The sequence below is a fragment of the Ambystoma mexicanum genome (assembly GCF_040938575.1).
Source record: "Ambystoma mexicanum isolate Mex_15411 chromosome 12 unlocalized genomic scaffold, UKY_AmexF1_1 Mex_chr12_unloc.1, whole genome shotgun sequence".
In the NCBI taxonomy this organism is placed as follows: Eukaryota; Metazoa; Chordata; class Amphibia; order Caudata; family Ambystomatidae; genus Ambystoma; species Ambystoma mexicanum.
The window spans coordinates 6,538,632-6,610,720 of NW_027182322.1; the positions used below are offsets into that span (position 1 = coordinate 6,538,632).

The 72,089-nt window shown below is 46.1% G+C and overlaps 12 non-coding genes across 12 annotated transcripts; all 12 read left to right on the forward strand.

The window, feature by feature from the left end:
- Nucleotides 1-2,327: 2,327 nt before the first annotated feature.
- TRNAH-GUG (transfer RNA histidin (anticodon GUG)) lies at nt 2,328-2,399 on the forward strand. The gene has a single exon. It is a non-coding gene; the product is annotated as a tRNA-His (tRNA).
- A 2,398-nt stretch (nt 2,400-4,797) lies between these two features.
- TRNAH-GUG (transfer RNA histidin (anticodon GUG)) lies at nt 4,798-4,869 on the forward strand. Its single transcript has one exon. It is a non-coding gene; the product is annotated as a tRNA-His (tRNA).
- A 9,737-nt stretch (nt 4,870-14,606) lies between these two features.
- Nucleotides 14,607-14,678, forward strand: TRNAH-GUG (transfer RNA histidin (anticodon GUG)). The gene has a single exon. It is a non-coding gene; the product is annotated as a tRNA-His (tRNA).
- Nucleotides 14,679-16,719: 2,041 nt separating this feature from the next.
- Nucleotides 16,720-16,791, forward strand: TRNAH-GUG (transfer RNA histidin (anticodon GUG)). The gene has a single exon. It is a non-coding gene; the product is annotated as a tRNA-His (tRNA).
- A 2,398-nt stretch (nt 16,792-19,189) lies between these two features.
- TRNAH-GUG (transfer RNA histidin (anticodon GUG)) lies at nt 19,190-19,261 on the forward strand. The gene has a single exon. It is a non-coding gene; the product is annotated as a tRNA-His (tRNA).
- Nucleotides 19,262-36,391: 17,130 nt separating this feature from the next.
- Nucleotides 36,392-36,463, forward strand: TRNAH-GUG (transfer RNA histidin (anticodon GUG)). Its single transcript has one exon. It is a non-coding gene; the product is annotated as a tRNA-His (tRNA).
- Nucleotides 36,464-38,504: 2,041 nt separating this feature from the next.
- Nucleotides 38,505-38,576, forward strand: TRNAH-GUG (transfer RNA histidin (anticodon GUG)). The gene has a single exon. It is a non-coding gene; the product is annotated as a tRNA-His (tRNA).
- A 4,511-nt stretch (nt 38,577-43,087) lies between these two features.
- On the forward strand, nt 43,088-43,159 carry TRNAH-GUG (transfer RNA histidin (anticodon GUG)). The gene has a single exon. It is a non-coding gene; the product is annotated as a tRNA-His (tRNA).
- A 2,398-nt stretch (nt 43,160-45,557) lies between these two features.
- TRNAH-GUG (transfer RNA histidin (anticodon GUG)) lies at nt 45,558-45,629 on the forward strand. Its single transcript has one exon. It is a non-coding gene; the product is annotated as a tRNA-His (tRNA).
- Nucleotides 45,630-47,670: 2,041 nt separating this feature from the next.
- On the forward strand, nt 47,671-47,742 carry TRNAH-GUG (transfer RNA histidin (anticodon GUG)). The gene has a single exon. It is a non-coding gene; the product is annotated as a tRNA-His (tRNA).
- A 17,130-nt stretch (nt 47,743-64,872) lies between these two features.
- Nucleotides 64,873-64,944, forward strand: TRNAH-GUG (transfer RNA histidin (anticodon GUG)). Its single transcript has one exon. It is a non-coding gene; the product is annotated as a tRNA-His (tRNA).
- A 2,041-nt stretch (nt 64,945-66,985) lies between these two features.
- Nucleotides 66,986-67,057, forward strand: TRNAH-GUG (transfer RNA histidin (anticodon GUG)). The gene has a single exon. It is a non-coding gene; the product is annotated as a tRNA-His (tRNA).
- The last annotated feature ends 5,032 nt before the right edge of the window (nt 67,058-72,089 follow it).

The following is a 72,089-nucleotide window of genomic DNA, read 5'->3' on the forward strand; positions in this document are numbered from 1 at the left end:
TGGAGGACTGAAACAATTCGATATGTCCTGTTACTGTTATGAACCTTTTGTTTCTTTAATGCTCTTTGCACACTTTTTCATCGGGTGACTGTAATGTATTTCAACCAAATCTAATTAAGAGCGCATTATGTGGTGACATTTGCAGTACATGAAACATTATAACACTGCCATTTACGTCAATAACCACTAGCTTGATTAAGACATATGTATTGCAGCGACAGTATTTCCCAGTTACAAATGGGAATAAAAACAACATCTGCGAGGGATTGAACCAACGACATTTAACTGATGTTGCCAATGGAGCGCGTTACAGAGAGCGCAAGGTCCCGCCTTTACAGTCACACGCTGATGATAATACAGATGTTTAAATAAACAGGCATATCTGTGGACTTGTGGTCTTTCTACATTGGGACTCATAGTCTAGTCCTAGGCTATTGTAGGCACTGGCGTATCTTTTAGTGGAATGAGAGGCATTCTGTAGTCGGGTGAAAGGACCTTTCAAGTCAATCTGATCTGTATTGTCCTGTGAAAAAAAGCGTTCTTAGACACAGTGAGGAGTTTTTGGGGATAATGGGAAAATCATTTCCAACTAAATGACAGGAATTTCTTAGTCCAATCATGAGGTGTGCTAGGCTTTTTTATACTGTGGCGGAAAGAGAGAGAGTATAACAGTCATTATAAATAAAGGGCCAAGGAAGTGACAGTTTATGGAAGGAACAATTTGCACATAGTTTTAGAATGTGGTCAGGAGGAGGACAATGTGCTTACACATATGAAACATTAGAAGGTAGACATTATGGAAGCACATATATTTCTTTATTTTTATTGTATTTGGGGAGAGGGGGTTAATATAGCACGTCCAATGTGGAAAAGTGCTTTCCATAGCACCTTGCAGGTGGGCGACATCTAGAGCTGTGCAGTAGCCACCCATGCCCCAGACGTCAAAGAGAACAAGAAGTTACACATGTTGGAAGTGAGGGTGAGACATTGAGGAGATATGATCCCCGTATGAAGCCGAGAGAAGGAGGAGGCGTGAACGTGCATCCATGTATGCAGGCGAGAAGGGAAGGAGCATTGGTCATGCATCCCTGCATGAGGGTGAGACAGGAAGGAGATATGATCCCCGTATGAAGCCGAGAGAAGGAGGAGGCGTGAACGTGCATCCATGTATGCGGGCGAGACAGGAAGGAGCATTGGTCATGCATCCCTGCATGAGGGTGAGACAGGGAGGAGATATGATCCCCGTATGAAGCCGAGAGAAGGAGGAGGCGTGAACGTGCATCCATGTATGCAGGCGAGAAGGGAAGGAGCATTGGTCATGCATCCCTGCATGAGGGTGAGACAGGGAGGAGATATGATCCCCGTATGAAGTCGAGAGAAGGAGGAGGCGTGAACGTGCATCCATGTATGCAGGCGAGAAGGGAAGGAGCATTGGTCATGCATCCCTGCATGAGGGTGAGACAGGGAGGAGATATGATCCCCGTATGAAGCCGAGAGAAGGAGGAGGCGTGAACGTGTATCCATGTATGCGGGCGAGACGGGAAGGAGCATTGGTCATGCATCCCTTCCTGAGGGTGAGACAGTGAGGAGATAAAATCCCAGTATGAAGCCGAGAGAACGAGGAGACATGAACGTGCATCCATGTATGCGGGCGAGAAGGGAAGGAGCATTGGTCATGCATCCCTGCATGAGGGTGAGACAGGGAGGAGATAAAATCCCTGTATGAAGCCAAGAGAACGAGGTGGCATGAACATGCATCCTCGTATGCAGGTGTGACATGGAGTCATCATGAAGATGCATCCCTTTATAAGGACATAACATGGAGGACGCATGAACATGAATGCCTGAATTTTATGGTGGTGGCCTTCGGGTGATTTGGCACGTGCAATTGGTGAAGAGCACTTCTCCTGCGCAAAAAAATAAATGTACTATTAGCACCCCGGAGGGAGCCTCTGCACTTCTTATAGGGAGAAAACTCTGCAATGGAAGGGGACAGGGTCAATAACAGCTGTAAACTCTCACAAGACCATCACTGCTCTCACACTTTCCTGCTCTCAGGCTGGCGGGCCATTATCGGCCCTGGCTGCCGCACCATTGCCAGGTTTGTGTAACTATATTATTTCTAATTGGCTCCACTTTTATGACTTTCATTTGGATTCTGACTTGATTATTGAGATCTTAAATAAGTGACTGGGGATCAGGTGTCCACTTATTCTCATGGATAACATCACAACCAACCTTTAATTCAAACATGAGTCATGACATCACAGATGGAGTACAGCTTATGATAGAGGTGGAACGTCACATCGTTGCAGCCCAAGTAGCTCGCCGTGATCGTATAGTGGTTAGTACTCTGCGTTGTGGCCGCAGCAACCTCGGTTCGAATCCGAGTCACGGCATTGCGGTGAGGCAATGTCACGGCAGTTGGGCAGATATTTTAGAATTTCCATTAATACATTGGCAATCTCTGTGGAGGACTGAAACAATTCGATATGTCCTGTTACTGTTATGAACCTTTTGTTTCTTTAATGCTCTTTGCACACTTTTTCATCGGGTGACTGTAATGTATTTCAACCAAATCTAATTAAGAGCGCATTATGTGGTGACATTTGCAGTACATGAAACATTATAACACTGCCATTTACGTCAATAACCACTAGCTTGATTAAGACATATGTATTGCAGCGACAGTATTTCCCAGTTACAAATGGGAATAAAAACAACATCTGCGAGGGATTGAACCAACGACATTTAACTGATGTTGCCAATGGAGCGCGTTACAGAGAGCGCAAGGTCCCGCCTTTACAGTCACACGCTGATGATAATACAGATGTTTAAATAAACAGGCATATCTGTGGACTTGTGGTCTTTCTACATTGGGACTCATAGTCTAGTCCTAGGCTATTGTAGGCACTGGCGTATCTTTTAGTGGAATGAGAGGCATTCTGTAGTCGCGTGAAAGGACCTTTCAAGTCAATCTGATCTGTATTGTCCTGTGAAAAAAAGCGTTCTTAGACACAGTGAGGAGTTTTTGGGGATAATGGGAAAATCATTTCCAACTAAATGACAGGAATTTCTTAGTCCAATCATGAGGTGTGCTAGGCTTTTTTATACTGTGGCGGAAAGAGAGAGAGTATAACAGTCATTATAAATAAAGGGCCAAGGAAGTGACAGTTTATGGAAGGAACAATTTGCACATAGTTTTAGAATGTGGTCAGGAGGAGGACAATGTGCTTACACATATGAAACATTAGAAGGTAGACATTATGGAAGCACATATATTTCTTTATTTTTATTGTATTTGGGGAGAGGGGGTTAATATAGCACGTCCAATGTGGAAAAGTGCTTTCCATAGCACCTTGCAGGTGGGCGACATCTAGAGCTGTGCAGTAGCCACCCATGCCCCAGACGTCAAAGAGAACAAGAAGTTACACATGTTGGAAGTGAGGGTGAGACATTGAGGAGATATGATCCCCGTATGAAGCCGAGAGAAGGAGGAGGCGTGAACGTGCATCCATGTATGCAGGCGAGAAGGGAAGGAGCATTGGTCATGCATCCCTGCATGAGGGTGAGACAGGGAGGAGATATGATCCCCGTATGAAGCCGAGAGAAGGAGGAGGCGTGAACGTGCATCCATGTATGCGGGCGAGACAGGAAGGAGCATTGGTCATGCATCCCTGCATGAGGGTGAGACAGGGAGGAGATATGATCCCCGTATGAAGCCGAGAGAAGGAGGAGGCGTGAACGTGCATCCATGTATGCAGGCGAGAAGGGAAGGAGCATTGGTCATGCATCCCTGCATGAGGGTGAGACAGGGAGGAGATATGATCCCCGTATGAAGTCGAGAGAAGGAGGAGGCGTGAACGTGCATCCATGTATGCAGGCGAGAAGGGAAGGAGCATTGGTCATGCATCCCTGCATGAGGGTGAGACAGGGAGGAGATATGATCCCCGTATGAAGCCGAGAGAAGGAGGAGGCGTGAACGTGTATCCATGTATGCGGGCGAGACGGGAAGGAGCATTGGTCATGCATCCCTTCCTGAGGGTGAGACAGGGAGGAGATAAAATCCCAGTATGAAGCCGAGAGAACGAGGAGACATGAACGTGCATCCATGTATGCGGGCGAGAAGGGAAGGAGCATTGGTCATGCATCCCTGCATGAGGGTGAGACAGGGAGGAGATAAAATCCCTGTATGAAGCCAAGAGAACGAGGTGGCATGAACATGCATCCTTGTATGCAGGTGTGACATGGAGTCATCATGAAGATGCATCCCTTTATAAGGACATAACATGGAGGACGCATGAACATGAATGCCTGAATTTTATGGTGGTGGCCTTCGGGTGATTTGGCACGTGCAATTGGTGAAGAGCACTTCTCCTGCGCAAAAAAATAAATGTACTATTAGCACCCCGGAGGGAGCCTCTGCACTTCTTATAGGGAGAAAACTCTGCAATGGAAGGGGACAGGGTCAATAACAGCTGTAAACTCTCACAAGACCATCACTGCTCTCACACTTTCCTGCTCTCAGGCTGGCGGGCCATTATCGGCCCTGGCTGCCGCACCATTGCCAGGTTTGTGTAACTATATTATTTCTAATTGGCTCCACTTTGATGACTTTCATTTGGATTCTGACTTGATTATTGAGATCTTAAATAAGTGACTGGGGATCAGGTGTCCACTTATTCTCATGGATAACATCACAACCAACCTTTAATTCAAACATGAGTCATGACATCACAGATGGAGTACAGCTTATGATAGAGGTGGAACGTCACATCGTAGCAGCCCAAGTAGCTCGCCGTGATCGTATAGTGGTTAGTACTCTGCGTTGTGGCCGCAGCAACCTCGGTTCGAATCCGAGTCACGGCATTGCGGTGAGGCAATGTCACGGCAGTTGGGCAGATATTTTAGAATTTCCATTAATACATTGGCAATCTCTGTGGAGGACTGAAACAATTCGATATGTCCTGTTACTGTTATGAACCTTTTGTTTCTTTAATGCTCTCTGCACACTTTTTCATCGGGTGACTGTAATGTATTTCAACCAAATCTAATTAAGAGCGCATTATCTGGTGACATTTGCAGTACATGAAACATTATAACACTGCCATTTACGTCAATAACCACTAGCTTGATTAAGACATATGTATTGCAGCGACAGTATTTCCCAGTTACAAATGGGAATAAAAACAACTTCCGCGAGGGATTGAACCAACGACATTTAACTGATGTTGCCAATGGAGCGCTTTACAGAGAGCGCGAGGTCCCGCCTTTACAGTCACACGCTGATGATAATACAGATGTTTAAATAAACAGGCATATCTGTGGACTTGTGGTCTTTCTACATTGGGACTCATAGTCTAGTCCTAGGCTAATGTAGGCACTGGCGTATCTTTTAGTGGAATGAGAGGCATTCTGTAGTCGCGTGAAAGGACCTTTCAAGTCAATCTGATCTGTATTGTCCTGTGAAAAAAAGCGTTCTTAGACACAGTGAGGAGTTTTTGGGGATAATGGGAAAATCATTTCCAACTAAATGACAGGAATTTCTTAGTCCAATCATGAGGTGTGCTAGGCTTTTTTATACTGTGGCGGAAAGAGAGAGAGTATAACAGTCATTATAAATAAAGGGCCAAGGAAGTGACAGTTTATGGAAGGAACAATTTGCACATAGTTTTAGAATGTGGTCAGGTGGAGGACAATGTGCTTACACATATGAAACATTAAAAGGTAGACATTATGGAAGCACATATATTTCTTTATTTTTATTGTATTTGGGGAGAGGGGGTTAATATAGCACGTCCAATGTGGAAAAGTGCTTTCCATAGCACCTTGCAGGTGGGCGACATCTAGAGCTGTGCAGTAGCCACCCATGCCCCAGACGTCAAAGAGAACAAGAAGTTACACATGTTGGAAGTGAGGGTGAGACATTGAGGAGATATGATCCCCGTATGAAGCCGAGAGAAGGAGGAGGCGTGAACGTGCATCCATGTATGCAGGCGAGAAGGGAAGGAGCATTGGTCATGCATCCCTGCATGAGGGTGAGACAGGGAGGAGATATGATCCCCGTATGAAGCCGAGAGAAGGAGGAGGCGTGAACGTGCATCCATGTATGCGGGCGAGACAGGAAGGAGCGTTGGTCATGCATCCCTGCATGAGGGTGAGACAGGGAGGAGATATGATCCCCGTATGAAGCCGAGAGAAGGAGGAGGCGTGAACGTGCATCCATGTATGCAGGCGAGAAGGGAAGGAGCGTTGGTCATGCATCCCTGCATGAGGGTGAGACAGGGAGGAGATATGATCCCCGTATGAAGCCGAGAGAAGGAGGAGGCGTGAACGTGCATCCATGTATGCGGGCGAGACAGGAAGAGCATTGGTCATGCATCCCTGCATGAGGGTGAGACAGGGAGGAGATATGATCCCCGTATGAAGCCGAGAGAAGGAGGAGGCGTGAACGTGCATCCATGTATGCGGGCGAGACGGGAAGGAGCATTGGTCATGCATCCCTTCCTGAGGGTGAGACAGGGAGGAGATAAAATCCCAGTATGAAGCCGAGAGAACGAGGAGACATGAACGTGCATCCATGTATGCGGGCGAGAAGGGAAGGAGCATTGGTCATGCATCCCTGCATGAGGGTGAGACAGGGAGGAGATAAAATCCCTGTATGAAGACAAGAGAACGAGGTGGCATGAACATGCATCCTTGTATGCAGGTGTGACATGGAGTCATCATGAAGATGCATCCCTTTATAAGGACATAACATGGAGGACGCATGAACATGAATGCCTGAATTTTATGGTGGTGGCCTTCGGGTGATTTGGCACGTGCAATTGGTGAAGAGCACTTCTCCTGCGCAAAAAAATAAATGTACTATTAGCACCCCGGAGGGAGCCTCTGCACTTCTTATAGGGAGAAAACTCTGCAATGGAAGGGGACAGGGTCAATAACAGCTGTAAACTCTCACAAGACCATCACTGCTCTCACACTTTCCTGCTCTCAGGCTGGCGGGCCATTATCGGCCCTGGCTGCCGCACCATTGCCAGGTTTGTGTAACTATATTATTTCTAATTGGCTCCACTTTGATGACTTTCATTTGGATTCTGACTTGATTATTGAGATCTTAAATAAGTGACTGGGGATCAGGTGTCCACTTATTCTCATGGATAACATCACAACCAACCTTTAATTCAAACATGAGTCATGACATCACAGATGGAGTACAGCTTATGATAGAGGTGGAACGTCACATCGTAGCAGCCCAAGTAGCTCGCCGTGATCATATAGTGGTTAGTACTCGGTTCGAATCCGAGTCACGGCATTGCGGTGAGGCAATGTCACGGCAGTTGGGCAGATATTTTAGAATTTCCATTAATACATTGGCAATCTCTGTGGAGGACTGAAACAATTCGATATGTCCTGTTACTGTTATGAACCTTTTGTTTCTTTAATGCTCTTTGCACACTTTTTCATCGGGTGACTGTAATGTATTTCAACCAAATCTAATTAAGAGCGCATTATCTGGTGACATTTGCAGTACATGAAACATTATAACACTGCCATTTACGTCAATAACCACTAGCTTGATTAAGACATATGTATTGCAGCGACAGTATTTCCCAGTTACAAATGGGAATAAAAACAACATCCGCGAGGGATTGAACCAACGACATTTAACTGATGTTGCCAATGGAGCGCTTTACAGAGAGCGCGAGGTCCCGCCTTTACAGTCACACGCTGATGATAATACAGATGTTTAAATAAACAGGCATATCTGTGGACTTGTGGTCTTTCTACATTGGGACTCATAGTCTAGTCCTAGGCTATTGTAGGCACTGGCGTATCTTTTAGTGGAATGAGAGGCATTCTGTAGTTGCGTGAAAGGACCTTTCAAGTCAATCTGATCTGTATTGTCCTGTGAAAAAAAGCGTTCTTAGACACAGTGAGGAGTTTTTGGGGATAATGGGAAAATCATTTCCAACTAAATGACAGGAATTTCTTAGTCCAATCATGAGGTGTGCTAGGCTTTTTTATACTGTGGCGGAAAGAGAGAGAGTATAACAGTCATAATAAATAAAGGGCCAAGGAAGTGACAGTTTATGGAAGGAACAATTTGCACATAGTTTTAGAATGTGGTCAGGAGGAGGACAATGTGCTTACACATATGAAACATTAGAAGGTAGACATTATGGAAGCACATATATTTCTTTATTTTTATTGTATTTGGGGAGAGGGGGTTAATATAGCACGTCCAATGTGGAAAAGTGCTTTCCATAGCGCCTTGCAGGTGGGCGACATCTAGAGCTGTGCAGTAGCCACCCATGCCCCAGACGTCAAAGAGAACAAGAAGTTACACATGTTGGAAGTGAGGGTGAGACATTGAGGAGATATGATCCCCGTATGAAGCCGAGAGAAGGAGGAGGCGTGAACGTGCATCCATGTATGCCGGCGAGAAGGGAAGGAGCGTTGGTCATGCATCCCTGCATGAGGGTGAGACAGGGAGGAGATATGATCCCCGTATGAAGCCGAGAGAAGGAGGAGGCGTGAACGGGCATCCATGTATGCGGGCGAGACAGGAAGGAGCGTTGGTCATGCATCCCTGCATGAGGGTGAGACAGGGAGGAGATATGATCCCCGTATGAAGCCGAGAGAAGGAGGAGGCGTGAACGTGCATCCATGTATGCAGGCGAGAAGGGAAGGAGCATTGGTCATGCATCCCTGCATGAGGGTGAGACAGGGAGGAGATATGATCCCCGTATGAAGCCGAGAGAAGGAGGAGGCGTGAACGTGCATCCATGTATGCGGGCGAGACAGGAAGGAGCATTGGTCATGCATCCCTGCATGAGGGTGAGACAGGGAGTAGATATGATCCCCGTATGAAGCCGAGAGAAGGAGGAGGCGTCAACGTGCATCCATGTATGCGGGCGAGACGGGAAGGAGCATTGGTCATGCATCCCTTGCTGAGGGTGAGACAGGGAGGAGATAAAATCCCCGTATGAAGCCGAGAGAACGAGGAGACATGAACGTGCATCCATGTATGCGGGCGAGAAGGGAAGGAGCATTGGTCATGCATCCCTGCATGAGGGTGAGACAGGGAGGAGATAAAATCCCTGTATGAAGCCAAGAGAACGAGGTGGCATGAACATGCATCCTTGTATGCAGGTGTGACATGGAGTCATCATGAACATGCATCCCTTTATAAGGACATAACATGGAGGACGCATGAACATGAATGCCTGAATTTTATGGTGGTGGCCTTCGGGTGATTTGGCACGTGCAATTGGTGAAGAGCACTTCTCCTGCGCAAAAAAATAAATGTACTATTAGCACCCCGGAGGGAGCCTCTGCACTTCTTATAGGGAGAAAACTCTGCAATGGAAGGGGACAGGGTCAATAACAGCTGTAAACTCTCACAAGACCATCACTGCTCTCACACTTTCCTGCTCTCAGGCTGGCGGGCCATTATCGGCCCTGGCTGCCGCACCATTGCCAGGTTTGTGTAACTATATTATTTCTAATTGGCTCCACTTTGATGACTTTCATTTGGATTCTGACTTGATTATTGAGATCTTAAATAAGTGACTGGGGATCAGGTGTCCACTTATTCTCATGGATAACATCACAACCAACCTTTAATTCAAACATGAGTCATGACATCACAGATGGAGTACAGCTTATGATAGAGGTGGAACGTCACATTGTAGCAGCCCAAGTAGCTCGCTGTGATCGTATACTCTGCGTTGTGGCCGCAGCAACCTCGGTTCGAATCCGAGTCAGGGCATTGCGGATATTTTAGAATTTCCATTAATACATTGGCAATCTCTGTGGAGGACTGAAACAATTCGATATGTCCTGTTACTGTTATGAACCTTTTGTTTCTTTAATGCTCTTTGCACACTTTTTCATCGTGTGACTGTAATGTATTTCAACCAAATCTAATTAAGAGCGCATTATGGGGTGACATTTGCAATACATGAAACATTATAACACTGCCATTTACGTCAATAACCACTAGCTTGATTAAGACATATGTATTGCAGCGACAGTATTTCCCAGTTACAAATGGGAATAAAAACAACATCCGCGAGGGATTGAACCAACGACATTTAACTGATGTTGCCAATGGAGCGCGTTACAGAGAGCGCGAGGTCCCGCCTTTACAGTCACACGCTGATGATAATACAGATGTTTAAATAAACAGGCATATCTGTGGACTTGTGGTCTTTCTACATTGGGACTCATAGTCTAGTCCTAGGCTATTGTAGGCACTGGCGTATCTTTTAGTGGAATGAGAGGCATTCTGTAGTCGCGTGAAAGGACCTTTCAAGTCAATCTGATCTGTATTGTCCTGTGAAAAAAAGCGTTCTTAGACACAGTGAGGAGTTTTTGGGGATAATGGGAAAATCATTTCCAACTAAATGACAGGAATTTCTTAGTCCAATCATGAGGTGTGCTAGGCTTTTTTATACTGTGGCGGAAAGAGAGAGAGTATAACAGTCATTATAAATAAAGGGCCAAGGAAGTGACAGTTTATGGAAGGAACAATTTGCACATAGTTTTAGAATGTGGTCAGGAGGAGGACAATGTGCTTACACATATGAAACATTAGAAGGTAGATATTATGGAAGCACATATATTTCTTTATTTTTATTGTATTTGGGGAGAGGGGGTTAATATAGCACGTCCAATGTGGAAAAGTGCTTTCCATAGCACCTTGCAGGTGGGCGACATCTAGAGCTGTGCAGTAGCCACCCATGCCCCAGACGTCAAAGAGAACAAGAAGTTACACATGTTGGAAGTGAGGGTGAGACATTGAGGAGATATGATCCCCGTATGAAGCCGAGAGAAGGAGGAGGCGTGAACCTGCATCCATGTATGCAGGCGAGAAGGGAAGGAGCATTGGTCATGCATCCCTGCATGAGGGTGAGACAGGGAGGAGATATGATCCCCGTATGAAGCCGAGAGAAGGAGGAGGCGTGAACGTGCATCCATGTATGCAGGCGAGACAGGAAGGAGCATTGGTCATGCATCCCTGCATGAGGGTGAGACAGGGAGGAGATATGATCCCCGTATGAAGCCGAGAGAAGGAGGAGGCGTGAACGTGCATCCATGTATGCAGGCGAGAAGGGAAGGAGCATTGGTCATGCATCCCTGCATGAGGGTGAGACAGGGAGGAGATATGATCCCCGTATGAAGCCGAGAGAAGGAGGAGGCGTGAACATGCATCCATGTATGCGGGCGAGACAGGAAGGAGCATTGGTCATGCATCCCTGCATGAGGGTGAGACAGGGAGGAGATATGATCCCCGTATGAAGCCAAGAGAAGGAGGAGGCGTGAACATGCATCCATGTATGCGGGCGAGACGGGAAGGAGCATTGGTCATGCATCCCTTCCTGAGGGTGAGACAGGGAGGAGATAAAATCCCAGTATGAAGCCGAGAGAACGAGGAGACATGAACGTGCATCCATGTATGCGGGCGAGAAGGGAAGGAGCATTGGTCATGCATCCCTGCATGAGGGTGAGACAGGGAGGAGATAAAATCCCTGTATGAAGCCAAGAGAACGAGGTGGCATGAACATGCATCCTTGTATGCAGGTGTGACATGGAGTCATCATGAACATGCATCCCTTTATAAGGACATAACATGGAGGACGCATGAACATGAATGCCTGAATTTTATGGTGGTGGCCTTCGGGTGATTTGGCACGTGCAATTGGTGAAGAGCACTTCTCCTGCGCAAAAAAATAAATGTACTATTAGCACCCCGGAGGGAGCCTCTGCACTTCTTATAGGGAGAAAACTCTGCAATGGAAGGGGACAGGGTCAATAACAGCTGTAAACTCTCACAAGACCATCACTGCTCTCACACTTTCCTGCTCTCAGGCTGGCGGGCCATTATCGGCCCTGGCTGCCGCACCATTGCCAGGTTTGTGTAACTATATTATTTCTAATTGGCTCCACTTTGATGACTTTCATTTGGATTCTGACTTGATTATTGAGATCTTAAATACGTGACTGGGGATCAGGTGTCCACTTATTCTCATGGATAACATCACAACCAACCTTTAATTCAAACATGAGTCATGACATCACAGATGGAGTACAGCTTATGATAGAGGTGGAACGACACATCGTAGCAGCCCAAGTAGCTCGCTGTGATCGTATACTCTGCGTTGTGGCCGCAGCAACCTCGGTTCGAATCCGAGTCACGGCATTGCGGTGAGGCAATGTCACGGCAGTTGGGCAGATATTTTAGAATTTCCATTAATACATTGGCAATCTCTGTGGAGGACTGAAACAATTCGATATGTCCTGTTACTGTTATGAACCTTTTGTTTCTTTAATGCTCTTTGCACACTTTTTCATCGGGTGACTGTAATGTATTTCAACCAAATCTAATTAAGAGCGCATTATGTGGTGACATTTGCAGTACATGAAACATTATAACACTGCCATTTACGTCAATAACCACTAGCTTGATTAAGACATATGTATTGCAGCGACAGTATTTCCCAGTTACAAATGGGAATAAAAACAACATCCGCGAGAGATTGAACCAACGACATTTAACTGATGTTGCCAATGGAGCGCGTTACAGAGAGCGCGAGGTCCCGCCTTTACAGTCACACGCTGATGATAATACAGATGTTTAAATAAACAGGCATATCTGTGGACTTGTGGTCTTTCTACATTGGGACTCATAGTCTAGTCCTAGGCTAATGTAGGCACTGGCGTATCTTTTAGTGGAATGAGAGGCATTCTGTAGTCGCGTGAAAGGACCTTTCAAGTCAATCTGATCTGTATTGTCCTGTGAAAAAAAGCGTTCTTAGACACAGTGAGGAGTTTTTGGGGATAATGGGAAAATCATTTCCAACTAAATGACAGGAATTTCTTAGTCCAATCATGAGGTGTGCTAGGCTTTTTTATACTGTGGCGGAAAGAGAGAGAGTATAACAGTCATTATAAATAAAGGGCCAAGGAAGTGACAGTTTATGGAAGGAACAATTTGCACATAGTTTTAGAATGTGGTCAGGAGGAGGACAATGTGCTTACACATATGAAACATTAGAAGGTAGACATTATGGAAGCACATATATTTCTTTATTTTTATTGTATTTGGGGAGAGGGGGTTAATATAGCACGTCCAATGTGGAAAAGTGCTTTCCATAGCACCTTGCAGGTGGGCGACATCTAGAGCTGTGCAGTAGCTACCCATGCCCCAGACGTCAAAGAGAACAAGAAGTTACACATGTTGGAAGTGAGGGTGAGACATTGAGGAGATATGATCCCCGTATGAAGCCGAGAGAAGGAGGAGGCGTGAACGTGCATCCATGTATGCAGGCGAGAAGGGAAGGAGCATTGTTCATGCATCCCTGCATGAGGGTGAGACAGGGAGGAGATATGATCCCCGTATGAAGCCGAGAGAAGGAGGAGGCGTGAACGTGCATCCATGTATGCGGGCGAGACAGGAAGGAGCGTTGGTCATGAATCCCTGCATGAGGGTGAGACAGGGAGGAGATATGATCCCCGTATGAAGGCGAGAGAAGGAGGAGGCGTGAACGTGCATCCATGTATGCAGGCGAGAAGGGAAGGAGCATTGGTCATGCATCTCTGCATGAGGGTGAGACAGGGAGGAGATATGATCCCCGTATGAAGCCGAGAGAAGGAGGAGGCGTGAACGTGCATCCATGTATGCGGGCGAGACAGGAAGGAGCATTGGTCATGCATCCCTGCATGAGGGTGAGACAGGGAGGAGATATGATCCCCGTATGAAGCCGAGAGAAGGAGGAGGCGTGAACGTGCATCCATGTATGCGGGCGAGACGGGAAGGAGCATTGGTTATGCATCCCTTCCTGAGGGTGAGACAGGGAGGAGATAAAATCCCAGTATGAAGCCAAGAGAACGAGGAGACATGAACGTGCATCCATGTATGCGGGCGAGAAGGGAAGGAGCATTGGTCATGCATCCCTGCATGAGGGTGAGACAGGGAGGAGATAAAATCCCTGTATGAAGCCAAGAGAACGAGGTGGCATGAACATGCATCCTTGTATGCAGGTGTGACATGGAGTCATCATGAACATGCATCCCTTTATAAGGACATAACATGGAGGACGCATGAACATGAATGCCTGAATTTTATGGTGGTGGCCTTCGGGTGATTTGGCACGTGCAATTGGTGAAGAGCACTTCTCCTGCGCAAAAAAATAAATGTACTATTAGCACCCCGGAGGGAGCCTCTGCACTTCTTATAGGGAGAAAACTCTGCAATGGAAGGGGACAGGGTCAATAACAGCTGTAAACTCTCACAAGACCATCACTGCTCTCACACTTTCCTGCTCTCAGGCTGGCGGGCCATTATCGGCCCTGGCTGCCGCACCATTGCCAGGTTTGTGTAACTATATTATTTCTAATTGGCTCCACTTTGATGACTTTCATTTGGATTCTGACTTGATTATTGAGATCTTAAATAAGTGACTGGGGATCAGGTGTCCACTTATTCTCATGGATAACATCACAACCAACCTTTAATTCAAACATGAGTCATGACATCACAGATGGAGTACAGCTTATGATAGAGGTGGAACGTCACATCGTAGCAGCCCAAGTAACTCGCCGTGATCGTATAGTGGTTAGTACTCTGCGTTGTGGCCGCAGCAACCTCGGTTCGAATCCGAGTCACGGCATTGCGGTGAGGCAATGTCACGGCAGTTGGGCAGATATTTTAGAATTTCCATTAATACATTGGCAATCTCTGTGGAGGACTGAAACAATTCGATATGTCCTGTTACTGTTATGAACCTTTTGTTTCTTTAATGCTCTTTGCACACTTTTTCATCGGGTGACTGTAATGTATTTCAACCAAATCTAATTAAGAGCGTATTATCTGGTGACATTTGCAGTACATGAAACATTATAACACTGCCATTTACGTCAATAACCACTAGCTTGATTAAGACATATGTATTGCAGCGACAGTATTTCCCAGTTACAAATGGGAATAAAAACAACATCCGCGAGGGATTGAACCAACGACATTTAACTGATGTTGCCAATGGAGCGCTTTACAGAGAGCGCGAGGTCCCGCCTTTACAGTCACACGCTGATGATAATACAGATGTTTAAATAAACAGGCATATCTGTGGACTTGTGGTCTTTCTACATTGGGACTCATAGTCTAGTCCTAGGCTAATGTAGGCACTGGCGTATCTTTTAGTGGAATGAGAGGCATTCTGTAGTCGCGTGAAAGGACCTTTCAAGTCAATCTGATCTGTATTGTCCTGTGAAAAAAAGCGTTCTTAGACACAGTGAGGAGTTTTTGGGGATAATGGGAAAATCATTTCCAACTAAATGACAGGAATTTCTTAGTCCAATCATGAGGTGTGCTAGGCTTTTTTATACTGTGGCGGAAAGAGAGAGAGTATAACAGTCATTATAAATAAAGGGCCAAGGAAGTGACAGTTTATGGAAGGAACAATTTGCACATAGTTTTAGAATGTGGTCAGGAGGAGGACAATGTGCTTACACATATGAAACATTAGAAGGTAGACATTATGGAAGCACATATATTTCTTTATTTTTATTGTATTTGGGGAGAGGGGGTTAATATAGCACGTCCAATGTGGAAAAGTGCTTTCCATTGCACCTTGCAGGTGGGCGACATCTAGAGCTGTGCAGTAGCCACCCATGCCCCAGACGTCAAAGAGAACAAGAAGTTACACATGTTGGAAGTGAGGGTGAGACATTGAGGAGATATGATCCCCGTATGAAGCCGAGAGAAGGAGGAGGCGTGAACGTGCATCCATGTATGCAGGCGAGAAGGGAAGGAGCATTGGTCATGCATCCCTGCATGAGGGTGAGACAGGGAGGAGATATGATCCCCGTATGAAGCCGAGAGAAGGAGGAGGCGTGAACGTGCATCCATGTATGCGGGCGAGACAGGAAGGAGTGTTGGTCATGCATCCCTTCCTGAGGGTGAGACAGGGAGGAGATAAAATCCCAGTATGAAGCCGAGAGAACGAGGAGACATGAACGTGCATCCATGTATGCGGGCGAGAAGGGAAGGAGCATTGGTCATGCATCCCTGCATGAGGGTGAGACAGGGAGGAGATAAAATCCCTGTATGAAGCCAAGAGAACGAGGTGGCATGAACATGCATCCTTGTATGCAGGTGTGACATGGAGTCATCATGAACATGCATCCCTTTATAAGGACATAACATGGAGGACGCATGAACATTAATGCCTGAATTTTATGGTGGTGGCCTTCGGGTGATTTGGCACGTGCAATTGGTGAAGAGCACTTCTCCTGCGCAAAAAAATAAATGTACTATTAGCACCCCGGAGGGAGCCTCTGCACTTCTTATAGGGAGAAAACTCTGCAATGGAAGGGGACAGGGTCAATAACAGCTGTAAACTCTCACAAGACCATCACTGCTCTCACACTTTCCTGCTCTCAGGCTGGCGGGCCATTATCGGCCCTGGCTGCCGCACCATTGCCAGGTTTGTGTAACTATATTATTTCTAATTGGCTCCACTTTGATGACTTTCATTTGGATTCTGACTTGATTATTGAGATCTTAAATAAGTGACTGGGGATCAGGTGTCCACTTATTCTCATGGATAACATCACAACCAACCTTTAATTCAAACATGAGTCATGACATCACAGATGGAGTACAGCTTATGATAGAGGTGGAACGTCACATCGTAGCAGCCCAAGTAACTCGCCGTGATCGTATAGTGGTTAGTACTCTGCGTTGTGGCCGCAGCAACCTCGGTTCGAATCCGAGTCACGGCCTTGCGGTGAGGCAATGTCACGGCAGTTGGGCAGATATTTTAGAATTTCCATTAATACATTGGCAATCTCTGTGGAGGACTGAAACAATTCGATATGTCCTGTTACTGTTATGAACCTTTTGTTTCTTTAATGCTCTTTGCACACTTTTTCATCGGGTGACTGTAATGTATTTCAACCAAATCTAATTAAGAGCGTATTATCTGGTGACATTTGCAGTACATGAAACATTATAACACTGCCATTTACGTCAATAACCACTAGCTTGATTAAGACATATGTATTGCAGCGACAGTATTTCCCAGTTACAAATGGGAATAAAAACAACATCCGCGAGGGATTGAACCAACGACATTTAACTGATGTTGCCAATGGAGCGCTTTACAGAGAGCGCGAGGTCCCGCCTTTACAGTCACACGCTGATGATAATACAGATGTTTAAATAAACAGGCATATCTGTGGACTTGTGGTCTTTCTACATTGGGACTCATAGTCTAGTCCTAGGCTAATGTAGGCACTGGCGTATCTTTTAGTGGAATGAGAGGCATTCTGTAGTCGCGTGAAAGGACCTTTCAAGTCAATCTGATCTGTATTGTCCTGTGAAAAAAAGCGTTCTTAGACACAGTGAGGAGTTTTTGGGGATAATGGGAAAATCATTTCCAACTAAATGACAGGAATTTCTTAGTCCAATCATGAGGTGTGCTAGGCTTTTTTATACTGTGGCGGAAAGAGAGAGAGTATAACAGTCATTATAAATAAAGGGCCAAGGAAGTGACAGTTTATGGAAGGAACAATTTGCACATAGTTTTAGAATGTGGTCAGGAGGAGGACAATGTGCTTACACATATGAAACATTAGAAGGTAGACATTATGGAAGCACATATATTTCTTTATTTTTATTGTATTTGGGGAGAGGGGGTTAATATAGCACGTCCAATGTGGAAAAGTGCTTTCCATAGCACCTTGCAGGTGGGCGACATCTAGAGCTGTGCAGTAGCCACCCATGCCCCAGACGTCAAAGAGAACAAGAAGTTACACATGTTGGAAGTGAGGGTGAGACATTGAGGAGATATGATCCCCGTATGAAGCCGAGAGAAGGAGGAGGCGTGAACGTGCATCCATGTATGCAGGCGAGAAGGGAAGGAGCATTGGTCATGCATCCCTGCATGAGGGTGAGACAGGGAGGAGATATGATCCCCGTATGAAGCCGAGAGAAGGAGGAGGCGTGAACGTGCATCCATGTATGCGGGCGAGACAGGAAGGAGCGTTGGTCATGCATCCCTGCATGAGGGTGAGACAGGGAGGAGATATGATCCCCGTATGAAGCCGAGAGAAGGAGGAGGCGTGAACGTGCATCCATGTATGCAGGCGAGAAGGGAAGGAGCATTGGTCATGCATCCCTGCATGAGGGTGAGACAGGGAGGAGATATGATCCCCGTATGAAGCCGAGAGAAGGAGGAGGCGTGAACGTGCATCCATGTATGCGGGCGAGACAGGAAGGAGCATTGGTCATGCATCCCTGCATGAGGGTGAGACAGGGAGGAGATATGATCCCCGTATGAAGCCAAGAGAAGGAGGAGGCGTGAACGTGCATCCATGTATGCGGGCGAGACGGGAAGGAGCATTGGTCATGCATCCCTTCCTGAGGGTGAGACAGGGAGGAGATAAAATCCCAGTATGAAGCCGAGAGAACGAGGAGACATGAACGTGCATCCATGTATGCGGGCGAGAAGGGAAGGAGCATTGGTCATGCATCCCTGCATGAGGGTGAGACAGGGAGGAGATAAAATCCCTGTATGAAGCCAAGAGAACGAGGTGGCATGAACATGCATCCTTGTATGCAGGTGTGGCATGGAGTCATCATGAACATGCATCCCTTTATAAGGACATAACATGGAGGACGCATGAACATGAATGCCTGAATTTTATGGTGGTGGCCTTCGGGTGATTTGGCACGTGCAATTGGTGAAGAGCACTTCTCCTGCGCAAAAAAATAAATGTACTATTAGCACCCTGGAGGGAGCCTCTGCACTTCTTATAGGGAGAAAACTCTGCAATGGAAGGGGACAGGGTCAATAACAGCTGTAAACTCTCACAAGACCATCACTGCTCTCACACTTTCCTGCTCTCAGGCTGGCGGGCCATTATCGGCCCTGGCTGCCGCACCATTGCCAGGTTTGTGTAACTATATTATTTCTAATTGGCTCCACTTTGATGACTTTCATTTGGATTCTGACTTGATTATTGAGATCTTAAATAAGTGACTGGGGATCAGGTGTCCACTTATTCTCATGGATAACATCACAACCAACCTTTAATTCAAACATGAGTCATGACATCACAGATGGAGTACAGCTTATGATAGAGGTGGAACGTCACATCGTAGCAGCCCAAGTAACTCGCCGTGATCGTATAGTGGTTAGTACTCTGCGTTGTGGCCGCAGCAACCTCGGTTCGAATCCGAGTCACGGCCTTGCGGTGAGGCAATGTCACGGCAGTTGGGCAGATATTTTAGAATTTCCATTAATACATTGGCAATCTCTGTGGAGGACTGAAACAATTCGATATGTCCTGTTACTGTTATGAACCTTTTGTTTCTTTAATGCTCTTTGCACACTTTTTCATCGGGTGACTGTAATGTATTTCAACCAAATCTAATTAAGAGCGTATTATCTGGTGACATTTGCAGTACATGAAACATTATAACACTGCCATTTACGTCAATAACCACTAGCTTGATTAAGACATATGTATTGCAGCGACAGTATTTCCCAGTTACAAATGGGAATAAAAACAACATCCGCGAGGGATTGAACCAACGACATTTAACTGATGTTGCCAATGGAGCGCTTTACAGAGAGCGCGAGGTCCCGCCTTTACAGTCACACGCTGATGATAATACAGATGTTTAAATAAACAGGCATATCTGTGGACTTGTGGTCTTTCTACATTGGGACTCATAGTCTAGTCCTAGGCTAATGTAGGCACTGGCGTATCTTTTAGTGGAATGAGAGGCATTCTGTAGTCGCGTGAAAGGACCTTTCAAGTCAATCTGATCTGTATTGTCCTGTGAAAAAAAGCGTTCTTAGACACAGTGAGGAGTTTTTGGGGATAATGGGAAAATCATTTCCAACTAAATGACAGGAATTTCTTAGTCCAATCATGAGGTGTGCTAGGCTTTTTTATACTTTGGCGGAAAGAGAGAGAGTATAACAGTCATTATAAATAAAGGGCCAAGGAAGTGACAGTTTATGGAAGGAACAATTTGCACATAGTTTTAGAATGTGGTCAGGAGGAGGACAATGTGCTTACACATATGAAACATTAGAAGGTAGACATTATGGAAGCACATATATTTCTTTATTTTTATTGTATTTGGGGAGAGGGGGTTAATATAGCACGTCCAATGTGGAAAAGTGCTTTCCATAGCACCTTGCAGGTGGGCGACATCTAGAGCTGTGCAGTAGCCACCCATGCCCCAGACGTCAAAGAGAACAAGAAGTTACACATGTTGGAAGTGAGGGTGAGACATTGAGGAGATATGATCCCCGTATGAAGCCGAGAGAAGGAGGAGGCGTGAACGTGCATCCATGTATGCAGGCGAGAAGGGAAGGAGCATTGGTCATGCATCCCTGCATGAGGGTGAGACAGGGAGGAGATATGATCCCCGTATGAAGCCGAGAGAAGGAGGAGGCGTGAACGTGCATCCATGTATGCGGGCGAGACAGGAAGGAGCGTTGGTCATGCATCCCTGCATGAGGGTGAGACAGGGAGGAGATATGATCCCCGTATGAAGCCGAGAGAAGGAGGAGGCGTGAACGTGCATCCATGTATGCAGGCGAGAAGGGAAGGAGCATTGGTCATGCATCCCTGCATGAGGGTGAGACAGGGAGGAGATATGATCCCCGTATGAAGCCGAGAGAAGGAGGAGGCGTGAACGTGCATCCATGTATGCGGGCGAGACAGGAAGGAGCATTGGTCATGCATCCCTGCATGAGGGTGAGACAGGGAGGAGATATGATCCCCGTATGAAGCCAAGAGAAGGAGGAGGCGTGAACGTGCATCCATGTATGCGGGCGAGACGGGAAGGAGCATTGGTCATGCATCCCTTCCTGAGGGTGAGACAGGGAGGAGATAAAATCCCAGTATGAAGCCGAGAGAACGAGGAGACATGAACGTGCATCCATGTATGCGGGCGAGAAGGGAAGGAGCATTGGTCATGCATCCCTGCATGAGGGTGAGACAGGGAGGAGATAAAATCCCTGTATGAAGCCAAGAGAACGAGGTGGCATGAACATGCATCCTTGTATGCAGGTGTGGCATGGAGTCATCATGAACATGCATCCCTTTATAAGGACATAACATGGAGGACGCATGAACATGAATGCCTGAATTTTATGGTGGTGGCCTTCGGGTGATTTGGCACGTGCAATTGGTGAAGAGCACTTCTCCTGCGCAAAAAAATAAATGTACTATTAGCACCCTGGAGGGAGCCTCTGCACTTCTTATAGGGAGAAAACTCTGCAATGGAAGGGGACAGGGTCAATAACAGCTGTAAACTCTCACAAGACCATCACTGCTCTCACACTTTCCTGCTCTCAGGCTGGCGGGCCATTATCGGCCCTGGCTGCCGCACCATTGCCAGGTTTGTGTAACTATATTATTTCTAATTGGCTCCACTTTGATGACTTTCATTTGGATTCTGACTTGATTATTGAGATCTTAAATAAGTGACTGGGGATCAGGTGTCCACTTATTCTCATGGATAACATCACAACCAACCTTTAATTCAAACATGAGTCATGACATCACAGATGGAGTACAGCTTATGATAGAGGTGGAACGTCACATTGTAGCAGCCCAAGTAGCTCGCCGTGATCGTATAGTGGTTAGTACTCTGCATTGTGGCCGCAGCAACCTCGGTTCGAATCCGAGTCACGGCATTGCGGGGAGGCAATGTCACGGCAGTTGGGCAGATATTTTAGAATTTCCATTAATACATTGGCAATCTCTGTGGAGGACTGAAACAATTCGATATGTCCTGTTACTGTTATGAACCTTTTGTTTCTTTAATGCTCTTTGCACACTTTTTCATCGGGTGACTGTAATGTATTTCAACCAAATCTAATTAAGAGCGCATTATGTGGTGACATTTGCAGTACATGAAACATTATAACACTGCCATTTACGTCAATAACCACTAGCTTGATTAAGACATATGTATTGCAGCAACAGTATTTCCCAGTTACAAATGGGAATAAAAACAACATCCGCGAGGGATTGAACCAACGACATTTAACTGATGTTGCCAATGGAGCGCTTTACAGAGAGCGCGAGGTCCCGCCTTTACAGTCACACGCTGATGATAATACAGATGTTTAAATAAACAGGCATATCTGTGGACTTGTGGTCTTTCTACATTGGGACTCATAGTCTAGTCCTAGGCTAATGTAGGCACTGGCGTATCTTTTAGTGGAATGAGAGGCATTCTGTAGTCGCGTGAAAGGACCTTTCAAGTCAATCTGATCTGTATTGTCCTGTGAAAAAAAGCGTTCTTAGACACAGTGAGGAGTTTTTGGGGATAATGGGAAAATCATTTCCAACTAAATGACAGGAATTTCTTAGTCCAATCATGAGGTGTGCTAGTCTTTTTTATACTGTGGCGGAAAGAGAGAGAGTATAACAGTCATTATAAATAAAGGGCCAAGGAAGTGACAGTTTATGGAAGGAACAATTTGCACATAGTTTTAGAATGTGGTCAGGAGGAGGACAATGTGCTTACACATATGAAACATTAGAAGGTAGACATTATGGAAGCACATATATTTCTTTATTTTTATTGTATTTGGGGAGAGGGGGTTAATATAGCACGTCCAATGTGGAAAAGTGCTTTCCATAGCACCTTGCAGGTGGGCGACATCTAGAGCTGTGCAGTAGCCACCCATGCCCCAGACGTCAAAGAGAACAAGAAGTTACACATGTTGGAAGTGAGGGTGAGACATTGAGGAGATATGATCCCCGTATGAAGCCGAGAGAAGGAGGAGGCGTGAACGTGCATCCATGTATGCAGGCGAGAAGGGAAGGAGCATTGGTCATGCATCCCTGCATGAGGGTGAGACAGGGAGGAGATATGATCCCCGTATGAAGCCGAGAGAAGGAGGAGGCGTGAACGTGCATCCATGTATGCGGGCGAGACAGGAAGGAGCGTTGGTCATGCATCCCTGCATGAGGGTGAGACAGGGAGGAGATATGATCCCCGTATGAAGCCGAGAGAAGGAGGAGGCGTGAACGTGCATCCATGTATGCAGGCGAGAAGGGAAGGAGCATTGGTCATGCATCCCTGCATGAGGGTGAGACAGGGAGGAGATATGATCCCCGTATGAAGCCGAGAGAAGGAGGAGGCGTGAACGTGCATCCATGTATGCGGGCGAGACAGGAAGGAGCATTGGTCATGCATCCCTGCATGAGGGTGAGACAGGGAGGAGATATGATCCCCGTATGAAGCCGAGAGAAGGAGGAGGCGTGAACGTGCATCCATGTATGCGGGCGAGACGGGAAGGAGCATTGGTCATGCATCCCTTCCTGAGGGTGAGACAGGGAGGAGATAAAATCCCAGTATGAAGCCGAGAGAACGAGGAGACATGAACGTGCATCCATGTATGCGGGCGAGAAGGGAAGGAGCATTGGTCATGCATCCCTGCATGAGGGTGAGACAGGGAGGAGATAAAATCCCTGTATGAAGACAAGAGAACGAGGTGGCATGAACATGCATGCTTGTATGCAGGTGTGACATGGAGTCATCATGAACATGCATCCCTTTATAAGGACATAACATGGAGGACGCATGAACATGAATGCCTGAATTTTATGGTGGTGGCCTTCGGGTGATTTGGCACGTGCAATTGGTGAAGAGCACTTCTCCTGCGCAAAAAAATAAATGTACTATTAGCACCCCGGAGGGAGCCTCTGCACTTCTTATAGCGAGAAAACTCTGCAATGGAAGGGGACAGGGTCAATAACAGCTGTAAACTCTCACAAGACCATCACTGCTCTCACACTTTCCTGCTCTCAGGCTGGCGGGCCATTATCGGCCCCGGCTGCCGCACCATTGCCAGGTTTGTGTAACTATATTATTTCTAATTGGCTCCACTTTGATGACTTTCATTTGGATTCTGACTTGATTATTGAGATCTTAAATAAGTGACTGGGGATCAGGTGTCCACTTATTCTCATGGATAACTTCACAACCAACCTTTAATTCAAACATGAGTCATGACATCACAGATGGAGTACAGCTTATGATAGAGGTGGAACGTCACATTGTAGCAGCCCAAGTAGCTCGCTGTGATCGTATAGTGGTTAGTACTCTGCGTTGTGGCCGCAGCAACGGTTCGAATCCGAGTCACGGCATTGCGGTGGCAGTTGGGCAAATATTTTAGAATTTCCATTAATACATTGGCAATCTCTGTGGAGGACTGAAACAATTCGATATGTCCTGTTACTGTTATGAACCTTTTGTTTCTTTAATGCTCTTTGCACACTTTTTCATCGGGTGACTGTAATGTATTTCAACCAAATCTAATTAAGAGCGCATTATCTGGTGACATTTGCAGTACATGAAACATTATAACACTGCCATTTACGTCAATAACCACTAGCTTGATTAAGACATATGTATTGCAGCGACAGTATTTCCCAGTTACAAATGGGAATAAAAACAACATCCGCGAGGGATTGAACCAACGACATTTAACTGATGTTGCCAATGGAGCGCTTTACAGAGAGTGCGAGGTCCCGCCTTTACAGTCACACGCTGATGATAATACAGATGTTTAAATAAACAGGCATATCTGTGGACTTGTGGTCTTTCTACATTGGGACTCATAGTCTAGTCCTAGGCTAATGTAGGCACTGGCATATCTTTTAGTGGAATGATAGGCATTCTGTAGTCGCGTGAAAGGACCTTTCAAGTCAATCTGATCTGTATTGTCCTGTGAAAAAAAGCGTTCTTAGACACAGTGAGGAGTTTTTGGGGATAATGGGAAAATCATTTCCAACTAAATGACAGGAATTTCTTAGTCCAATCATGAGGTGTGCTAGGCTTTTTTATACTGTGGCGGAAAGAGAGAGAGTATAACAGTCATTATAAATAAAGGGCCAAGGAAGTGACAGTTTATGGAAGGAACAATTTGCACATAGTTTTAGAATGTGGTCAGGTGGAGGACAATGTGCTTACACATATGAAACATTAAAAGTAGACATTATGGAAGCACATATATTTCTTTATTTTTATTGTATTTGGGGAGAGGGGGTTAATATAGCACGTCCAATGTGGAAAAGTGCTTTCCATAGCACCTTGCAGGTGGGCGACATCTAGAGCTGTGCAGTAGCCACCCATGCCCCAGACGTCAAAGAGAACAAGAAGTTACACATGTTGGAACTGAGGGTGAGACATTGAGGAGATATGATCCCCGTATGAAGCCGAGAGAAGGAGGAGGCGTGAACGTGCATCCATGTATGCAGGCGAGAAGGGAAGGAGCATTGGTCATGCATCCCTGCATGAGGGTGAGACAGGGAGGAGATATGATCCCCGTATGAAGCCGAGAGAAGGAGGAGGCGTGAACGTGCATCCATGTATGCGGGCGAGACAGGAAGGAGCGTTGGTCATGCATCCCTGCATGAGGGTGAGACAGGGAGGAGATATGATCCCCGTATGAAGCCGAGAGAAGGAGGAGGCGTGAACGTGCATCCATGTATGCAGGCGAGAAGGGAAGGAGCGTTGGTCATGCATCCCTGCATGAGGGTGAGACAGGGAGGAGATATGATCCCCGTATGAAGCCGAGAGAAGGAGGAGGCGTGAACGTGCATCCATGTATGCGGGCGAGACAGGAAGAGCATTGGTCATGCATCCCTGCATGAGGGTGAGACAGGGAGGAGATATGATCCCCGTATGAAGCCGAGAGAAGGAGGAGGCGTGAACGTGCATCCATGTATGCGGGCGAGACGGGAAGGAGCATTGGTCATGCATCCCTTCCTGAGGGTGAGACAGGGAGGAGATAAAATCCCAGTATGAAGCCGAGAGAACGAGGAGACATGAACGTGCATCCATGTATGCGGGCGAGAAGGGAAGGAGCATTGGTCATGCATCCCTGCATGAGGGTGAGACAGGGAGGAGATAAAATCCCTGTATGAAGACAAGAGAACGAGGTGGCATGAACATGCATCCTTGTATGCAGGTGTGACATGGAGTCATCATGAAGATGCATCCCTTTATAAGGACATAACATGGAGGACGCATGAACATGAATGCCTGAATTTTATGGTGGTGGCCTTCGGGTGATTTGGCACGTGCAATTGGTGAAGAGCACTTCTCCTGCGCAAAAAAATAAATGTACTATTAGCACCCCGGAGGGAGCCTCTGCACTTCTTATAGGGAGAAAACTCTGCAATGGAAGGGGACAGGGTCAATAACAGCTGTAAACTCTCACAAGACCATCACTGCTCTCACACTTTCCTGCTCTCAGGCTGGCGGGCCATTATCGGCCCTGGCTGCCGCACCATTGCCAGGTTTGTGTAACTATATTATTTCTAATTGGCTCCACTTTGATGACTTTCATTTGGATTCTGACTTGATTATTGAGATCTTAAATAAGTGACTGGGGATCAGGTGTCCACTTATTCTCATGGATAACATCACAACCAACCTTTAATTCAAACATGAGTCATGACATCACAGATGGAGTACAGCTTATGATAGAGGTGGAACGTCACATCGTAGCAGCCCAAGTAGCTCGCCGTGATCATATAGTGGTTAGTACTCGGTTCGAATCCGAGTCACGGCATTGCGGTGAGGCAATGTCACGGCAGTTGGGCAGATATTTTAGAATTTCCATTAATACATTGGCAATCTCTGTGGAGGACTGAAACAATTCGATATGTCCTGTTACTGTTATGAACCTTTTGTTTCTTTAATGCTCTTTGCACACTTTTTCATCGGGTGACTGTAATGTATTTCAACCAAATCTAATTAAGAGCGCATTATCTGGTGACATTTGCAGTACATGAAACATTATAACACTGCCATTTACGTCAATAACCACTAGCTTGATTAAGACATATGTATTGCAGCGACAGTATTTCCCAGTTACAAATGGGAATAAAAACAACATCCGCGAGGGATTGAACCAACGACATTTAACTGATGTTGCCAATGGAGCGCTTTACAGAGAGCGCGAGGTCCCGCCTTTACAGTCACACGCTGATGATAATACAGATGTTTAAATAAACAGGCATATCTGTGGACTTGTGGTCTTTCTACATTGGGACTCATAGTCTAGTCCTAGGCTATTGTAGGCACTGGCGTATCTTTTAGTGGAATGAGAGGCATTCTGTAGTTGCGTGAAAGGACCTTTCAAGTCAATCTGATCTGTATTGTCCTGTGAAAAAAAGCGTTCTTAGACACAGTGAGGAGTTTTTGGGGATAATGGGAAAATCATTTCCAACTAAATGACAGGAATTTCTTAGTCCAATCATGAGGTGTGCTAGGCTTTTTTATACTGTGGCGGAAAGAGAGAGAGTATAACAGTCATAATAAATAAAGGGCCAAGGAAGTGACAGTTTATGGAAGGAACAATTTGCACATAGTTTTAGAATGTGGTCAGGAGGAGGACAATGTGCTTACACATATGAAACATTAGAAGGTAGACATTATGGAAGCACATATATTTCTTTATTTTTATTGTATTTGGGGAGAGGGGGTTAATATAGCACGTCCAATGTGGAAAAGTGCTTTCCATAGCGCCTTGCAGGTGGGCGACATCTAGAGCTGTGCAGTAGCCACCCATGCCCCAGACGTCAAAGAGAACAAGAAGTTACACATGTTGGAAGTGAGGGTGAGACATTGAGGAGATATGATCCCCGTATGAAGCCGAGAGAAGGAGGAGGCGTGAACGTGCATCCATGTATGCCGGCGAGAAGGGAAGGAGCGTTGGTCATGCATCCCTGCATGAGGGTGAGACAGGGAGGAGATATGATCCCCGTATGAAGCCGAGAGAAGGAGGAGGCGTGAACGGGCATCCATGTATGCGGGCGAGACAGGAAGGAGCGTTGGTCATGCATCCCTGCATGAGGGTGAGACAGGGAGGAGATATGATCCCCGTATGAAGCCGAGAGAAGGAGGAGGCGTGAACGTGCATCCATGTATGCAGGCGAGAAGGGAAGGAGCATTGGTCATGCATCCCTGCATGAGGGTGAGACAGGGAGGAGATATGATCCCCGTATGAAGCCGAGAGAAGGAGGAGGCGTGAACGTGCATCCATGTATGCGGGCGAGACAGGAAGGAGCATTGGTCATGCATCCCTGCATGAGGGTGAGACAGGGAGTAGATATGATCCCCGTATGAAGCCGAGAGAAGGAGGAGGCGTCAACGTGCATCCATGTATGCGGGCGAGACGGGAAGGAGCATTGGTCATGCATCCCTTGCTGAGGGTGAGACAGGGAGGAGATAAAATCCCCGTATGAAGCCGAGAGAACGAGGAGACATGAACGTGCATCCATGTATGCGGGCGAGAAGGGAAGGAGCATTGGTCATGCATCCCTGCATGAGGGTGAGACAGGGAGGAGATAAAATCCCTGTATGAAGCCAAGAGAACGAGGTGGCATGAACATGCATCCTTGTATGCAGGTGTGACATGGAGTCATCATGAACATGCATCCCTTTATAAGGACATAACATGGAGGACGCATGAACATGAATGCCTGAATTTTATGGTGGTGGCCTTCGGGTGATTTGGCACGTGCAATTGGTGAAGAGCACTTCTCCTGCGCAAAAAAATAAATGTACTATTAGCACCCCGGAGGGAGCCTCTGCACTTCTTATAGGGAGAAAACTCTGCAATGGAAGGGGACAGGGTCAATAACAGCTGTAAACTCTCACAAGACCATCACTGCTCTCACACTTTCCTGCTCTCAGGCTGGCGGGCCATTATCGGCCCTGGCTGCCGCACCATTGCCAGGTTTGTGTAACTATATTATTTCTAATTGGCTCCACTTTGATGACTTTCATTTGGATTCTGACTTGATTATTGAGATCTTAAATAAGTGACTGGGGATCAGGTGTCCACTTATTCTCATGGATAACATCACAACCAACCTTTAATTCAAACATGAGTCATGACATCACAGATGGAGTACAGCTTATGATAGAGGTGGAACGTCACATTGTAGCAGCCCAAGTAGCTCGCTGTGATCGTATACTCTGCGTTGTGGCCGCAGCAACCTCGGTTCGAATCCGAGTCAGGGCATTGCGGATATTTTAGAATTTCCATTAATACATTGGCAATCTCTGTGGAGGACTGAAACAATTCGATATGTCCTGTTACTGTTATGAACCTTTTGTTTCTTTAATGCTCTTTGCACACTTTTTCATCGGGTGACTGTAATGTATTTCAACCAAATCTAATTAAGAGCGCATTATGTGGTGACATTTGCAATACATGAAACATTATAACACTGCCATTTACGTCAATAACCACTAGCTTGATTAAGACATATGTATTGCAGCGACAGTATTTCCCAGTTACAAATGGGAATAAAAACAACATCCGCGAGGGATTGAACCAACGACATTTAACTGATGTTGCCAATGGAGCGCGTTACAGAGAGCGCGAGGTCCCGCCTTTACAGTCACACGCTGATGATAATACAGATGTTTAAATAAACAGGCATATCTGTGGACTTGTGGTCTTTCTACATTGGGACTCATAGTCTAGTCCTAGGCTATTGTAGGCACTGGCGTATCTTTTAGTGGAATGAGAGGCATTCTGTAGTCGCGTGAAAGGACCTTTCAAGTCAATCTGATCTGTATTGTCCTGTGAAAAAAAGCGTTCTTAGACACAGTGAGGAGTTTTTGGGGATAATGGGAAAATCATTTCCAACTAAATGACAGGAATTTCTTAGTCCAATCATGAGGTGTGCTAGGCTTTTTTATACTGTGGCGGAAAGAGAGAGAGTATAACAGTCATTATAAATAAAGGGCCAAGGAAGTGACAGTTTATGGAAGGAACAATTTGCACATAGTTTTAGAATGTGGTCAGGAGGAGGACAATGTGCTTACACATATGAAACATTAGAAGGTAGATATTATGGAAGCACATATATTTCTTTATTTTTATTGTATTTGGGGAGAGGGGGTTAATATAGCACGTCCAATGTGGAAAAGTGCTTTCCATAGCACCTTGCAGGTGGGCGACATCTAGAGCTGTGCAGTAGCCACCCATGCCCCAGACGTCAAAGAGAACAAGAAGTTACACATGTTGGAAGTGAGGGTGAGACATTGAGGAGATATGATCCCCGTATGAAGCCGAGAGAAGGAGGAGGCGTGAACGTGCATCCATGTATGCAGGCGAGAAGGGAAGGAGCATTGGTCATGCATCCCTGCATGAGGGTGAGACAGGGAGGAGATATGATCCCCGTATGAAGCCGAGAGAAGGAGGAGGCGTGAACGTGCATCCATGTATGCAGGCGAGACAGGAAGGAGCATTGGTCATGCATCCCTGCATGAGGGTGAGACAGGGAGGAGATATGATCCCCGTATGAAGCCGAGAGAAGGAGGAGGCGTGAACGTGCATCCATGTATGCAGGCGAGAAGGGAAGGAGCATTGGTCATGCATCCCTGCATGAGGGTGAGACAGGGAGGAGATATGATCCCCGTATGAAGCCGAGAGAAGGAGGAGGCGTGAACATGCATCCATGTATGCGGGCGAGACAGGAAGGAGCATTGGTCATGCATCCCTGCATGAGGGTGAGACAGGGAGGAGATATGATCCCCGTATGAAGCCAAGAGAAGGAGGAGGCGTGAACATGCATCCATGTATGCGGGCGAGACGGGAAGGAGCATTGGTCATGCATCCCTTCCTGAGGGTGAGACAGGGAGGAGATAAAATCCCAGTATGAAGCCGAGAGAACGAGGAGACATGAACGTGCATCCATGTATGCGGGCGAGAAGGGAAGGAGCATTGGTCATGCATCCCTGCATGAGGGTGAGACAGGGAGGAGATAAAATCCCTGTATGAAGCCAAGAGAACGAGGTGGCATGAACATGCATCCTTGTATGCAGGTGTGACATGGAGTCATCATGAACATGCATCCCTTTATAAGGACATAACATGGAGGACGCATGAACATGAATGCCTGAATTTTATGGTGGTGGCCTTCGGGTGATTTGGCACGTGCAATTGGTGAAGAGCACTTCTCCTGCGCAAAAAAATAAATGTACTATTAGCACCCCGGAGGGAGCCTCTGCACTTCTTATAGGGAGAAAACTCTGCAATGGAAGGGGACAGGGTCAATAACAGCTGTAAACTCTCACAAGACCATCACTGCTCTCACACTTTCCTGCTCTCAGGCTGGCGGGCCATTATCGGCCCTGGCTGCCGCACCATTGCCAGGTTTGTGTAACTATATTATTTCTAATTGGCTCCACTTTGATGACTTTCATTTGGATTCTGACTTGATTATTGAGATCTTAAATACGTGACTGGGGATCAGGTGTCCACTTATTCTTATGGATAACATCACAACCAACCTTTAATTCAAACATGAGTCATGACATCACAGATGGAGTACAGCTTATGATAGAGGTGGAACGACACATCGTAGCAGCCCAAGTAGCTCGCTGTGATCGTATACTCTGCGTTGTGGCCGCAGCAACCTCGGTTCGAATCCGAGTCACGGCATTGCGGTGAGGCAATGTCACGGCAGTTGGGCAGATATTTTAGAATTTCCATTATTACATTGGCAATCTCTGTGGAGGACTGAAACAATTCGATATGTCCTGTTACTGTTATGAACCTTTTGTTTCTTTAATGCTCTTTGCACACTTTTTCATCGGGTGACTGTAATGTATTTCAACCAAATCTAATTAAGAGCGCATTATGTGGTGACATTTGCAGTACATGAAACATTATAACACTGCCATTTACGTCAATAACCACTAGCTTGATTAAGACATATGTATTGCAGCGACAGTATTTCCCAGTTACAAATGGGAATAAAAACAACATCCGCGAGAGATTGAACCAACGACATTTAACTGATGTTGCCAATGGAGCGCGTTACAGAGAGCGCGAGGTCCCGCCTTTACAGTCACACGCTGATGATAATACAGATGTTTAAATAAACAGGCATATCTGTGGACTTGTGGTCTTTCTACATTGGGACTCATAGTCTAGTCCTAGGCTAATGTAGGCACTGGCGTATCTTTTAGTGGAATGAGAGGCATTCTGTAGTCGCGTGAAAGGACCTTTCAAGTCAATCTGATCTGTATTGTCCTGTGAAAAAAAGCGTTCTTAGACACAGTGAGGAGTTTTTGGGGATAATGGGAAAATCATTTCCAACTAAATGACAGGAATTTCTTAGTCCAATCATGAGGTGTGCTAGGCTTTTTTATACTGTGGCGGAAAGAGAGAGAGTATAACAGTCATTATAAATAAAGGGCCAAGGAAGTGACAGTTTATGGAAGGAACAATTTGCACATAGTTTTAGAATGTGGTCAGGAGGAGGACAATGTGCTTACACATATGAAACATTAGAAGGTAGACATTATGGAAGCACATATATTTCTTTATTTTTATTGTATTTGGGGAGAGGGGGTTAATATAGCACGTCCAATTTGGAAAAGTGCTTTCCATAGCACCTTGCAGGTGGGCGACATCTAGAGCTGTGCAGTAGCCACCCATGCCCCAGACGTCAAAGAGAACAAGAAGTTACACATGTTGGAAGTGAGGGTGAGACATTGAGGAGATATGATCCCCGTATGAAGCCGAGAGAAGGAGGAGGCGTGAACGTGCATCCATGTATGCAGGCGAGAAGGGAAGGAGCATTGTTCATGCATCCCTGCATGAGGGTGAGACAGGGAGGAGATATGATCCCCGTATGAAGCCGAGAGAAGGAGGAGGCGTGAACGTGCATCCATGTATGCGGGCGAGACAGGAAGGAGCGTTGGTCATGAATCCCTGCATGAGGGTGAGACAGGGAGGAGATATGATCCCCGTATGAAGGCGAGAGAAGGAGGAGGCGTGAACGTGCATCCATGTATGCAGGCGAGAAGGGAAGGAGCATTGGTCATGCATCCCTGCATGAGGGTGAGACAGGGAGGAGATATGATCCCCGTATGAAGCCGAGAGAAGGAGGAGGCGTGAACGTGCATCCATGTATGCGGGCGAGACAGGAAGGAGCATTGGTCATGCATCCCTGCATGAGGGTGAGACAGGGAGGAGATATGATCCCCGTATGAAGCCGAGAGAAGGAGGAGGCGTGAACGTGCATCCATGTATGCGGGCGAGACGGGAAGAAGCATTGGTCATGCATCCCTTCCTGAGGGTGAGACAGGGAAGAGATAAAATCCCAGTATGAAGCCGAGAGAACGAGGAGACATGAACGTGCATCCATGTATGCGGGCGAGAAGGGAAGGAGCATTGGTCATGCATCCCTGCATGAGGGTGAGACAGGGAGGAGATAAAATCCCTGTATGAAGACAAGAGAACGAGGTGGCATGAACATGCATCCTTGTATGCAGGTGTGACATGGAGTCATCATGAACATGCATCCCTTTATAAGGACATAACATGGAGGACGCATGAACATGAATGCCTGAATTTTATGGTGGTGGCCTTCGGGTGATTTGGCACGTGCAATTGGTGAAGAGCACTTCTCCTGCGCAAAAAAATAAATGTACTATTAGCACCCCAGAGGGAGCCTCTGCACTTCTTATAGGGAGAAAACTCTGCAATGGAAGGGGACAGGGTCAATAACAGCTGTAAACTCTCACAAGACCATCACTGCTCTCACACTTTCCTGCTCTCAGGCTTGCGGGCCATTATCGGCCCTGGCTGCCGCACCATTGCCAGGTTTGTGTAACTATATTATTTCGAATTGGCTCCACTTTGATGACTTTCATTTGGATTCTGACTTGATTATTGAGATCTTAAATAAGTGACTGGGGATCAGGTGTCCACTTATTCTCATGGATAACATCACAACCAACCTTTAATTCAAACATGAGTCATGACATCACAGATGGAGTACAGCTTATGATAGAGGTGGAACGTCACATGGTAGCAGCCCAAGTAGCTCGCTGTGATCATATAGTGGTTAGTACTCTGCGTTGTGGCCGCAGCAACCTCAGTTCGAATCCGAGTCACGGCATTGCAGTGAGGCAATGTCACGGCAGTTGGGCAGATATTTTAGAATTTCCATTAATACATTGGCAATCTCTGTGGAGGACTGAAACAATTCGATATGTCCTGTTACTGTTATGAACCTTTTGTTTCTTTAATGCTCTTTGCACACTTTTTCATCGGGTGACTGTAATGTATTTCAACCAAATCTAATTAAGAGCGCATTATCTGGTGACATTTGCAGTACATGAAACATTATAACACTGCCATTTACGTCAATAACCACTAGCTTGATTAAGACATATGTATTGCAGCGACAGTATTTCCCAGTTACAAATGGGAATAAAAACAACATCCGCGAGGGATTGAACCAACGACATTTAACTGATGTTGCCAATGGAGCGCTTTACAGAGAGCGCGAGGACCCGCCTTTACAGTCACACGCTGATGATAATACAGATGTTTAAATAAACAGGCATATCTGTGGACTTGTGGTCTTTCTACATTGGGACTCATAGTCTAGTCCTAGGCTAATGTAGGCACTGGCGTATCTTTTAGTGGAATGAGAGGCATTCTGTAGTCGCGTGAAAGGACCTTTCAAGTCAATCTGATCTGTATTGTCCTGTGAAAAAAAGCGTTCTTAGACACAGTGAGGAGTTTTTGGGGATAATGGGAAAATCATTTCCAACTAAATGACAGGAATTTCTTAGTCCAATCATGAGGTGTGCTAGGCTTTTTTATACTGTGGCGGAAAGAGAGAGAGTATAACAGTCATTATAAATAAAGGGCCAAGGAAGTGACAGTTTATGGAAGGAACAATTTGCACATAGTTTTAGAATGTGGTCAGGAGGAGGACAATGTGCTTACACATATGAAACATTAGAAGGTAGACATTATGGAAGCACATATATTTCTTTATTTTTATTGTATTTGGGGAGAGGGGGTTAATATAGCACGTCCAATGTGGAAAAGTGCTTTCCATAGCACCTTGCAGGTGGGCGACATCTAGAGCTGTGCAGTAGCCACCCATGCCCCAGACGTCAAAGAGAACAAGAAGTTACACATGTTGGAAGTGAGGGTGAGACATTGAGGAGATATGATCCCCGTATGAAGCCGAGAGAAGGAGGAGGCGTGAACGTGCATCCATGTATGCAGGCGAGAAGGGAAGGAGCATTGGTCATGCATCCCTGCATGAGGGTGAGACAGGGAGGAGATATGATCCCCGTATGAAGCCGAGAGAAGGAGGAGGCGTGAACGTGCATCCATGTATGCGGGCGAGACAGGAAGGAGTGTTGGTCATGCATCCCTGCATGAGGGTGAGACAGGGAGGAGATATGATCCCCGTATGAAGCCGAGAGAAGGAGGAGGCGTGAACGTGCATCCATGTATGCAGGCGAGAAGGGAAGGAGCATTGGTCATGCATCCCTGCATGAGGGTGAGACAGGGAGGAGATATGATCCCCGTATGAAGCCGAGAGAAGGAGGAGGCGTGAACGTGCATCCATGTATGCGGGCGAGACAGGAAGGAGCATTGGTCATGCATCCCTGCATGAGGGTGAGACAGGGAGGAGATATGATCCCCGTATGAAGCCGAGAGAAGGAGGAGGCGTGAACGTGCATCCATGTATGCGGGCGAGACGGGAAGGAGCATTGGTTATGCATCCCTTCCTGAGGGTGAGACAGGGAGGAGATAAAATCCCAGTATGAAGCCGAGAGAACGAGGAGACATGAACGTGCATCCATGTATGCGGGCGAGAAGGGAAGGAGCATTGGTCATGCATCCCTGCATGAGGGTGAGACAGGGAGGAGATAAAATCCCTGTATGAAGCCAAGAGAACGAGGTGGCATGAACATGCATCCTTGTATGCAGGTGTGACATGGAGTCATCATGAACATGCATCCCTTTATAAGGACATAACATGGAGGACGCATGAACATGAATGCCTGAATTTTATGGTGGTGGCCTTCGGGTGATTTGGCACGTGCAATTGGTGAAGAGCACTTCTCCTGCGCAAAAAAATAAATGTACTATTAGCACCCCGGAGGGAGCCTCTGCACTTCTTATAGGGAGAAAACTCTGCAATGGAAGGGGACAGGGTCAATAACAGCTGTAAACTCTCACAAGACCATCACTGCTCTCACACTTTCCTGCTCTCAAGCTGGCGGGCCATTATCGGCCCTGGCTGCCGCACCATTGCCAGGTTTGTGTAACTATATTATTTCTAATTGGCTCCACTTTGATGACTTTCATTTGGATTCTGACTTGATTATTGAGATCTTAAATAAGTGACTGGGGATCAGGTGTCCACTTATTCTCATGGATAACATCACAACCAACCTTTAATTCAAACATGAGTCATGACATCACAGATGGAGTACAGCTTATGATAGAGGTGGAACGTCACATCGTAGCAGCCCAAGTAACTCGCCGTGATCGTATAGTGGTTAGTACTCTGCGTTGTGGCCGCAGCAACCTCGGTTCGAATCCGAGTCACGGCATTGCGGTGAGGCAATGTCACGGCAGTTGGGCAGATATTTTAGAATTTCCATTAATACATTGGCAATCTCTGTGGAGGACTGAAACAATTCGATATGTCCTGTTACTGTTATGAACCTTTTGTTTCTTTAATGCTCTTTGCACACTTTTTCATCGGGTGACTGTAATGTATTTCAACCAAATCTAATTAAGAGCGTATTATCTGGTGACATTTGCAGTACATGAAACATTATAACACTGCCATTTACGTCAATAACCACTAGCTTGATTAAGACATATGTATTGCAGCGACAGTATTTCCCAGTTACAAATGGGAATAAAAACAACATCCGCGAGGGATTGAACCAACGACATTTAACTGATGTTGCCAATGGAGCGCTTTACAGAGAGCGCGAGGTCCCGCCTTTACAGTCACACGCTGATGATAATACAGATGTTTAAATAAACAGGCATATCTGTGGACTTGTGGTCTTTCTACATTGGGACTCATAGTCTAGTCCTAGGCTAATGTAGGCACTGGCGTATCTTTTAGTGGAATGAGAGGCATTCTGTAGTCGCGTGAAAGGACCTTTCAAGTCAATCTGATCTGTATTGTCCTGTGAAAAAAAGCGTTCTTAGACACAGTGAGGAGTTTTTGGGGATAATGGGAAAATCATTTCCAACTAAATGACAGGAATTTCTTAGTCCAATCATGAGGTGTGCTAGGCTTTTTTATACTGTGGCGGAAAGAGAGAGAGTATAACAGTCATTATAAATAAAGGGCCAAGGAAGTGACAGTTTATGGAAGGAACAATTTGCACATAGTTTTAGAATGTGGTCAGGAGGAGGACAATGTGCTTACACATATGAAACATTAGAAGGTAGACATTATGGAAGCACATATATTTCTTTATTTTTATTGTATTTGGGGAGAGGGGGTTAATATAGCACGTCCAATGTGGAAAAGTGCTTTCCATAGCACCTTGCAGGTGGGCGACATCTAGAGCTGTGCAGTAGCCACCCATGCCCCAGACGTCAAAGAGAACAAGAAGTTACACATGTTGGAAGTGAGGGTGAGACATTGAGGAGATATGATCCCCGTATGAAGCCGAGAGAAGGAGGAGGCGTGAACGTGCATCCATGTATGCAGGCGAGAAGGGAAGGAGCATTGGTCATGCATCCCTGCATGAGGGTGAGACAGGGAGGAGATATGATCCCCGTATGAAGCCGAGAGAAGGAGGAGGCGTGAACGTGCATCCATGTATGCGGGCGAGACAGGAAGGAGTGTTGGTCATGCATCCCTTCCTGAGGGTGAGACAGGGAGGAGATAAAATCCCAGTATGAAGCCGAGAGAACGAGGAGACATGAACGTGCATCCATGTATGCGGGCGAGAAGGGAAGGATCATTGGTCATGCATCCCTGCATGAGGGTGAGACAGGGAGGAGATAAAATCCCTGTATGAAGCCAAGAGAACGAGGTGGCATGAACATGCATCCTTGTATGCAGGTGTGACATGGAGTCATCATGAACATGCATCCCTTTATAAGGACATAACATGGAGGACGCATGAACATGAATGCCTGAATTTTATGGTGGTGGCCTTCGGGTGATTTGGCACGTGCAATTGGTGAAGAGCACTTCTCCTGCGCAAAAAAATAAATGTACTATTAGCACCCCGGAGGGAGCCTCTGCACTTCTTATAGGGAGAAAACTCTGCAATGGAAGGGGACAGGGTCAATAACAGCTGTAAACTCTCACAAGACCATCACTGCTCTCACACTTTCCTGCTCTCAGGCTGGCGGGCCATTATCGGCCCTGGCTGCCGCACCATTGCCAGGTTTGTGTAACTATATTATTTCTAATTGGCTCCACTTTGATGACTTTCATTTGGATTCTGACTTGATTATTGAGATCTTAAATAAGTGACTGGGGATCAGGTGTCCACTTATTCTCATGGATAACATCACAACCAACCTTTAATTCAAACATGAGTCATGACATCACAGATGGAGTACAGCTTATGATAGAGGTGGAACGTCACATCGTAGCAGCCCAAGTAACTCGCCGTGATCGTATAGTGGTTAGTACTCTGCGTTGTGGCCGCAGCAACCTCGGTTCGAATCCGAGTCACGGCCTTGCGGTGAGGCAATGTCACGGCAGTTGGGCAGATATTTTAGAATTTCCATTAATACATTGGCAATCTCTGTGGAGGACTGAAACAATTCGATATGTCCTGTTACTGTTATGAACCTTTTGTTTCTTTAATGCTCTTTGCACACTTTTTCATCGGGTGACTGTAATGTATTTCAACCAAATCTAATTAAGAGCGTATTATCTGGTGACATTTGCAGTACATGAAACATTATAACACTGCCATTTACGTCAATAACCACTAGCTTGATTAAGACATATGTATTGCAGCGACAGTATTTCCCAGTTACAAATGGGAATAAAAACAACATCCGCGAGGGATTGAACCAACGACATTTAACTGATGTTGCCAATGGAGCGCTTTACAGAGAGCGCGAGGTCCCGCCTTTACAGTCACACGCTGATGATAATACAGATGTTTAAATAAACAGGCATATCTGTGGACTTGTGGTCTTTCTACATTGGGACTCATAGTCTAGTCCTAGGCTAATGTAGGCACTGGCGTATCTTTTAGTGGAATGAGAGGCATTCTGTAGTCGCGTGAAAGGACCTTTCAAGTCAATCTGATCTGTATTGTCCTGTGAAAAAAAGCGTTCTTAGACACAGTGAGGAGTTTTTGGGGATAATGGGAAAATCATTTCCAACTAAATGACAGGAATTTCTTAGTCCAATCATGAGGTGTGCTAGGCTTTTTTATACTGTGGCGGAAAGAGAGAGAGTATAACAGTCATTATAAATAAAGGGCCAAGGAAGTGACAGTTTATGGAAGGAACAATTTGCACATAGTTTTAGAATGTGGTCAGGAGGAGGACAATGTGCTTACACATATGAAACATTAGAAGGTAGACATTATGGAAGCACATATATTTCTTTATTTTTATTGTATTTGGGGAGAGGGGGTTAATATAGCACGTCCAATGTGGAAAAGTGCTTTCCATAGCACCTTGCAGGTGGGCGACATCTAGAGCTGTGCAGTAGCCACCCATGCCCCAGACGTCAAAGAGAACAAGAAGTTACACATGTTGGAAGTGAGGGTGAGACATTGAGGAGATATGATCCCCGTATGAAGCCGAGAGAAGGAGGAGGCGTGAACGTGCATCCATGTATGCAGGCGAGAAGGGAAGGAGCATTGGTCATGCATCCCTGCATGAGGGTGAGACAGGGAGGAGATATGATCCCCGTATGAAGCCGAGAGAAGGAGGAGGCGTGAACGTGCATCCATGTATGCGGGCGAGACAGGAAGGAGCGTTGGTCATGCATCCCTGCATGAGGGTGAGACAGGGAGGAGATATGATCCCCGTATGAAGCCGAGAGAAGGAGGAGGCGTGAACGTGCATCCATGTATGCAGGCGAGAAGGGAAGGAGCATTGGTCATGCATCCCTGCATGAGGGTGAGACAGGGAGGAGATATGATCCCCGTATGAAGCCGAGAGAAGGAGGAGGCGTGAACGTGCATCCATGTATGCGGGCGAGACAGGAAGGAGCATTGGTCATGCATCCCTGCATGAGGGTGAGACAGGGAGGAGATATGATCCCCGTATGAAGCCAAGAGAAGGAGGAGGCGTGAACGTGCATCCATGTATGCGGGCGAGACGGGAAGGAGCATTGGTCATGCATCCCTTCCTGAGGGTGAGACAGGGAGGAGATAAAATCCCAGTATGAAGCCGAGAGAACGAGGAGACATGAACGTGCATCCATGTATGCGGGCGAGAAGGGAAGGAGCATTGGTCATGCATCCCTGCATGAGGGTGAGACAGGGAGGAGATAAAATCCCTGTATGAAGCCAAGAGAACGAGGTGGCATGAACATGCATCCTTGTATGCAGGTGTGGCATGGAGTCATCATGAACATGCATCCCTTTATAAGGACATAACATGGAGGACGCATGAACATGAATGCCTGAATTTTATGGTGGTGGCCTTCGGGTGATTTGGCACGTGCAATTGGTGAAGAGCACTTCTCCTGCGCAAAAAAATAAATGTACTATTAGCACCCTGGAGGGAGCCTCTGCACTTCTTATAGGGAGAAAACTCTGCAATGGAAGGGGACAGGGTCAATAACAGCTGTAAACTCTCACAAGACCATCACTGCTCTCACACTTTCCTGCTCTCAGGCTGGCGGGCCATTATCGGCCCTGGCTGCCGCACCATTGCCAGGTTTGTGTAACTATATTATTTCTAATTGGCTCCACTTTGATGACTTTCATTTGGATTCTGACTTGATTATTGAGATCTTAAATAAGTGACTGGGGATCAGGTGTCCACTTATTCTCATGGATAACATCACAACCAACCTTTAATTCAAACATGAGTCATGACATCACAGATGGAGTACAGCTTATGATAGAGGTGGAACGTCACATTGTAGCAGCCCAAGTAGCTCGCCGTGATCGTATAGTGGTTAGTACTCTGCATTGTGGCCGCAGCAACCTCGGTTTGAATCCGAGTCACGGCTTTGCGGGGAGGCAATGTCACGGCAGTTGGGCAGATATTTTAGAATTTCCATTAATACATTGGCAATCTCTGTGGAGGACTGAAACAATTCGATATGTCCTGTTACTGTTATGAACCTTTTGTTTCTTTAATGCTCTTTGCACACTTTTTCATCGGGTGACTGTAATGTATTTCAACCAAATCTAATTAAGAGCGCATTATCTGGTGACATTTGCAGTACATGAAACATTATAACACTGCCATTTACGTCAATAACCACTAGCTTGATTAAGACATATGTATTGCAGCAACAGTATTTCCCAGTTACAAATGGGAATAAAAACAACATCCGCGAGGGATTGAACCAACGACATTTAACTGATGTTGCCAATGGAGCGCTTTACAGAGAGCGCGAGGTCCCGCCTTTACAGTCACACGCTGATGATAATACAGATGTTTAAATAAACAGGCATATCTGTGGACTTGTGGTCTTTCTACATTGGGACTCATAGTCTAGTCCTAGGCTAATGTAGGCACTGGCGTATCTTTTAGTGGAATGAGAGGCATTCTGTAGTCGCGTGAAAGGACCTTTCAAGTCAATCTGATCTGTATTGTCCTGTGAAAAAAAGCGTTCTTAGACACAGTGAGGAGTTTTTGGGGATAATGGGAAAATCATTTCCAACTAAATGACAGGAATTTCTTAGTCCAATCATGAGGTGTGCTAGTCTTTTTTATACTGTGGCGGAAAGAGAGAGAGTATAACAGTCATTATAAATAAAGGGCCAAGGAAGTGACAGTTTATGGAAGGAACAATTTGCACATAGTTTTAGAATGTGGTCAGGAGGAGGACAATGTGCTTACACATATGAAACATTAGAAGGTAGACATTATGGAAGCACATATATTTCTTTATTTTTATTGTATTTGGGGAGAGGGGGTTAATATAGCACGTCCAATGTGGAAAAGTGCTTTCCATAGCACCTTGCAGGTGGGCGACATCTAGAGCTGTGCAGTAGCCACCCATGCCCCAGACGTCAAAGAGAACAAGAAGTTACACATGTTGGAAGTGAGGGTGAGACATTGAGGAGATATGATCCCCGTATGAAGCCGAGAGAAGGAGGAGGCGTGAACGTGCATCCATGTATGCAGGCGAGAAGGGAAGGAGCATTGGTCATGCATCCCTGCATGAGGGTGAGACAGGGAGGAGATATGATCCCCGTATGAAGCCGAGAGAAGGAGGAGGCGTGAACGTGCATCCATGTATGCGGGCGAGACAGGAAGGAGTGTTGGTCATGCATCCCTTCCTGAGGGTGAGACAGGGAGGAGATAAAATCCCAGTATGAAGCCGAGAGAACGAGGAGACATGAACGTGCATCCATGTATGCGGGCGAGAAGGGAAGGAGCATTGGTCATGCATCCCTGCATGAGGGTGAGACAGGGAGGAGATAAAATCCCTGTATGAAGCCAAGAGAACGAGGTGGCATGAACATGCATCCTTGTATGCAGGTGTGACATGGAGTCATCATGAACATGCATCCCTTTATAAGGACATAACATGGAGGACGCATGAACATGAATGCCTGAATTTTATGGTGGTGGCCTTCGGGTGATTTGGCACGTGCAATTGGTGAAGAGCACTTCTCCTGCGCAAAAAAATAAATGTACTATTAGCACCCCGGAGGGAGCCTCTGCACTTCTTATAGGGAGAAAACTCTGCAATGGAAGGGGACAGGGTCAATAACAGCTGTAAACTCTCACAAGACCATCACTGCTCTCACACTTTCCTGCTCTCAGGCTGGCGGGCCATTATCGGCCCTGGCTGCCGCACCATTGCCAGGTTTGTGTAACTATATTATTTCTAATTGGCTCCACTTTGATGACTTTCATTTGGATTCTGACTTGATTATTGAGATCTTAAATAAGTGACTGGGGATCAGGTGTCCACTTATTCTCATGGATAACATCACAACCAACCTTTAATTCAAACATGAGTCATGACATCACAGATGGAGTACAGCTTATGATAGAGGTGGAACGTCACATCATAGCAGCCCAAGTAACTCGCCGTGATCGTATAGTGGTTAGTACTCTGCGTTGTGGCCGCAGCAACCTCGGTTCGAATCCGAGTCACGGCCTTGCGGTGAGGCAATGTCACGGCAGTTGGGCAGATATTTTAGAATTTCCATTAATACATTGGCAATCTCTGTGGAGGACTGAAACAATTCGATATGTCCTGTTACTGTTATGAACCTTTTGTTTCTTTAATGCTCTTTGCACACTTTTTCATCGGGTGACTGTAATGTATTTCAACCAAATCTAATTAAGAGCGCATTATCTGGTGACATTTGCAGTACATGAAACATTATAACACTGCCATTTACGTCAATAACCACTAGCTTGATTAAGACATATGTATTGCAGCGACAGTATTTCCCAGTTACAAATGGGAATAAAAACAACATCCGCGAGGGATTGAACCAACGACATTTAACTGATGTTGCCAATGGAGCGCTTTACAGAGAGCGCGAGGACCCGCCTTTACAGTCACACGCTGATGATAATACAGATGTTTAAATAAACAGGCATATCTGTGGACTTGTGGTCTTTCTACATTGGGACTCATAGTCTAGTCCTAGGCTAATGTAGGCACTGGCGTATCTTTTAGTGGAATGAGAGGCATTCTGTAGTCGCGTGAAAGGACCTTTCAAGTCAATCTGATCTGTATTGTCCTGTGAAAAAAAGCGTTCTTAGACACAGTGAGGAGTTTTTGGGGATAATGGGAAAATCATTTCCAACTAAATGACAGGAATTTCTTAGTCCAATCATGAGGTGTGCTAGGCTTTTTTATACTGTGGCGGAAAGAGAGAGAGTATAACAGTCATTATAAATAAAGGGCCAAGGAAGTGACAGTTTATGGAAGGAACAATTTGCACATAGTTTTAGAATGTGGTCAGGAGGAGGACAATGTGCTTACACATATGAAACATTAGAAGGTAGACATTATGGAAGCACATATATTTCTTTATTTTTATTGTATTTGGGGAGAGGGGGTTAATATAGCACGTCCAATGTGGAAAAGTGCTTTCCATAGCACCTTGCAGGTGGGCGACATCTAGAGCTGTGCAGTAGCCACCCATGCCCCAGACGTCAAAGAGAACAAGAAGTTACACATGTTGGAAGTGAGGGTGAGACATTGAGGAGATATGATCCCCGTATGAAGCCGAGAGAAGGAGGAGGCGTGAACGTGCATCCATGTATGCAGGCGAGAAGGGAAGGAGCATTGGTCATGCATCCCTGCATGAGGGTGAGACAGGGAGGAGATATGATCCCCGTATGAAGCCGAGAGAAGGAGGAGGCGTGAACGTGCATCCATGTATGCGGGCGAGACAGGAAGGAGTGTTGGTCATGCATCCCTGCATGAGGGTGAGACAGGGAGGAGATATGATCCCCGTATGAAGCCGAGAGAAGGAGGAGGCGTGAACGTGCATCCATGTATGCAGGCGAGAAGGGAAGGAGCATTGGTCATGCATCCCTGCATGAGGGTGAGACAGGGAGGAGATATGATCCCCGTATGAAGCCGAGAGAAGGAGGAGGCGTGAACGTGCATCCATGTATGCGGGCGAGACAGGAAGGAGCATTGGTCATGCATCCCTGCATGAGGGTGAGACAGGGAGGAGATATGATCCCCGTATGAAGCCGAGAGAAGGAGGAGGCGTGAACGTGCATCCATGTATGCGGGCGAGACGGGAAGGAGCATTGGTTATGCATCCCTTCCTGAGGGTGAGACAGGGAGGAGATAAAATCCCAGTATGAAGCCGAGAGAACGAGGAGACATGAACGTGCATCCATGTATGCGGGCGAGAAGGGAAGGAGCATTGGTCATGCATCCCTGCATGAGGGTGAGACAGGGAGGAGATAAAATCCCTGTATGAAGCCAAGAGAACGAGGTGGCATGAACATGCATCCTTGTATGCAGGTGTGACATGGAGTCATCATGAACATGCATCCCTTTATAAGGACATAACATGGAGGACGCATGAACATGAATGCCTGAATTTTATGGTGGTGGCCTTCGGGTGATTTGGCACGTGCAATTGGTGAAGAGCACTTCTCCTGCGCAAAAAAATAAATGTACTATTAGCACCCCGGAGGGAGCCTCTGCACTTCTTATAGGGAGAAAACTCTGCAATGGAAGGGGACAGGGTCAATAACAGCTGTAAACTCTCACAAGACCATCACTGCTCTCACACTTTCCTGCTCTCAGGCTGGCGGGCCATTATCGGCCCTGGCTGCCGCACCATTGCCAGGTTTGTGTAACTATATTATTTCTAATTGGCTCCACTTTGATGACTTTCATTTGGATTCTGACTTGATTATTGAGATCTTAAATAAGTGACTGGGGATCAGGTGTCCACTTATTCTCATGGATAACATCACAACCAACCTTTAATTCAAACATGAGTCATGACATCACAGATGGAGTACAGCTTATGATAGAGGTGGAACATCACATCGTAGCAGCCCAAGTAACTCGCTGTGATCGTATAGTGGTTAGTACTCTGCGTTGTGGCCGCAGCAACCTCGGTTCGAATCCGAGTCACGGCATTGCGGTGAGGCAATGTCACGGCAGTTGGGCAGATATTTTAGAATTTCCATTAATACATTGGCAATCTCTGTGGAGGACTGAAACAATTCGATATGTCCTGTTACTGTTATGAACCTTTTGTTTCTTTAATGCTCTTTGCACACTTTTTCATCGGGTGACTGTAATGTATTTCAACCAAATCTAATTAAGAGCGTATTATCTGGTGACATTTGCAGTACATGAAACATTATAACACTGCCATTTACGTCAATAACCACTAGCTTGATTAAGACATATGTATTGCAGCGACAGTATTTCCCAGTTACAAATGGGAATAAAAACAACATCCGCGAGGGATTGAACCAACGACATTTAACTGATGTTGCCAATGGAGCGCTTTACAGAGAGCGCGAGGTCCCGCCTTTACAGTCACACGCTGATGATAATACAGATGTTTAAATAAACAGGCATATCTGTGGACTTGTGGTCTTTCTACATTGGGACTCATAGTCTAGTCCTAGGCTAATGTAGGCACTGGCGTATCTTTTAGTGGAATGAGAGGCATTCTGTAGTCGCGTGAAAGGACCTTTCAAGTCAATCTGATCTGTATTGTCCTGTGAAAAAAAGCGTTCTTAGACACAGTGAGGAGTTTTTGGGGATAATGGGAAAATCATTTCCAACTAAATGACAGGAATTTCTTAGTCCAATCATGAGGTGTGCTAGGCTTTTTTATACTGTGGCGGAAAGAGAGAGAGTATAACAGTCATTATAAATAAAGGGCCAAGGAAGTGACAGTTTATGGAAGGAACAATTTGCACATAGTTTTAGAATGTGGTCAGGAGGAGGACAATGTGCTTACACATATGAAACATTAGAAGGTAGACATTATGGAAGCACATATATTTCTTTATTTTTATTGTATTTGGGGAGAGGGGGTTAATATAGCACGTCCAATGTGGAAAAGTGCTTTCCATAGCACCTTGCAGGTGGGCGACATCTAGAGCTGTGCAGTAGCCACCCATGCCCCAGACGTCAAAGAGAACAAGAAGTTACACATGTTGGAAGTGAGGGTGAGACATTGAGGAGATATGATCCCCGTATGAAGCCGAGAGAAGGAGGAGGCGTGAACGTGCATCCATGTATGCAGGCGAGAAGGGAAGGAGCATTGGTCATGCATCCCTGCATGAGGGTGAGACAGGGAGGAGATATGATCCCCGTATGAAGCCGAGAGAAGGAGGAGGCGTGAACGTGCATCCATGTATGCGGGCGAGACAGGAAGGAGTGTTGGTCATGCATCCCTTCCTGAGGGTGAGACAGGGAGGAGATAAAATCCCAGTATGAAGCCGAGAGAACGAGGAGACATGAACGTGCATCCATGTATGCGGGCGAGAAGGGAAGGAGCATTGGTCATGCATCCCTGCATGAGGGTGAGACAGGGAGGAGATAAAATCCCTGTATGAAGCCAAGAGAACGAGGTGGCATGAACATGCATCCTTGTATGCAGGTGTGACATGGAGTCATCATGAACATGCATCCCTTTATAAGGACATAACATGGAGGACGCATGAACATGAATGCCTGAATTTTATGGTGGTGGCCTTCGGGTGATTTGGCACGTGCAATTGGTGAAGAGCACTTCTCCTGCGCAAAAAAATAAATGTACTATTAGCACCCCGGAGGGAGCCTCTGCACTTCTTATAGGGAGAAAACTCTGCAATGGAAGGGGACAGGGTCAATAACAGCTGTAAACTCTCACAAGACCATCACTGCTCTCACACTTTCCTGCTCTCAGGCTGGCGGGCCATTATCGGCCCTGGCTGCCGCACCATTGCCAGGTTTGTGTAACTATATTATTTCTAATTGGCTCCACTTTGATGACTTTCATTTGGATTCTGACTTGATTATTGAGATCTTAAATAAGTGACTGGGGATCAGGTGTCCACTTATTCTCATGGATAACATCACAACCAACCTTTAATTCAAACATGAGTCATGACATCACAGATGGAGTACAGCTTATGATAGAGGTGGAACGTCACATCGTAGCAGCCCAAGTAACTCGCCGTGATCGTATAGTGGTTAGTACTCTGCGTTGTGGCCGCAGCAACCTCGGTTCGAATCCGAGTCACGGCCTTGCGGTGAGGCAATGTCACGGCAGTTGGGCAGATATTTTAGAATTTCCATTAATACATTGGCAATCTCTGTGGAGGACTGAAACAATTCGATATGTCCTGTTACTGTTATGAACCTTTTGTTTCTTTAATGCTCTTTGCACACTTTTTCATCGGGTGACTGTAATGTATTTCAACCAAATCTAATTAAGAGCGTATTATCTGGTGACATTTGCAGTACATGAAACATTATAACACTGCCATTTACGTCAATAACCACTAGCTTGATTAAGACATATGTATTGCAGCGACAGTATTTCCCAGTTACAAATGGGAATAAAAACAACATCCGCGAGGGATTGAACCAACGACATTTAACTGATGTTGCCAATGGAGCGCTTTACAGAGAGCGCGAGGTCCCGCCTTTACAGTCACACGCTGATGATAATACAGATGTTTAAATAAACAGGCATATCTGTGGACTTGTGGTCTTTCTACATTGGGACTCATAGTCTAGTCCTAGGCTAATGTAGGCACTGGCGTATCTTTTAGTGGAATGAGAGGCATTCTGTAGTCGCGTGAAAGGACCTTTCAAGTCAATCTGATCTGTATTGTCCTGTGAAAAAAAGCGTTCTTAGACACAGTGAGGAGTTTTTGGGGATAATGGGAAAATCATTTCCAACTAAATGACAGGAATTTCTTAGTCCAATCATGAGGTGTGCTAGGCTTTTTTATACTGTGGCGGAAAGAGAGAGAGTATAACAGTCATTATAAATAAAGGGCCAAGGAAGTGACAGTTTATGGAAGGAACAATTTGCACATAGTTTTAGAATGTGGTCAGGAGGAGGACAATGTGCTTACACATATGAAACATTAGAAGGTAGACATTATGGAAGCACATATATTTCTTTATTTTTATTGTATTTGGGGAGAGGGGGTTAATATAGCACGTCCAATGTGGAAAAGTGCTTTCCATAGCACCTTGCAGGTGGGCGACATCTAGAGCTGTGCAGTAGCCACCCATGCCCCAGACGTCAAAGAGAACAAGAAGTTACACATGTTGGAAGTGAGGGTGAGACATTGAGGAGATATGATCCCCGTATGAAGCCGAGAGAAGGAGGAGGCGTGAACGTGCATCCATGTATGCAGGCGAGAAGGGAAGGAGCATTGGTCATGCATCCCTGCATGAGGGTGAGACAGGGAGGAGATATGATCCCCGTATGAAGCCGAGAGAAGGAGGAGGCGTGAACGTGCATCCATGTATGCGGGCGAGACAGGAAGGAGCGTTGGTCATGCATCCCTGCATGAGGGTGAGACAGGGAGGAGATATGATCCCCGTATGAAGCCGAGAGAAGGAGGAGGCGTGAACGTGCATCCATGTATGCAGGCGAGAAGGGAAGGAGCATTGGTCATGCATCCCTGCATGAGGGTGAGACAGGGAGGAGATATGATCCCCGTATGAAGCCGAGAGAAGGAGGAGGCGTGAACGTGCATCCATGTATGCGGGCGAGACAGGAAGGAGCATTGGTCATGCATCCCTGCATGAGGGTGAGACAGGGAGGAGATATGATCCCCGTATGAAGCCAAGAGAAGGAGGAGGCGTGAACGTGCATCCATGTATGCGGGCGAGACGGGAAGGAGCATTGGTCATGCATCCCTTCCTGAGGGTGAGACAGGGAGGAGATAAAATCCCAGTATGAAGCCGAGAGAACGAGGAGACATGAACGTGCATCCATGTATGCGGGCGAGAAGGGAAGGAGCATTGGTCATGCATCCCTGCATGAGGGTGAGACAGGGAGGAGATAAAATCCCTGTATGAAGCCAAGAGAACGAGGTGGCATGAAAATGCATCCTTGTATGCAGGTGTGGCATGGAGTCATCATGAACATGCATCCCTTTATAAGGACATAACATGGAGGACGCATGAACATGAATGCCTGAATTTTATGGTGGTGGCCTTCGGGTGATTTGGCACGTGCAATTGGTGAAGAGCACTTCTCCTGCGCAAAAAAATAAATGTACTATTAGCACCCTGGAGGGAGCCTCTGCACTTCTTATAGGGAGAAAACTCTGCAATGGAAGGGGACAGGGTCAATAACAGCTGTAAACTCTCACAAGACCATCACTGCTCTCACACTTTCCTGCTCTCAGGCTGGCGGGCCATTATCGGCCCTGGCTGCCGCACCATTGCCAGGTTTGTGTAACTATATTATTTCTAATTGGCTCCACTTTGATGACTTTCATTTGGATTCTGACTTGATTATTGAGATCTTAAATAAGTGACTGGGGATCAGGTGTCCACTTATTCTCATGGATAACATCACAACCAACCTTTAATTCAAACATGAGTCATGACATCACAGATGGAGTACAGCTTATGATAGAGGTGGAACGTCACATTGTAGCAGCCCAAGTAGCTCGCCGTGATCGTATAGTGGTTAGTACTCTGCATTGTGGCCGCAGCAACCTCGGTTTGAATCCGAGTCACGGCTTTGCGGGGAGGCAATGTCACGGCAGTTGGGCAGATATTTTAGAATTTCCATTAATACATTGGCAATCTCTGTGGAGGACTGAAACAATTCGATATGTCCTGTTACTGTTATGAACCTTTTGTTTCTTTAATGCTCTTTGCACACTTTTTCATCGGGTGACTGTAATGTATTTCAACCAAATCTAATTAAGAGCGCATTATCTGGTGACATTTGCAGTACATGAAACATTATAACACTGCCATTTACGTCAATAACCACTAGCTTGATTAAGACATATGTATTGCAGCAACAGTATTTCCCAGTTACAAATGGGAATAAAAACAACATCCGCGAGGGATTGAACCAACGACATTTAACTGATGTTGCCAATGGAGCGCTTTACAGAGAGCGCGAGGTCCCGCCTTTACAGTCACACGCTGATGATAATACAGATGTTTAAATAAACAGGCATATCTGTGGACTTGTGGTCTTTCTACATTGGGACTCATAGTCTAGTCCTAGGCTAATGTAGGCACTGGCGTATCTTTTAGTGGAATGAGAGGCATTCTGTAGTCGCGTGAAAGGACCTTTCAAGTCAATCTGATCTGTATTGTCCTGTGAAAAAAAGCGTTCTTAGACACAGTGAGGAGTTTTTGGGGATAATGGGAAAATCATTTCCAACTAAATGACAGGAATTTCTTAGTCCAATCATGAGGTGTGCTAGTCTTTTTTATACTGTGGCGGAAAGAGAGAGAGTATAACAGTCATTATAAATAAAGGGCCAAGGAAGTGACAGTTTATGGAAGGAACAATTTGCACATAGTTTTAGAATGTGGTCAGGAGGAGGACAATGTGCTTACACATATGAAACATTAGAAGGTAGACATTATGGAAGCACATATATTTCTTTATTTTTATTGTATTTGGGGAGAGGGGGTTAATATAGCACGTCCAATGTGGAAAAGTGCTTTCCATAGCACCTTGCAGGTGGGCGACATCTAGAGCTGTGCAGTAGCCACCCATGCCCCAGACGTCAAAGAGAACAAGAAGTTACACATGTTGGAAGTGAGGGTGAGACATTGAGGAGATATGATCCCCGTATGAAGCCGAGAGAAGGAGGAGGCGTGAACGTGCATCCATGTATGCAGGCGAGAAGGGAAGGAGCATTGGTCATGCATCCCTGCATGAGGGTGAGACAGGGAGGAGATATGATCCCCGTATGAAGCCGAGAGAAGGAGGAGGCGTGAACGTGCATCCATGTATGCGGGCGAGACAGGAAGGAGCGTTGGTCATGCATCCCTGCATGAGGGTGAGACAGGGAGGAGATATGATCCCCGTATGAAGCCGAGAGAAGGAGGAGGCGTGAACGTGCATCCATGTATGCAGGCGAGAAGGGAAGGAGCATTGGTCATGCATCCCTGCATGAGGGTGAGACAGGGAGGAGATATGATCCCCGTATGAAGCCGAGAGAAGGAGGAGGCGTGAACGTGCATCCATGTATGCGGGCGAGACAGGAAGGAGCATTGGTCATGCATCCCTGCATGAGGGTGAGACAGGGAGGAGATATGATCCCCGTATGAAGCCGAGAGAAGGAGGAGGCGTGAACGTGCATCCATGTATGCGGGCGAGACGGGAAGGAGCATTGGTCATGCATCCCTTCCTGAGGGTGAGACAGGGAGGAGATAAAATCCCAGTATGAAGCCGAGAGAACGAGGAGACATGAACGTGCATCCATGTATGCGGGCGAGAAGGGAAGGAGCATTGGTCATGCATCCCTGCATGAGGGTGAGACAGGGAGGAGATAAAATCCCTGTATGAAGACAAGAGAACGAGGTGGCATGAACATGCATGCTTGTATGCAGGTGTGACATGGAGTCATCATGAACATGCATCCCTTTATAAGGACATAACATGGAGGACGCATGAACATGAATGCCTGAATTTTATGGTGGTGGCCTTCGGGTGATTTGGCACGTGCAATTGGTGAAGAGCACTTCTCCTGCGCAAAAAAATAAATGTACTATTAGCACCCCGGAGGGAGCCTCTGCACTTCTTATAGCGAGAAAACTCTGCAATGGAAGGGGACAGGGTCAATAACAGCTGTAAACTCTCACAAGACCATCACTGCTCTCACACTTTCCTGCTCTCAGGCTGGCGGGCCATTATCGGCCCCGGCTGCCGCACCATTGCCAGGTTTGTGTAACTATATTATTTCTAATTGGCTCCACTTTGATGACTTTCATTTGGATTCTGACTTGATTATTGAGATCTTAAATAAGTGACTGGGGATCAGGTGTCCACTTATTCTCATGGATAACTTCACAACCAACCTTTAATTCAAACATGAGTCATGACATCACAGATGGAGTACAGCTTATGATAGAGGTGGAACGTCACATTGTAGCAGCCCAAGTAGCTCGCTGTGATCGTATAGTGGTTAGTACTCTGCGTTGTGGCCGCAGCAACGGTTCGAATCCGAGTCACGGCATTGCGGTGGCAGTTGGGCAAATATTTTAGAATTTCCATTAATACATTGGCAATCTCTGTGGAGGACTGAAACAATTCGATATGTCCTGTTACTGTTATGAACCTTTTGTTTCTTTAATGCTCTTTGCACACTTTTTCATCGGGTGACTGTAATGTATTTCAACCAAATCTAATTAAGAGCGCATTATCTGGTGACATTTGCAGTACATGAAACATTATAACACTGCCATTTACGTCAATAACCACTAGCTTGATTAAGACATATGTATTGCAGCGACAGTATTTCCCAGTTACAAATGGGAATAAAAACAACATCCGCGAGGGATTGAACCAACGACATTTAACTGATGTTGCCAATGGAGCGCTTTACAGAGAGTGCGAGGTCCCGCCTTTACAGTCACACGCTGATGATAATACAGATGTTTAAATAAACAGGCATATCTGTGGACTTGTGGTCTTTCTACATTGGGACTCATAGTCTAGTCCTAGGCTAATGTAGGCACTGGCATATCTTTTAGTGGAATGATAGGCATTCTGTAGTCGCGTGAAAGGACCTTTCAAGTCAATCTGATCTGTATTGTCCTGTGAAAAAAAGCGTTCTTAGACACAGTGAGGAGTTTTTGGGGATAATGGGAAAATCATTTCCAACTAAATGACAGGAATTTCTTAGTCCAATCATGAGGTGTGCTAGGCTTTTTTATACTGTGGCGGAAAGAGAGAGAGTATAACAGTCATTATAAATAAAGGGCCAAGGAAGTGACAGTTTATGGAAGGAACAATTTGCACATAGTTTTAGAATGTGGTCAGGTGGAGGACAATGTGCTTACACATATGAAACATTAAAAGTAGACATTATGGAAGCACATATATTTCTTTATTTTTATTGTATTTGGGGAGAGGGGGTTAATATAGCACGTCCAATGTGGAAAAGTGCTTTCCATAGCACCTTGCAGGTGGGCGACATCTAGAGCTGTGCAGTAGCCACCCATGCCCCAGACGTCAAAGAGAACAAGAAGTTACACATGTTGGAACTGAGGGTGAGACATTGAGGAGATATGATCCCCGTATGAAGCCGAGAGAAGGAGGAGGCGTGAACGTGCATCCATGTATGCAGGCGAGAAGGGAAGGAGCATTGGTCATGCATCCCTGCATGAGGGTGAGACAGGGAGGAGATATGATCCCCGTATGAAGCCGAGAGAAGGAGGAGGCGTGAACGTGCATCCATGTATGCGGGCGAGACAGGAAGGAGCGTTGGTCATGCATCCCTGCATGAGGGTGAGACAGGGAGGAGATATGATCCCCGTATGAAGCCGAGAGAAGGAGGAGGCGTGAACGTGCATCCATGTATGCAGGCGAGAAGGGAAGGAGCGTTGGTCATGCATCCCTGCATGAGGGTGAGACAGGGAGGAGATATGATCCCCGTATGAAGCCGAGAGAAGGAGGAGGCGTGAACGTGCATCCATGTATGCGGGCGAGACAGGAAGAGCATTGGTCATGCATCCCTGCATGAGGGTGAGACAGGGAGGAGATATGATCCCCGTATGAAGCCGAGAGAAGGAGGAGGCGTGAACGTGCATCCATGTATGCGGGCGAGACGGGAAGGAGCATTGGTCATGCATCCCTTCCTGAGGGTGAGACAGGGAGGAGATAAAATCCCAGTATGAAGCCGAGAGAACGAGGAGACATGAACGTGCATCCATGTATGCGGGCGAGAAGGGAAGGAGCATTGGTCATGCATCCCTGCATGAGGGTGAGACAGGGAGGAGATAAAATCCCTGTATGAAGACAAGAGAACGAGGTGGCATGAACATGCATCCTTGTATGCAGGTGTGACATGGAGTCATCATGAAGATGCATCCCTTTATAAGGACATAACATGGAGGACGCATGAACATGAATGCCTGAATTTTATGGTGGTGGCCTTCGGGTGATTTGGCACGTGCAATTGGTGAAGAGCACTTCTCCTGCGCAAAAAAATAAATGTACTATTAGCACCCCGGAGGGAGCCTCTGCACTTCTTATAGGGAGAAAACTCTGCAATGGAAGGGGACAGGGTCAATAACAGCTGTAAACTCTCACAAGACCATCACTGCTCTCACACTTTCCTGCTCTCAGGCTGGCGGGCCATTATCGGCCCTGGCTGCCGCACCATTGCCAGGTTTGTGTAACTATATTATTTCTAATTGGCTCCACTTTGATGACTTTCATTTGGATTCTGACTTGATTATTGAGATCTTAAATAAGTGACTGGGGATCAGGTGTCCACTTATTCTCATGGATAACATCACAACCAACCTTTAATTCAAACATGAGTCATGACATCACAGATGGAGTACAGCTTATGATAGAGGTGGAACGTCACATCGTAGCAGCCCAAGTAGCTCGCCGTGATCATATAGTGGTTAGTACTCGGTTCGAATCCGAGTCACGGCATTGCGGTGAGGCAATGTCACGGCAGTTGGGCAGATATTTTAGAATTTCCATTAATACATTGGCAATCTCTGTGGAGGACTGAAACAATTCGATATGTCCTGTTACTGTTATGAACCTTTTGTTTCTTTAATGCTCTTTGCACACTTTTTCATCGGGTGACTGTAATGTATTTCAACCAAATCTAATTAAGAGCGCATTATCTGGTGACATTTGCAGTACATGAAACATTATAACACTGCCATTTACGTCAATAACCACTAGCTTGATTAAGACATATGTATTGCAGCGACAGTATTTCCCAGTTACAAATGGGAATAAAAACAACATCCGCGAGGGATTGAACCAACGACATTTAACTGATGTTGCCAATGGAGCGCTTTACAGAGAGCGCGAGGTCCCGCCTTTACAGTCACACGCTGATGATAATACAGATGTTTAAATAAACAGGCATATCTGTGGACTTGTGGTCTTTCTACATTGGGACTCATAGTCTAGTCCTAGGCTATTGTAGGCACTGGCGTATCTTTTAGTGGAATGAGAGGCATTCTGTAGTTGCGTGAAAGGACCTTTCAAGTCAATCTGATCTGTATTGTCCTGTGAAAAAAAGCGTTCTTAGACACAGTGAGGAGTTTTTGGGGATAATGGGAAAATCATTTCCAACTAAATGACAGGAATTTCTTAGTCCAATCATGAGGTGTGCTAGGCTTTTTTATACTGTGGCGGAAAGAGAGAGAGTATAACAGTCATAATAAATAAAGGGCCAAGGAAGTGACAGTTTATGGAAGGAACAATTTGCACATAGTTTTAGAATGTGGTCAGGAGGAGGACAATGTGCTTACACATATGAAACATTAGAAGGTAGACATTATGGAAGCACATATATTTCTTTATTTTTATTGTATTTGGGGAGAGGGGGTTAATATAGCACGTCCAATGTGGAAAAGTGCTTTCCATAGCGCCTTGCAGGTGGGCGACATCTAGAGCTGTGCAGTAGCCACCCATGCCCCAGACGTCAAAGAGAACAAGAAGTTACACATGTTGGAAGTGAGGGTGAGACATTGAGGAGATATGATCCCCGTATGAAGCCGAGAGAAGGAGGAGGCGTGAACGTGCATCCATGTATGCCGGCGAGAAGGGAAGGAGCGTTGGTCATGCATCCCTGCATGAGGGTGAGACAGGGAGGAGATATGATCCCCGTATGAAGCCGAGAGAAGGAGGAGGCGTGAACGGGCATCCATGTATGCGGGCGAGACAGGAAGGAGCGTTGGTCATGCATCCCTGCATGAGGGTGAGACAGGGAGGAGATATGATCCCCGTATGAAGCCGAGAGAAGGAGGAGGCGTGAACGTGCATCCATGTATGCAGGCGAGAAGGGAAGGAGCATTGGTCATGCATCCCTGCATGAGGGTGAGACAGGGAGGAGATATGATCCCCGTATGAAGCCGAGAGAAGGAGGAGGCGTGAACGTGCATCCATGTATGCGGGCGAGACAGGAAGGAGCATTGGTCATGCATCCCTGCATGAGGGTGAGACAGGGAGTAGATATGATCCCCGTATGAAGCCGAGAGAAGGAGGAGGCGTCAACGTGCATCCATGTATGCGGGCGAGACGGGAAGGAGCATTGGTCATGCATCCCTTGCTGAGGGTGAGACAGGGAGGAGATAAAATCCCCGTATGAAGCCGAGAGAACGAGGAGACATGAACGTGCATCCATGTATGCGGGCGAGAAGGGAAGGAGCATTGGTCATGCATCCCTGCATGAGGGTGAGACAGGGAGGAGATAAAATCCCTGTATGAAGCCAAGAGAACGAGGTGGCATGAACATGCATCCTTGTATGCAGGTGTGACATGGAGTCATCATGAACATGCATCCCTTTATAAGGACATAACATGGAGGACGCATGAACATGAATGCCTGAATTTTATGGTGGTGGCCTTCGGGTGATTTGGCACGTGCAATTGGTGAAGAGCACTTCTCCTGCGCAAAAAAATAAATGTACTATTAGCACCCCGGAGCGAGCCTCTGCACTTCTTATAGGGAGAAAACTCTGCAATGGAAGGGGACAGGGTCAATAACAGCTGTAAACTCTCACAAGACCATCACTGCTCTCACACTTTCCTGCTCTCAGGCTGGCGGGCCATTATCGGCCCTGGCTGCCGCACCATTGCCAGGTTTGTGTAACTATATTATTTCTAATTGGCTCCACTTTGATGACTTTCATTTGGATTCTGACTTGATTATTGAGATCTTAAATAAGTGACTGGGGATCAGGTGTCCACTTATTCTCATGGATAACATCACAACCAACCTTTAATTCAAACATGAGTCATGACATCACAGATGGAGTACAGCTTATGATAGAGGTGGAACGTCACATTGTAGCAGCCCAAGTAGCTCGCTGTGATCGTATACTCTGCGTTGTGGCCGCAGCAACCTCGGTTCGAATCCGAGTCAGGGCATTGCGGATATTTTAGAATTTCCATTAATACATTGGCAATCTCTGTGGAGGACTGAAACAATTCGATATGTCCTGTTACTGTTATGAACCTTTTGTTTCTTTAATGCTCTTTGCACACTTTTTCATCGGGTGACTGTAATGTATTTCAACCAAATCTAATTAAGAGCGCATTATGTGGTGACATTTGCAATACATGAAACATTATAACACTGCCATTTACGTCAATAACCACTAGCTTGATTAAGACATATGTATTGCAGCGACAGTATTTCCCAGTTACAAATGGGAATAAAAACAACATCCGCGAGGGATTGAACCAACGACATTTAACTGATGTTGCCAATGGAGCGCGTTACAGAGAGCGCGAGGTCCCGCCTTTACAGTCACACGCTGATGATAATACAGATGTTTAAATAAACAGGCATATCTGTGGACTTGTGGTCTTTCTACATTGGGACTCATAGTCTAGTCCTAGGCTATTGTAGGCACTGGCGTATCTTTTAGTGGAATGAGAGGCATTCTGTAGTCGCGTGAAAGGACCTTTCAAGTCAATCTGATCTGTATTGTCCTGTGAAAAAAAGCGTTCTTAGACACAGTGAGGAGTTTTTGGGGATAATGGGAAAATCATTTCCAACTAAATGACAGGAATTTCTTAGTCCAATCATGAGGTGTGCTAGGCTTTTTTATACTGTGGCGGAAAGAGAGAGAGTATAACAGTCATTATAAATAAAGGGCCAAGGAAGTGACAGTTTATGGAAGGAACAATTTGCACATAGTTTTAGAATGTGGTCAGGAGGAGGACAATGTGCTTACACATATGAAACATTAGAAGGTAGATATTATGGAAGCACATATATTTCTTTATTTTTATTGTATTTGGGGAGAGGGGGTTAATATAGCACGTCCAATGTGGAAAAGTGCTTTCCATAGCACCTTGCAGGTGGGCGACATCTAGAGCTGTGCAGTAGCCACCCATGCCCCAGACGTCAAAGAGAACAAGAAGTTACACATGTTGGAAGTGAGGGTGAGACATTGAGGAGATATGATCCCCGTATGAAGCCGAGAGAAGGAGGAGGCGTGAACGTGCATCCATGTATGCAGGCGAGAAGGGAAGGAGCATTGGTCATGCATCCCTGCATGAGGGTGAGACAGGGAGGAGATATGATCCCCGTATGAAGCCGAGAGAAGGAGGAGGCGTGAACGTGCATCCATGTATGCAGGCGAGACAGGAAGGAGCATTGGTCATGCATCCCTGCATGAGGGTGAGACAGGGAGGAGATATGATCCCCGTATGAAGCCGAGAGAAGGAGGAGGCGTGAACGTGCATCCATGTATGCAGGCGAGAAGGGAAGGAGCATTGGTCATGCATCCCTGCATGAGGGTGAGACAGGGAGGAGATATGATCCCCGTATGAAGCCGAGAGAAGGAGGAGGCGTGAACATGCATCCATGTATGCGGGCGAGACAGGAAGGAGCATTGGTCATGCATCCCTGCATGAGGGTGAGACAGGGAGGAGATATGATCCCCGTATGAAGCCAAGAGAAGGAGGAGGCGTGAACATGCATCCATGTATGCGGGCGAGACGGGAAGGAGCATTGGTCATGCATCCCTTCCTGAGGGTGAGACAGGGAGGAGATAAAATCCCAGTATGAAGCCGAGAGAACGAGGAGACATGAACGTGCATCCATGTATGCGGGCGAGAAGGGAAGGAGCATTGGTCATGCATCCCTGCATGAGGGTGAGACAGGGAGGAGATAAAATCCCTGTATGAAGCCAAGAGAACGAGGTGGCATGAACATGCATCCTTGTATGCAGGTGTGACATGGAGTCATCATGAACATGCATCCCTTTATAAGGACATAACATGGAGGACGCATGAACATGAATGCCTGAATTTTATGGTGGTGGCCTTCGGGTGATTTGGCACGTGCAATTGGTGAAGAGCACTTCTCCTGCGCAAAAAAATAAATGTACTATTAGCACCCCGGAGGGAGCCTCTGCACTTCTTATAGGGAGAAAACTCTGCAATGGAAGGGGACAGGGTCAATAACAGCTGTAAACTCTCACAAGACCATCACTGCTCTCACACTTTCCTGCTCTCAGGCTGGCGGGCCATTATCGGCCCTGGCTGCCGCACCATTGCCAGGTTTGTGTAACTATATTATTTCTAATTGGCTCCACTTTGATGACTTTCATTTGGATTCTGACTTGATTATTGAGATCTTAAATACGTGACTGGGGATCAGGTGTCCACTTATTCTTATGGATAACATCACAACCAACCTTTAATTCAAACATGAGTCATGACATCACAGATGGAGTACAGCTTATGATAGAGGTGGAACGACACATCGTAGCAGCCCAAGTAGCTCGCTGTGATCGTATACTCTGCGTTGTGGCCGCAGCAACCTCGGTTCGAATCCGAGTCACGGCATTGCGGTGAGGCAATGTCACGGCAGTTGGGCAGATATTTTAGAATTTCCATTATTACATTGGCAATCTCTGTGGAGGACTGAAACAATTCGATATGTCCTGTTACTGTTATGAACCTTTTGTTTCTTTAATGCTCTTTGCACACTTTTTCATCGGGTGACTGTAATGTATTTCAACCAAATCTAATTAAGAGCGCATTATGTGGTGACATTTGCAGTACATGAAACATTATAACACTGCCATTTACGTCAATAACCACTAGCTTGATTAAGACATATGTATTGCAGCGACAGTATTTCCCAGTTACAAATGGGAATAAAAACAACATCCGCGAGAGATTGAACCAACGACATTTAACTGATGTTGCCAATGGAGCGCGTTACAGAGAGCGCGAGGTCCCGCCTTTACAGTCACACGCTGATGATAATACAGATGTTTAAATAAACAGGCATATCTGTGGACTTGTGGTCTTTCTACATTGGGACTCATAGTCTAGTCCTAGGCTAATGTAGGCACTGGCGTATCTTTTAGTGGAATGAGAGGCATTCTGTAGTCGCGTGAAAGGACCTTTCAAGTCAATCTGATCTGTATTGTCCTGTGAAAAAAAGCGTTCTTAGACACAGTGAGGAGTTTTTGGGGATAATGGGAAAATCATTTCCAACTAAATGACAGGAATTTCTTAGTCCAATCATGAGGTGTGCTAGGCTTTTTTATACTGTGGCGGAAAGAGAGAGAGTATAACAGTCATTATAAATAAAGGGCCAAGGAAGTGACAGTTTATGGAAGGAACAATTTGCACATAGTTTTAGAATGTGGTCAGGAGGAGGACAATGTGCTTACACATATGAAACATTAGAAGGTAGACATTATGGAAGCACATATATTTCTTTATTTTTATTGTATTTGGGGAGAGGGGGTTAATATAGCACGTCCAATTTGGAAAAGTGCTTTCCATAGCACCTTGCAGGTGGGCGACATCTAGAGCTGTGCAGTAGCCACCCATGCCCCAGACGTCAAAGAGAACAAGAAGTTACACATGTTGGAAGTGAGGGTGAGACATTGAGGAGATATGATCCCCGTATGAAGCCGAGAGAAGGAGGAGGCGTGAACGTGCATCCATGTATGCAGGCGAGAAGGGAAGGAGCATTGTTCATGCATCCCTGCATGAGGGTGAGACAGGGAGGAGATATGATCCCCGTATGAAGCCGAGAGAAGGAGGAGGCGTGAACGTGCATCCATGTATGCGGGCGAGACAGGAAGGAGCGTTGGTCATGAATCCCTGCATGAGGGTGAGACAGGGAGGAGATATGATCCCCGTATGAAGGCGAGAGAAGGAGGAGGCGTGAACGTGCATCCATGTATGCAGGCGAGAAGGGAAGGAGCATTGGTCATGCATCCCTGCATGAGGGTGAGACAGGGAGGAGATATGATCCCCGTATGAAGCCGAGAGAAGGAGGAGGCGTGAACGTGCATCCATGTATGCGGGCGAGACAGGAAGGAGCATTGGTCATGCATCCCTGCATGAGGGTGAGACAGGGAGGAGATATGATCCCCGTATGAAGCCAAGAGAAGGAGGAGGCGTGAACGTGCATCCATGTATGCGGGCGAGACGGGAAGGAGCATTGGTCATGCATCCCTTCCTGAGGGTGAGACAGGGAGGAGATAAAATCCCAGTATGAAGCCGAGAGAACGAGGAGACATGAACGTGCATCCATGTATGCGGGCGAGAAGGGAAGGAGCATTGGTCATGCATCCCTGCATGAGGGTGAGACAGGGAGGAGATAAAATCCCTGTATGAAGCCAAGAGAACGAGGTGGCATGAACATGCATCCTTGTATGCAGGTGTGGCATGGAGTCATCATGAACATGCATCCCTTTATAAGGACATAACATGGAGGACGCATGAACATGAATGCCTGAATTTTATGGTGGTGGCCTTCGGGTGATTTGGCACGTGCAATTGGTGAAGAGCACTTCTCCTGCGCAAAAAAATAAATGTACTATTAGCACCCTGGAGGGAGCCTCTGCACTTCTTATAGGGAGAAAACTCTGCAATGGAAGGGGACAGGGTCAATAACAGCTGTAAACTCTCACAAGACCATCACTGCTCTCACACTTTCCTGCTCTCAGGCTGGCGGGCCATTATCGGCCCTGGCTGCCGCACCATTGCCAGGTTTGTGTAACTATATTATTTCTAATTGGCTCCACTTTGATGACTTTCATTTGGATTCTGACTTGATTATTGAGATCTTAAATAAGTGACTGGGGATCAGGTGTCCACTTATTCTCATGGATAACATCACAACCAACCTTTAATTCAAACATGAGTCATGACATCACAGATGGAGTACAGCTTATGATAGAGGTGGAACGTCACATTGTAGCAGCCCAAGTAGCTCGCCGTGATCGTATAGTGGTTAGTACTCTGCATTGTGGCCGCAGCAACCTCGGTTTGAATCCGAGTCACGGCTTTGCGGGGAGGCAATGTCACGGCAGTTGGGCAGATATTTTAGAATTTCCATTAATACATTGGCAATCTCTGTGGAGGACTGAAACAATTCGATATGTCCTGTTACTGTTATGAACCTTTTGTTTCTTTAATGCTCTTTGCACACTTTTTCATCGGGTGACTGTAATGTATTTCAACCAAATCTAATTAAGAGCGCATTATCTGGTGACATTTGCAGTACATGAAACATTATAACACTGCCATTTACGTCAATAACCACTAGCTTGATTAAGACATATGTATTGCAGCGACAGTATTTCCCAGTTACAAATGGGAATAAAAACAACATCCGCGAGGGATTGAACCAACGACATTTAACTGATGTTGCCAATGGAGCGCTTTACAGAGAGCGCGAGGACCCGCCTTTACAGTCACACGCTGATGATAATACAGATGTTTAAATAAACAGGCATATCTGTGGACTTGTGGTCTTTCTACATTGGGACTCATAGTCTAGTCCTAGGCTAATGTAGGCACTGGCGTATCTTTTAGTGGAATGAGAGGCATTCTGTAGTCGCGTGAAAGGACCTTTCAAGTCAATCTGATCTGTATTGTCCTGTGAAAAAAAGCGTTCTTAGACACAGTGAGGAGTTTTTGGGGATAATGGGAAAATCATTTCCAACTAAATGACAGGAATTTCTTAGTCCAATCATGAGGTGTGCTAGGCTTTTTTATACTGTGGCGGAAAGAGAGAGAGTATAACAGTCATTATAAATAAAGGGCCAAGGAAGTGACAGTTTATGGAAGGAACAATTTGCACATAGTTTTAGAATGTGGTCAGGAGGAGGACAATGTGCTTACACATATGAAACATTAGAAGGTAGACATTATGGAAGCACATATATTTCTTTATTTTTATTGTATTTGGGGAGAGGGGGTTAATATAGCACGTCCAATGTGGAAAAGTGCTTTCCATAGCACCTTGCAGGTGGGCGACATCTAGAGCTGTGCAGTAGCCACCCATGCCCCAGACGTCAAAGAGAACAAGAAGTTACACATGTTGGAAGTGAGGGTGAGACATTGAGGAGATATGATCCCCGTATGAAGCCGAGAGAAGGAGGAGGCGTGAACGTGCATCCATGTATGCAGGCGAGAAGGGAAGGAGCATTGGTCATGCATCCCTGCATGAGGGTGAGACAGGGAGGAGATATGATCCCCGTATGAAGCCGAGAGAAGGAGGAGGCGTGAACGTGCATCCATGTATGCGGGCGAGACAGGAAGGAGTGTTGGTCATGCATCCCTGCATGAGGGTGAGACAGGGAGGAGATATGATCCCCGTATGAAGCCGAGAGAAGGAGGAGGCGTGAACGTGCATCCATGTATGCAGGCGAGAAGGGAAGGAGCATTGGTCATGCATCCCTGCATGAGGGTGAGACAGGGAGGAGATATGATCCCCGTATGAAGCCGAGAGAAGGAGGAGGCGTGAACGTGCATCCATGTATGCGGGCGAGACAGGAAGGAGCATTGGTCATGCATCCCTGCATGAGGGTGAGACAGGGAGGAGATATGATCCCCGTATGAAGCCGAGAGAAGGAGGAGGCGTGAACGTGCATCCATGTATGCGGGCGAGACGGGAAGGAGCATTGGTTATGCATCCCTTCCTGAGGGTGAGACAGGGAGGAGATAAAATCCCAGTATGAAGCCGAGAGAACGAGGAGACATGAACGTGCATCCATGTATGCGGGCGAGAAGGGAAGGAGCATTGGTCATGCATCCCTGCATGAGGGTGAGACAGGGAGGAGATAAAATCCCTGTATGAAGCCAAGAGAACGAGGTGGCATGAACATGCATCCTTGTATGCAGGTGTGACATGGAGTCATCATGAACATGCATCCCTTTATAAGGACATAACATGGAGGACGCATGAACATGAATGCCTGAATTTTATGGTGGTGGCCTTCGGGTGATTTGGCACGTGCAATTGGTGAAGAGCACTTCTCCTGCGCAAAAAAATAAATGTACTATTAGCACCCCGGAGGGAGCCTCTGCACTTCTTATAGGGAGAAAACTCTGCAATGGAAGGGGACAGGGTCAATAACAGCTGTAAACTCTCACAAGACCATCACTGCTCTCACACTTTCCTGCTCTCAGGCTGGCGGGCCATTATCGGCCCTGGCTGCCGCACCATTGCCAGGTTTGTGTAACTATATTATTTCTAATTGGCTCCACTTTGATGACTTTCATTTGGATTCTGACTTGATTATTGAGATCTTAAATAAGTGACTGGGGATCAGGTGTCCACTTATTCTCATGGATAACATCACAACCAACCTTTAATTCAAACATGAGTCATGACATCACAGATGGAGTACAGCTTATGATAGAGGTGGAACGTCACATCGTAGCAGCCCAAGTAACTCGCCGTGATCGTATAGTGGTTAGTACTCTGCGTTGTGGCCGCAGCAACCTCGGTTCGAATCCGAGTCACGGCATTGCGGTGAGGCAATGTCACGGCAGTTGGGCAGATATTTTAGAATTTCCATTAATACATTGGCAATCTCTGTGGAGGACTGAAACAATTCGATATGTCCTGTTACTGTTATGAACCTTTTGTTTCTTTAATGCTCTTTGCACACTTTTTCATCGGGTGACTGTAATGTATTTCAACCAAATCTAATTAAGAGCGTATTATCTGGTGACATTTGCAGTACATGAAACATTATAACACTGCCATTTACGTCAATAACCACTAGCTTGATTAAGACATATGTATTGCAGCGACAGTATTTCCCAGTTACAAATGGGAATAAAAACAACATCCGCGAGGGATTGAACCAACGACATTTAACTGATGTTGCCAATGGAGCGCTTTACAGAGAGCGCGAGGTCCCGCCTTTACAGTCACACGCTGATGATAATACAGATGTTTAAATAAACAGGCATATCTGTGGACTTGTGGTCTTTCTACATTGGGACTCATAGTCTAGTCCTAGGCTAATGTAGGCACTGGCGTATCTTTTAGTGGAATGAGAGGCATTCTGTAGTCGCGTGAAAGGACCTTTCAAGTCAATCTGATCTGTATTGTCCTGTGAAAAAAAGCGTTCTTAGACACAGTGAGGAGTTTTTGGGGATAATGGGAAAATCATTTCCAACTAAATGACAGGAATTTCTTAGTCCAATCATGAGGTGTGCTAGGCTTTTTTATACTGTGGCGGAAAGAGAGAGAGTATAACAGTCATTATAAATAAAGGGCCAAGGAAGTGACAGTTTATGGAAGGAACAATTTGCACATAGTTTTAGAATGTGGTCAGGAGGAGGACAATGTGCTTACACATATGAAACATTAGAAGGTAGACATTATGGAAGCACATATATTTCTTTATTTTTATTGTATTTGGGGAGAGGGGGTTAATATAGCACGTCCAATGTGGAAAAGTGCTTTCCATAGCACCTTGCAGGTGGGCGACATCTAGAGCTGTGCAGTAGCCACCCATGCCCCAGACGTCAAAGAGAACAAGAAGTTACACATGTTGGAAGTGAGGGTGAGACATTGAGGAGATATGATCCCCGTATGAAGCCGAGAGAAGGAGGAGGCGTGAACGTGCATCCATGTATGCAGGCGAGAAGGGAAGGAGCATTGGTCATGCATCCCTGCATGAGGGTGAGACAGGGAGGAGATATGATCCCCGTATGAAGCCGAGAGAAGGAGGAGGCGTGAACGTGCATCCATGTATGCGGGCGAGACAGGAAGGAGTGTTGGTCATGCATCCCTTCCTGAGGGTGAGACAGGGAGGAGATAAAATCCCAGTATGAAGCCGAGAGAACGAGGAGACATGAACGTGCATCCATGTATGCGGGCGAGAAGGGAAGGAGCATTGGTCATGCATCCCTGCATGAGGGTGAGACAGGGAGGAGATAAAATCCCTGTATGAAGCCAAGAGAACGAGGTGGCATGAACATGCATCCTTGTATGCAGGTGTGACATGGAGTCATCATGAACATGCATCCCTTTATAAGGACATAACATGGAGGACGCATGAACATGAATGCCTGAATTTTATGGTGGTGGCCTTCGGGTGATTTGGCACGTGCAATTGGTGAAGAGCACTTCTCCTGCGCAAAAAAATAAATGTACTATTAGCACCCCGGAGGGAGCCTCTGCACTTCTTATAGGGAGAAAACTCTGCAATGGAAGGGGACAGGGTCAATAACAGCTGTAAACTCTCACAAGACCATCACTGCTCTCACACTTTCCTGCTCTCAGGCTGGCGGGCCATTATCGGCCCTGGCTGCCGCACCATTGCCAGGTTTGTGTAACTATATTATTTCTAATTGGCTCCACTTTGATGACTTTCATTTGGATTCTGACTTGATTATTGAGATCTTAAATAAGTGACTGGGGATCAGGTGTCCACTTATTCTCATGGATAACATCACAACCAACCTTTAATTCAAACATGAGTCATGACATCACAGATGGAGTACAGCTTATGATAGAGGTGGAACGTCACATCATAGCAGCCCAAGTAACTCGCCGTGATCGTATAGTGGTTAGTACTCTGCGTTGTGGCCGCAGCAACCTCGGTTCGAATCCGAGTCACGGCCTTGCGGTGAGGCAATGTCACGGCAGTTGGGCAGATATTTTAGAATTTCCATTAATACATTGGCAATCTCTGTGGAGGACTGAAACAATTCGATATGTCCTGTTACTGTTATGAACCTTTTGTTTCTTTAATGCTCTTTGCACACTTTTTCATCGGGTGACTGTAATGTATTTCAACCAAATCTAATTAAGAGCGTATTATCTGGTGACATTTGCAGTACATGAAACATTATAACACTGCCATTTACGTCAATAACCACTAGCTTGATTAAGACATATGTATTGCAGCGACAGTATTTCCCAGTTACAAATGGGAATAAAAACAACATCCGCGAGGGATTGAACCAACGACATTTAACTGATGTTGCCAATGGAGCGCTTTACAGAGAGCGCGAGGTCCCGCCTTTACAGTCACACGCTGATGATAATACAGATGTTTAAATAAACAGGCATATCTGTGGACTTGTGGTCTTTCTACATTGGGACTCATAGTCTAGTCCTAGGCTAATGTAGGCACTGGCGTATCTTTTAGTGGAATGAGAGGCATTCTGTAGTCGCGTGAAAGGACCTTTCAAGTCAATCTGATCTGTATTGTCCTGTGAAAAAAAGCGTTCTTAGACACAGTGAGGAGTTTTTGGGGATAATGGGAAAATCATTTCCAACTAAATGACAGGAATTTCTTAGTCCAATCATGAGGTGTGCTAGGCTTTTTTATACTGTGGCGGAAAGAGAGAGAGTATAACAGTCATTATAAATAAAGGGCCAAGGAAGTGACAGTTTATGGAAGGAACAATTTGCACATAGTTTTAGAATGTGGTCAGGAGGAGGACAATGTGCTTACACATATGAAACATTAGAAGGTAGACATTATGGAAGCACATATATTTCTTTATTTTTATTGTATTTGGGGAGAGGGGGTTAATATAGCACGTCCAATGTGGAAAAGTGCTTTCCATAGCACCTTGCAGGTGGGCGACATCTAGAGCTGTGCAGTAGCCACCCATGCCCCAGACGTCAAAGAGAACAAGAAGTTACACATGTTGGAAGTGAGGGTGAGACATTGAGGAGATATGATCCCCGTATGAAGCCGAGAGAAGGAGGAGGCGTGAACGTGCATCCATGTATGCAGGCGAGAAGGGAAGGAGCATTGGTCATGCATCCCTGCATGAGGGTGAGACAGGGAGGAGATATGATCCCCGTATGAAGCCGAGAGAAGGAGGAGGCGTGAACGTGCATCCATGTATGCGGGCGAGACAGGAAGGAGCGTTGGTCATGCATCCCTGCATGAGGGTGAGACAGGGAGGAGATATGATCCCCGTATGAAGCCGAGAGAAGGAGGAGGCGTGAACGTGCATCCATGTATGCAGGCGAGAAGGGAAGGAGCATTGGTCATGCATCCCTGCATGAGGGTGAGACAGGGAGGAGATATGATCCCCGTATGAAGCCGAGAGAAGGAGGAGGCGTGAACGTGCATCCATGTATGCGGGCGAGACAGGAAGGAGCATTGGTCATGCATCCCTGCATGAGGGTGAGACAGGGAGGAGATATGATCCCCGTATGAAGCCAAGAGAAGGAGGAGGCGTGAACGTGCATCCATGTATGCGGGCGAGACGGGAAGGAGCATTGGTCATGCATCCCTTCCTGAGGGTGAGACAGGGAGGAGATAAAATCCCAGTATGAAGCCGAGAGAACGAGGAGACATGAACGTGCATCCATGTATGCGGGCGAGAAGGGAAGGAGCATTGGTCATGCATCCCTGCATGAGGGTGAGACAGGGAGGAGATAAAATCCCTGTATGAAGCCAAGAGAACGAGGTGGCATGAAAATGCATCCTTGTATGCAGGTGTGGCATGGAGTCATCATGAACATGCATCCCTTTATAAGGACATAACATGGAGGACGCATGAACATGAATGCCTGAATTTTATGGTGGTGGCCTTCGGGTGATTTGGCACGTGCAATTGGTGAAGAGCACTTCTCCTGCGCAAAAAAATAAATGTACTATTAGCACCCTGGAGGGAGCCTCTGCACTTCTTATAGGGAGAAAACTCTGCAATGGAAGGGGACAGGGTCAATAACAGCTGTAAACTCTCACAAGACCATCACTGCTCTCACACTTTCCTGCTCTCAGGCTGGCGGGCCATTATCGGCCCTGGCTGCCGCACCATTGCCAGGTTTGTGTAACTATATTATTTCTAATTGGCTCCACTTTGATGACTTTCATTTGGATTCTGACTTGATTATTGAGATCTTAAATAAGTGACTGGGGATCAGGTGTCCACTTATTCTCATGGATAACATCACAACCAACCTTTAATTCAAACATGAGTCATGACATCACAGATGGAGTACAGCTTATGATAGAGGTGGAACGTCACATTGTAGCAGCCCAAGTAGCTCGCCGTGATCGTATAGTGGTTAGTACTCTGCATTGTGGCCGCAGCAACCTCGGTTTGAATCCGAGTCACGGCTTTGCGGGGAGGCAATGTCACGGCAGTTGGGCAGATATTTTAGAATTTCCATTAATACATTGGCAATCTCTGTGGAGGACTGAAACAATTCGATATGTCCTGTTACTGTTATGAACCTTTTGTTTCTTTAATGCTCTTTGCACACTTTTTCATCGGGTGACTGTAATGTATTTCAACCAAATCTAATTAAGAGCGCATTATCTGGTGACATTTGCAGTACATGAAACATTATAACACTGCCATTTACGTCAATAACCACTAGCTTGATTAAGACATATGTATTGCAGCAACAGTATTTCCCAGTTACAAATGGGAATAAAAACAACATCCGCGAGGGATTGAACCAACGACATTTAACTGATGTTGCCAATGGAGCGCTTTACAGAGAGCGCGAGGTCCCGCCTTTACAGTCACACGCTGATGATAATACAGATGTTTAAATAAACAGGCATATCTGTGGACTTGTGGTCTTTCTACATTGGGACTCATAGTCTAGTCCTAGGCTAATGTAGGCACTGGCGTATCTTTTAGTGGAATGAGAGGCATTCTGTAGTCGCGTGAAAGGACCTTTCAAGTCAATCTGATCTGTATTGTCCTGTGAAAAAAAGCGTTCTTAGACACAGTGAGGAGTTTTTGGGGATAATGGGAAAATCATTTCCAACTAAATGACAGGAATTTCTTAGTCCAATCATGAGGTGTGCTAGTCTTTTTTATACTGTGGCGGAAAGAGAGAGAGTATAACAGTCATTATAAATAAAGGGCCAAGGAAGTGACAGTTTATGGAAGGAACAATTTGCACATAGTTTTAGAATGTGGTCAGGAGGAGGACAATGTGCTTACACATATGAAACATTAGAAGGTAGACATTATGGAAGCACATATATTTCTTTATTTTTATTGTATTTGGGGAGAGGGGGTTAATATAGCACGTCCAATGTGGAAAAGTGCTTTCCATAGCACCTTGCAGGTGGGCGACATCTAGAGCTGTGCAGTAGCCACCCATGCCCCAGACGTCAAAGAGAACAAGAAGTTACACATGTTGGAAGTGAGGGTGAGACATTGAGGAGATATGATCCCCGTATGAAGCCGAGAGAAGGAGGAGGCGTGAACGTGCATCCATGTATGCAGGCGAGAAGGGAAGGAGCATTGGTCATGCATCCCTGCATGAGGGTGAGACAGGGAGGAGATATGATCCCCGTATGAAGCCGAGAGAAGGAGGAGGCGTGAACGTGCATCCATGTATGCGGGCGAGACAGGAAGGAGCGTTGGTCATGCATCCCTGCATGAGGGTGAGACAGGGAGGAGATATGATCCCCGTATGAAGCCGAGAGAAGGAGGAGGCGTGAACGTGCATCCATGTATGCAGGCGAGAAGGGAAGGAGCATTGGTCATGCATCCCTGCATGAGGGTGAGACAGGGAGGAGATATGATCCCCGTATGAAGCCGAGAGAAGGAGGAGGCGTGAACGTGCATCCATGTATGCGGGCGAGACAGGAAGGAGCATTGGTCATGCATCCCTGCATGAGGGTGAGACAGGGAGGAGATATGATCCCCGTATGAAGCCGAGAGAAGGAGGAGGCGTGAACGTGCATCCATGTATGCGGGCGAGACGGGAAGGAGCATTGGTCATGCATCCCTTCCTGAGGGTGAGACAGGGAGGAGATAAAATCCCAGTATGAAGCCGAGAGAACGAGGAGACATGAACGTGCATCCATGTATGCGGGCGAGAAGGGAAGGAGCATTGGTCATGCATCCCTGCATGAGGGTGAGACAGGGAGGAGATAAAATCCCTGTATGAAGACAAGAGAACGAGGTGGCATGAACATGCATGCTTGTATGCAGGTGTGACATGGAGTCATCATGAACATGCATCCCTTTATAAGGACATAACATGGAGGACGCATGAACATGAATGCCTGAATTTTATGGTGGTGGCCTTCGGGTGATTTGGCACGTGCAATTGGTGAAGAGCACTTCTCCTGCGCAAAAAAATAAATGTACTATTAGCACCCCGGAGGGAGCCTCTGCACTTCTTATAGCGAGAAAACTCTGCAATGGAAGGGGACAGGGTCAATAACAGCTGTAAACTCTCACAAGACCATCACTGCTCTCACACTTTCCTGCTCTCAGGCTGGCGGGCCATTATCGGCCCCGGCTGCCGCACCATTGCCAGGTTTGTGTAACTATATTATTTCTAATTGGCTCCACTTTGATGACTTTCATTTGGATTCTGACTTGATTATTGAGATCTTAAATAAGTGACTGGGGATCAGGTGTCCACTTATTCTCATGGATAACTTCACAACCAACCTTTAATTCAAACATGAGTCATGACATCACAGATGGAGTACAGCTTATGATAGAGGTGGAACGTCACATTGTAGCAGCCCAAGTAGCTCGCTGTGATCGTATAGTGGTTAGTACTCTGCGTTGTGGCCGCAGCAACGGTTCGAATCCGAGTCACGGCATTGCGGTGGCAGTTGGGCAAATATTTTAGAATTTCCATTAATACATTGGCAATCTCTGTGGAGGACTGAAACAATTCGATATGTCCTGTTACTGT